The sequence below is a fragment of the Schistocerca americana genome, chromosome 1 (assembly GCF_021461395.2).
Source record: "Schistocerca americana isolate TAMUIC-IGC-003095 chromosome 1, iqSchAmer2.1, whole genome shotgun sequence".
NCBI classification, from domain to species: domain Eukaryota; kingdom Metazoa; phylum Arthropoda; class Insecta; order Orthoptera; family Acrididae; genus Schistocerca; species Schistocerca americana.
The window spans coordinates 1,049,082,801-1,049,154,889 of NC_060119.1; the positions used below are offsets into that span (position 1 = coordinate 1,049,082,801).

Genomic DNA, 72,089 nt, shown 5'->3' on the forward strand with positions numbered 1-72,089 from the left:
TGACAGCCAAAGGGCCCTGTTATGAAAAGAAATGGCACCCCAGATTATCGCTCCTGGTTGTCGGCCTGTATGGTGGATAACAGTCAGGTTGGTATACCACCGCAGTGTGGCATAGACATCCATACATGTCTTCAGTGGTCATCGGGTCTTAGTTCGATGCGAGAGTCATCACTGAAGACAAATCTACTCCACTGAATGAGACTCCAGGCCGACGACGTATCTGGGGACGCCCTGAACTGTTAAAAACACCGTGTTTGTCTTGAAGCAGGGTGACTGGCAGTGCGCAAATACCAGGACGATATTCATCCGGTAGGTGAGAGTGAAACCACTTAGCGACTTCCAATAAACCGCCTTCATAATTTCAAACCTTTTACACCGACACTCCCAACAAAATGATCAAAGGAAAAAAGTTTATCACTTACTACATTTTCGTCGTTCATGCAACAATTCAGCATCCGACACAACTTTTTAGTTTATTCCTTATTTACTACCTACTGTATTCGCAACAACGTTTGTAGACAATATCCACATATACCACTGAACATACCTGCAAACTTATATAATTGTGAGATCACCTGCAATAGTCTCAGGACAGGACAGATAGTTTAATTTGTGGAGATGGACCAAAATGAGTGGCTGTCAGTTGCGCTCGTACATAGTACTTTATTCATTTGACAAACATTACAAGAGTAAAGAAAGCATTAAAAACAGAGCAAGCCAAACATTAATTTTAGGACTAAATTACAGGTCAAATGCGCCATTCAGTCTCACGCATCATGGGCAAAACAACTTAAATTTAAAACTAGCCGAAACCCAATCACCTAAGACTCAAAAAGAAGAATTTGAATTTTAAAAGGCAGAAGGCCTCATCTTAAAACATTTCTCTAAATTAGGCTGAAGGCACAAACAATCTCACACGTTAAGGGCAAAACAACTTTTCATTTAACATCGGCTAGAAGACACACATAAACAAACAACAATGAGCAAATAAGAAAAGGCAGCACATCAAACGGCGCTCAGAAGGTTCCAAGGGTCGGCCTGGAATTCAAACACTAATGCTCGCTTAGGTGAGACAGGCAGTTGGCCCAACAAATTCTCAGTCCAACGGCAACCCAACTGACAGACAGTCAACGGATCAAGCGACAGGTTAACCTCCGTTCCATCCAACCAGCACACAACACGGAGTTCAATGGAACAACACAGAAGGTATAGGCGCCCACAACGAATTACACATTCAGCTGTCAAACTACACGCCATGCTGGACAGGCACAACATGACGAGGAAAGTACACTGCCTGAATTTAAGTCAACGACCAGGGCAGGTAACTGGAACCTTAACAGCCACAAGACAGAAGATTGAGCTGGTGCACTTCAATTCAAAATAATCAAGTTAAGTTAAACTCCACAGGAGGGCGGCTAGAATTTCGCCAACTTGAAAACACACGTTGTTGCTCGCGGGAATGTCCCACCAGCCCTCAAGGAAATTCAAATGACACAATGTGAACAGTTGGGGCTGGCTCGTAGATTAAGTAAAGACTCACCTTTCGTGTCCGGGGTCGGTGAGCCACGGACCTCGTAGCAGTGGGAACAGCAGCTCACTCTCTGACCGCTCATGGACGCCGCCACAGGGCCCAGCCAGGTGCGCGCCATGGAGACTTCCTCGCTGCTCCACGCCGAATAACCAACTGCCCGCACACCGCACAGCCGAAAACTATAAGCGCGAGGCCAAACTTAGTCAAGGGTGCGAATATCGATACACGCTGCTGCTGCCACTCGCAGAGAGAGAGGATAACAACATAATCGCGATAACTGCGGTAGACTAATCACAGAATAGCAACCAAGGTTTAATGCAAAGCATAACACGAGGCAGCCACGGCTCAAACTGTACAGCGCGTAGTTCAAGAGATGACACCATAGACATTTAGATGCGTAGAAAACTAGCTTCTGTTTAAATGTGGCGCAATAGAGCTTCAACATCAGAACTGATATTTTAGTTTAGTGCTTCTTTACTGCCCCCCCCCCCCCCCCCCCCCACATATGGCCCGACAACTAAGAATCGTAGTCTGGGGTGCCATTGCTTTTCATAACATGACCCCTTTGATTGTCACCCGCAGGAGCCCTGTAGCATAACAAAACGTCGACGATATTCTACGCCCCGTTCTGTAGCTCCTCATGGCAAGCCATTCTCGGCTTGCATTTCAGCAAGATAATGCCCGCCCGCACACGGTGAGAGTTTGTACTGTTTGTGTTCGTGTGCGGCAAGCCCTGCCATGGGTGGCAAGGTCGTCACATCTCTTCCAAAATGATAAAGTTTGGAGCATTATGGGCAGGCCCTCCAACCATCTCGGGATTTTGACGATCTAACGTGAAAATTGGTACGATATTATTCAGGAAGAAATCCATCAACTTTATTAATAAATACCAAGCCGAATGATTGTTTACATAAGGGGCAGAGGTGGACCAACCTGTTACTGAGGTGCTTGCTTTATGAAGCTCTTTACAAAATTGTAATAATTTGTTTGTCTGTACACGTGCATCGCATCTAACGATTTCCGTGCCATTCACATAATTCCATCGTGGTGTGTTGGTTTCTTTGTCTTAGAGTGCAAGTGGATATTGTCTGGAAAGTGTGTTCGAAATAGAGTTAGCGGTAACGAAGTAATAAATTTAAGCGTCATGCCTGATGTTAAACTTTTACTGCCCTTCATTTAAGCAAAAGCTAGTTTTCTGCTCATCTAAATGTCTATGATGTCATATCTCTTGAAATATGATCTGTACAATGATACAATTTTGCAGGTATATTCAGTGGTCTCTGCAGACACTGTCTGCAAACGGTGTTGCGAATACATTCGGTAGTAAAGAAGGAAAAAACTAAAAAGTCGTGTCCGATGCTGAATTTTTGCATGAACAGAGAAAATGTAATAAGTGAGAAACTTTCTTCCTTTCATCACTGTCAGCGAGAAGAAGTTTCGTAAAGCTTACGGCTTATCTCACATACCGAGTAAACAAAGTCCAGGCATTTGCGCACTGTCACTTACACTACTTCAACACAAACACAGTGTTTATAACTGTAATACTGTCTTTTTGTGTTAAACTTTAGCATCAAATTTTACCTCTTAATGAGTAGATTATGACAGCGTTTTAAAATTTTAAATTCGTTCAATAACTACGCGAAATATGGAAAGTAAAATTTTTGTTGTCTCCATAAGCCATTAGAAAGGCAAACTGCAACTAGAAAAGGTATTCTAGTTCCGGCTTATGGGTTCCATGTTCTGGGGTAGTGTCTTAGTAATATGGAATACCTAGTAAGAGAGGCTGTAGCAATACTTAGAAATAGTGTTAAATGATGAGTCTAACAGTTGTAGAGAATAAATTACTGGTGTACTTGAAAATTCGTTCCTACCTGATTGTTCTTTTTCGAATTGGCTTCTCTACAATAAAGTTGCTGTTGATTTCACAAACAAACAAAGAAAACCCTGGGAAGAGGTGTCGTTCACCTACATATGCGTCAAAAGTACCAGTTACGCGATCATCTTTATGGTGGTACACCTCACCTGCTCCTCCCCCCCCCCCCCCCCCCGCCCCTTCCCCCTGCACTTCCTCTTAGTGGCACTCATCCATTCTGTGTGGCCTTGAAAGTACCTGACATGCCTCTGCTTACAGGTGTAATCAAACAGGCAGTTTGAACACTGGTTAATCGAAGGCTTATCGTGAGGATGTAGCTGAGCATGAAGGGCTGAACAAAAGTCATAGGAATGGTTCAAATGGCTCTGAGCACTATGGGACTTAACATCTGACGTCATCAGTCACCTAGAACTTAGAACTGCTTAACCTAACTAAGGACATCACTCACATCCATACCCGAGGCAAGATTCGAACCTGCGACCGTAGTGGTCGCGAGTTTCCAGACTGGAGCGCGTAGAACAGCTCGGTCACATCGACTGGCTCTTAACAATGGACAGAGCCCAAATTTATCTCATTAATTGAAACGTATTCTTCATTTAAGTTTTAAAAGCAAACAGTAAAATGGAAATCGATAGGAAAGAGAGGACTAGTGTCCAGAGTTCATGTATGATTAAGGTAAAGTCAGTGGCGCAAACCCGTAACAGGACTGTCGGCCTCACTCCAGGTTGAGTGCAGCCCTTCTCCCCGTCGAACTAACTGGAGGGTGAACTGATGACGGATCGTGAGCCCTCGTGAAACATCTCCCGCGCTCATTTTGACAGCAGGCTGAATGGACCTGCCACCGTCGTGAAGGTTTAGAATAAAAAAAAAAAAAAAATCATTGTCCCCACCAGGGATTGCGTTGGGGACTTCCACTGCCGGAATCTATTTCTCTACCTGCTAAACCACCATACAGTCATCAAGCATTAAATAAAAATTAAGAATATCGGGTCATGGAAGGCACTATTCGGGTGATTGGAGAGAGAGAAATAAATACCTGTAATGAATTGAACCATTGCTTCAAGCCTATTCAGCTTAGTCAATAAAATTCTTTAGGGTATGTGACCACATTGTCAGTGTGTCAGATTATACGACGTTTCGGCGACTGTTGCAAATGTCCTTCAGGGTGTTTTGGCTAACACACATGAGCAGACAAGGGAAATTACAGCGTTGTGTTGGACGTGGCAGTTTATAACAGTGGAAGATGCTCAGAATGAACCCATTTATAAGAAAGTTGAGAGATCCGTCGGCCAAGATAATCAAATCGGTACAAGCACTGCTTAAACAAACTAGAATGAACTCGACACGGCCAGAAGACACATCCCACAAGTTCCACAGGCACCAGGGATATATGGTGTACCGAAGGTATTCTTTTTCGGTCCATTGGGAATAGCATTAATTCACCGACTACAGTCTAGCGAAAGATATGAATTCGAAGGTTCGGCATTTAATGAGCCACACAGATTCGTACGGTAAGGTCTCCATCTATTTTGCAACACTTTCAACAGAAAAATGCTTCTCGCTATAGGCCTAATGACCAGCTTCGACGTGAAGTCTTTATTCACGAATGTACCAATATTAGACACTGTGAACATCTTAGAGGAACGCATGACATCCGATGTCTGTGAGGTAGCGCGCCGTTGTTTAACGGCCACCTTTTTCAGGCGGAAAGATATATTCTGTGAACAGGCAGGCGGCGTAGCTACGGGTTCCACTCTCGCCTCTTACAGCAGACGTCTTCTTTGAAGCATCCGAAGAAACAGTACTCCATTCCACCCCATTACACCTAGAATGCTGGATCGGATACGTTGCTGACACCTTCCTTATCTGGCCACATGAAGCAGAACAGCTGCAGAACTTCCATCAATTACCTGAATCAGCAGCACAGCAAAATACAATCGACCGTGCAGATAGAAGAGAATGGGTTGTTGTCTTTTCTCGACGCGCCAGCCTGATGGTGAACTTGACAACAGATATGGAAAGCCCACCAGCACGGACAAGTACCTACGCTCCTCTACCCACCGTCACCCTATGCAGAAGAAATTCGCCCTGCAAACTTTAAACGAGAAGGCCACAAGATTAGTGATGAAAAACATCTATTGGCTTAACTACAAACCTTGGGGCCATTTTGGGCCCAACGGTTATGGGGTAAAGGTGACAGATAAAACTATGGCGACAAAGGCTTAAGGTAGTAGGTAAAAACAGAACGAAGCACAAAACATCGCCCTACTGTTATATGATCAGGTATCAAGCCGATTTATCGAAACAGCAACAGAATAGAATATGTTCTAGACCCAACGAAAGATGCAGTTAGCAAGCTACATGCTGCAGGAATGTACGAAGCCGGTTGCGAGTGTGGACTAGAGTATGCGGGCGAGACAGTGTGACCGGTCAGCACACGGATATCCAAACATGAAAGATACATCCGACTAAAGCAACACACCAAACCAGCTGTGGCAGACACCAGCATGAGTGCGAGAAGAGATAGAATTTCGAGAAGTCCTCGTACTAGCGAAACAGCCTCTCACCATCAGGAGATGACAGAAACAGCCGAGCGACCCGTCAACCCAAATAGAGAGGACGGGCTTCTTGGCTGCCAGCAGTAACAGCGCTACTGAACAGCAGCTCCTTCAAAGCAACACACACAGGCGCGGGGATGACTACAGTACTGACACACCTCGGCTGGCACTAGGCAGCAAGTGATCAGCCCTCTCTCTCACAACCAGAGGTGTAAAAAATTCTCCTTCCAGCCAGGTTGCCCCTATTTCCGCCTCAACCACTAAAGCAACTCAACCCGCGGCAACGGAGATACAAAGAGTACATGTGTGCTGAAGCACAGCGGTTAAATCAGGCAACCTTGCGTTTTCGCTAGCTTGGCAAGCTTTTATGTTACCCGCTTAGCCTGCTGTAACTGACAACAAGTTGCGCTATCAGTCCAATTTGACTAGCCAGGTAGGTATGTGTCTGCGCATGGAGTATCCTTGCAGCTCATGTTATCATAACGATTTCAGCAGCAAAATGAACAAACCAAAGTTGAAGGAGATTCGGGAGAAATTAAGAACTGAGAAATATATACCAGTCGTGAAACAGAGCTCAAGTCCAGCGGGGGAAAATTTGTTGTGTTTGTGAGTCAGCTTCAAATAAATCGATTGGTGTCTCACAATGCAAGTTGTGTAAAAAGTTACTAAACACTCATTCGTCAGTCGCGAGTATGTTACGACACGTCTGTAGATTTTACCAGCAGTTTCGTCACTCCATAAATATTTTGAAAGAGGACAAAGACTTAGTGGCTTATAAGTGTGTGAAAACATGTGCTATAAAGACTTGAGGCCATTTAGCAGTATATAGCTTATCTAAATTGAGTAAACATTAACTGAAACAGGAAAAAAATATGGCTCAATGGATATTATCTGGTGGCATGAAACGAAGTGCAAAGAAAGCTTAATATAAAAAAAACCTTCTTTCAAACATACTAAGAAAAACTAAATTTGTGTGTGCTAAAATGCATTTGGGTGGTTTTCAGTGAGCCATGTTGGCCGCATAGAATGAATTCAGCGAAACCGCAATACAAATCCTGAAAAAAATTTAAATTGGTGAAACTGGTGACATTTGGCTGTAACACACTAAAATTACAGAAAATAGATCCCAAAACTTTACTTCGGTTAGCATTGCAGTATAACAGACATCTCAGGTTCCTAGGTGCAAAGGATCTCGACTTTCAGAAATGGTACTACAGGAAACATGTATGAGAGGTGACCTGATGATGGTTCGAATTGAGAATAGCTAGTACAGGTCGAGAGAGGATGAAGTTGCAGAGAAAACTGCTCATTTAGAAACAATTATATAAGCCTGACATATGGCGAAAAGGAGAACAGGACAGATAAAATCCACCATTTTCTGGTCTGCAGTGACCCAGGATGAATACCTATTTCATTGCGTTTCGTCTTGTGATACTCGGGTGTTTTTATCAACTTCCAAACCGTACCGACAACGCTACAGTCAAAGTGTAGAGAATAGACTGCTACGTGGCGTGGCACAGCGGGAAGACTGGCAGGCAAGCGAGACTCCCGTAGCCTGCTTAGGTTGAGCATAGCTTGAGTTGGATGGGAGTGAAGCAGTCTGGCGTTCTGCTCTAACGAGCGGCAGCTTGTTGCCTGGCTAAAAGGCAAGCATGGGCAGGTTATACGCGGAATATGTACACCTCTGGTCACAACTGCCGCCTGTTTCTCTTTTGCCTATTTCCGTCAATGGCAAACAATTAAACAAACACCAACGAAGAACACCTGTTTCCACAAATGAAAAGGAATAACGCAAACACCAATAAAGGACGTCAAATTCCTACTCATCCTTAATACCCCATCAGAATACGACAACAGCCTCTTCTGCCTCTTCTTCCTGACTTCCAATCAAGAACAACTGCCACGATGAGAAACATAGAAGTAGATAATCTCGGAGTAACGAAGCAGCTTAAATCACTTAATAAAGGCAAGGCCTCCGGTCCAGACTGTACGCCGGTCAGGTTACTCTCAGAGTATGCTGATAAAATAGCTCCATATTTAGCAATTATATTCAACCACTCGCTCACAGAGAGGCAACGGCCTTGCCGCAGTGGATACACCGGTTCCCGTGAGATCACCAAAGTTAAGCGCTGTCGGGCGTGGCCGGCACTTGGATGGGTGACCGTCCAGCCGCCATGTGCTGTTGCCATTTTTCGGGGTGCACTCAGCCTCGTGATGCCAATTGAGGAGCTACACGACCGAATAGTAGCGGCTGCGGTCAAAGAAAACCATCATAACGACCGCGAGAGCGATGTGCTGATCACACGCCCCTCCTATCCGCATCCTTATCTGAGGATGACACGGCGGTCGGATGGTCCCGATGGGCCACTTGTGGCCTGAATACGGAGTGCTTTTTACTCGCTCACAGAAAGATTCATACCTAAAGACTAGAAAATTGCTTAAGTCACACCAATACCCAAAAAGGAAAGTAGGAGTAATCTGCTGAATTACAGGCCTATATAACTAACGTCGATTTGCAATAGGATTTTGGAACATATGCTGTATTCGAACATTATGAAGTACCTCGAAGAAAACGACTTATTGACACATAGTCAGCACGGTTTCAGAAGATATCGTTCTTGTGAAACACAACTAGCTCTTTATACTCATGAAGTAATAAGTGCTATCGACAGGGCATGTCAAATTGATTCCATATTTTTAGATTTCCAGAAGGCTTTCGACACCATTCCTCACAAGCGTCTTCTAACCAAACTGCGTGCCTACGGAGTATCGCTTCAGTTGTGCGATTGGATTCGTGATTTCCTGTCAGAAATGTCACAGTTCGTAGTAATAGACTGAAAATCATCGAGTAAAACAGAAGTAATATTGGGCGTTGCCCAAGGAAGTGTTATAGGCCTTCTATTGTTTCTGATCTATATTAACGACATAGGAGACAATCTGAGTAGCCGTCTTAGGTTGTTTGCAGATGATGCTGTCATTTACCGTATTGTAAAGTCATCAGATGATCAAAACGACTTGCTAAATGATTTAGATAAGATATCTGTGTGGTGCGAAAAGTGGTAATTGACCCTGAATAAGGAAAGGTGTGAATTATTCACATGAGTACTAAAAGAAATCAGCTACATTTCGATTACACGGTAAGTCACACAAATCTGAGGGCTGTAAACTCAACTAAATACTTAGGGATTACAATTACAAATAACCTAAATTGGAACGATCACATAGAAAATATTGTGGGTAGAGCAAACCAAAGAATGTGATTCATTGGCAGAACACTTAGAAGGAGTAACAGATCTACTAAGGACATTGCTTACACCACGCTTGTCCGCCCTATTCTGGAGTATTGCTGTGCGGTGTGGGATCCGCATCAGGTGGGACTGACGGATGATATCGAAAAAGTACAAAGAAGGGCAGCTCGTTTTGTATTATCGTGAAATACGGGAGACAGTGTCACAGACATGAATTGGAGTGGCAATCATTAAAACAAAGGCGTTTTTCGTTGCGACGGGATCTTCTCACGAAATTTCAATCACCAGTTTTCTCCTCCGATTGCGAGAACATTCTGTTGGCACCCACCTACATAAGGAGAAATGATCATCACGATAAAATAAGAGAAATCAGGGTTTGCACAGAAAAATTTAAGTGCTCGTTTTCCCCGCGTGCCGTTTGAGAGTGTAACGGTAGAGAGATAGCTTGAAGGTGGTTCATTGAACCCTCTGCCAGGCACTTTATTGTGAATAACAGAGTAATTACGTAGATGTAGATGTATATAAGAACCAAAACGTTTCTCAAACAATCTTCCCACCTACAACCAACCCATCCCACTGACTAATACAGTAACTCTCATCAGAGAACTAACACTGAACGCACATCTCCTTACCATCCAGCAAAAAGCCGTAAACTGACTTAAACATCCAGCAAGCCAAACTTTGTGCCTACATCCCTCTACCATTATCCTCACCTATAAATCCGTCATCTACCTCATCCTAACCAACGCCAACGTTGTCTGGATCTCTGCCCCGCCTAAACAGCGTAAGTCTTTTGAAATCTTGGAGGGACACGCACTCCGCCTCACCTTCCAGATCAAGCATCAGAAACTCTCGCCTTGTGCGGGCGGGCGTTATCTTGCTGAAATGTAAGCCCAGGAAGGCTTACTATAAAGGCCAATAGAACGGTGTGTGGAATACGCTTGAAGTACCTAAATATTGCAATGGTGCAGCAGATGACAACCAAAGGTGTCCTACTACGAAAAGAAATGGCACCCCAGACCATTAGTATAGTCGCCGGGCAGTATGGCGGATGACAGTCAGATTGGTATCTGGCCGCTGTATGGGTGGCTTCGCTGCTACCTGGGCGTCTCCAGATACGTCTCCGCTGGTTATCGGGACTCAGTTCGAAGCGGAACTCATCACTGAAGACAAATTCACTCCGGTCGATGAGATTACAGGCTCTCTCAATCAATATTAAGCTGAGTATCTGTTTCCTTAAGGGCCAGGGGCGGCCCAACACGTTATTTGCTTGCTCGATTTGCGAAGCTTCTTCTCTTGAGTGAACCATCCAGTTTTTCAGAAACTGCAATCATTTGTCTGTCTGTAAATATTCGATACGTGTATATATTTCTGACCTATTGGATAATTCCTTCGTGGCGTGTCCTTTTTCTTTTTTCTTTTTAGTCTGTAAGTATAAGGTGCAGTCAAACAACGAGACAGATGGAAAACTAGAAAGCCCTTAACGTCCTCCACATAACCGCGGTAACTTTTACTACATTTGCCTCACTGTGAGACAAGGCGGCAAGTGATTTCATGGAAAAATGTTCACTGTGGCCTACGGAACCATGGTTATATACAGGCGTGCACCTCTTCGAAGTAAATGGACGTCCAAGAATGTCTTCCTTCAGAGTTCCAAAAATATGACAAATCTCTTGGGGAGAGATAGGGATTATGTGGAGGATGGTAAGGACTTTAGAGCGAAACTTCTGCAGGCGTACTTGAAAAACCCTTGGAAACGTGTGGGTGGGTATTACTTGTAACAGAATTATGCCATAGTGAACATTCCTATGTGTTTGGACTTCTTGATGGTGCACTTCAAATTTTGCAAAGTGCCTGCATATGCCCTCATACCATTATGCTTTAATTGTGGTGCTGTGTTCAAGAAAGTCAATGAACAGCTCATCTTTTCAGTCGAAGAAAGAAGCCATCATGAGTTTTCCGGAGCTGGAATGCCCGTTGTTTCGAGTACTGGGTTGGATATCCCGTGCGCGTGCTGTAGTAAATCTAGCAACACGCGTCTCATTTGGCTTGTAATGTTTGTAAACACAGAGCAATAAGCGTTTGCGTAATGACCAAGGTCAACGCTCACACAGAGTATTTCCAATGTGGCTGATGCAATGGTTTTATTAATTATTTATGTTATTGTGATATATTTTTTTGGTAGGGATAAGGGTGGGGAGTGAAGTTTATTTAATTTCTATAATTATGAGTAAGGTCACCGACGAGTTTAATTTTTTAACAATTATCAGCACCATTAATTAATTATCAGCATCTGGTAAGAAGGCATCAATCTTCGTGCAGCCTCTCGAGCAACAGCATTGGAGCTCTCACACAGAAGATGGCACGATTTTATAGGAGAAGAAGGCGTACGCGCATACAGTTTATAAAGCAATAGACAATATTGCAGTTAATACGGAGAACAATTTAGGTGCACAAGTCGTCCAGCATTGTCCATCAGTGGTCTGTGGTGGAGTTCTGAACTTTACTATTAGCAACAATGATACCCTGCAGCAACGTAACGGATGGGTAACCGCAGCCCTCGTGCGTGGACCTTAAGTGGATAAAGTCCCAGGGGTGGAAAGTTTTAACAGCCGTGACATCATCGCATACCGAACAATTCACGTCGCAGAGATCTACAATAGAGATATGGGTAAATCATATTGTCTGTCGACCATGTCGTTCGTTCTCAGGAAGTTTATCTGGGAAGCCCTTAGACATCTCCCACGGAAGTGCTCGTTGGAGGTCTCATTACTTTCATTTCATTTCTGCCTTTCGCATGTGGCAGTTCATATTGACACGACTGAAGCGCTACGCTCTACTATGAGGTAGCAGCTGTCAATCTGCACAGGTCGTATTACGTGAGGCGGCAGCCGGGTTTGTGCAGCAGTCAGACCGACGCCTGTCCAGAGGCGTCCGCCTGCACGCGGCGGCTGCCGCTTATTACGGCGTCGCAGCTAATTCGCTGGAGGCGACGGCGGTGGCGGCGACGGCGGCGGTGGCGTCGAGCCGTCTGAATTAATTTGGTCCGGCCAGCCGGAGCCATCGCGGACACCTGTCGCCGCCACCGCCCCTGCAGCGGCCGCAGCCCGCAGACCACTGCCGCGCTGCGCTGCGCTGCCCATACGCCGGCGCTACACGGGCTGTCGCGTCCGCTGGCGAGCGGTCCGCCGTTTGCCGACGTTCGGCCGCCGCTCTGCGCACCTGCGCTCCGCTGACACGCCGCAGACCCGGGGCGCGCCCCAGCTCGTGCTTTCGTTACGAAATATCCACTGCCATCGTTTTTTCCCTACGGCCTGTTATGTTCACGCTTCGGCGACCGTTGTCACGTACAGCGCCCTACTTTCACAAGCGAATGTCCACCGTAGCTTTTTTTTCCCCTCCGGTCTGTTACGTTCACGCTTCTGTCTTTCCCACAGCTATCAGAAGAAATTTCAGTAAAAGGGCCAAATACACGGACAAAATTAAGTTTTGTACCACCTGCCAACATATCACGACTTTGATTCAGAGACACCAGGGCGTTAACCTTATCGAACAATGAAACATACAGCTTTACTGAAATTAATGGTCTAAAATTTACGCGCACCGAGTACGACAGATTTTTCTCATCATTGTATAACTTCCCGTAGAGAGCTGTTCATCAGTATCAGAGAATTGAACGCAAAATAGGGAAGAATGGGAGAAACATCAACTTCAATAATCAGCGTCTGCATATGTAGTTATTCCTAGGTATGCACGTGTTAATATTAAATATATATAAAACTAATATAGAATCGATGACTTATGTAGCTCAATGGGTGCATGAAGAAATAAAACAGACGTTCAAAACAAATTATTTGCTTTGCAAAGATATCTCTTACATTTGATGTTAGGAAAATTTACATTTGAAAACTCGGCAAATCTCATAAACCAGATTAACGATGTTCATATCCCAGCGAATGATAGATTCTTTTCCTTAGATATCACTAACATTTACATGAGTATCCATATAGTGACAACTATATCCGTAATCAAAATGAATTTATCCAAAATTAGTAAAAGATTAGTTAACTGAAATTGATTAATAATGTAAACTTTATATATATATATGTCTATATATATTATATATATATATAAAGTTTACATTATTAATCAATTTATATATATATATATATATATATATATATATATATATATATATATATATATATATATGACCATTTTCGCCAATTAATTTTGCCGTCTTCAGGTCTGAAAAAATATTACAAATCGTTATTCGCTATAAAGAAGAATTACTGATACATGTACATTCTAATGCCGTCTACACAAATTGTGCCACGCTATGTAGTGCATGGTCATTTAGTCGTGGACAAATTTGGAAACAACTGTAGTATAAGTAAAAACTGTTGTGGGAAACCCAACGTCAAAATATAAAATATTACGTGCCTTAGGTGAACGTACATCTCGCTCCAAAACAATTACAGTTCCAGACACGCACGCAAATTTCTGATCAAATAAATTTTTCTCATCGGATATTACCTGCTGTATCAGTGTTGACAGCTAAAGGCACACTGGCAGCAGCACTGTCAAATAGGAAATTTGGGGGTGATATGGCAATCAAGATCAAGCAAGGAAAACTGCTCATAAATCAAGAAGACCACGTGCAGAGATGGATACAACTTTTTGATAAGGTTCTGAACCGTGAAACTATAGATGACAATATTACTTAACTGAGTGTGGACGGAGAATGACTCCCACAAATATGTCAATTAACGAAGAACCTCCACCCAAAGAATAAATCGCTAAAGCACTCCCGCAAATAAAAAATGGAGAAACTCCGGGCCTGGACAACATCAGTCTAGAGTTACTTAAAGTAGATTCCTCTATAACAGCATAAATTTCACATCCACTCCCGACAGCCATGTGGAGAAATGAAAAAGTACTGAATATTGGAAAAGAGGCTTGCTCATTGAGCTGTCATGAAAGGAGACCTATCGGTTTGTGATAACTGGAAAGGCTTCACCCTGTCAGTCCCAAGCAAGATCCTCTCACGAATAATCCAAAATTGGATACAAGTATATGTAGATAAGATAGTACAAAGAAAACAAGGTCGCTCTTCATAAGCCACGAGAAGATAGATTACTGGACATCCTAGAAGAAATAGAGGTATACATTCACAGGGTGAAACACCATGACAACGTCCCTGAAGAACAGATAGATAAACAACTTGGTAATAATAGCTGAACATTCATATGAATACCAGTCACCGCTTTATATACTGTTTCTAGACTATGAAAAAGACCTTCGACAGTGTAATTCGAACAAAAATATGGAGCCCACTGCAAACTATTGCAATTCCCAAGAAAATAATTGCACTTGTCAAGTGCATGTATGAAAACTACACGTGCCGGGTTCACCATCAAGGCCAGCTTTCAGATCCAATAGCGGTGTTACGCAAGGCTGCATGCTCCCGTCAATACCATTTGACATAGTACTCAATCTTGAAATGACACAGGCAATAGATAAAGTAAGAGGAATAAAATCGAGCAATGGAACACATCTAGAAGGCCTAGATTTTGCAGATGATCTTCGCCTTCCATCCCACAGCCTCAACGACATGAAAGAGAAACTAGGAGACCTGAAATCTGGGCGAAGAACGTCAGTTTGAAAACTGATGCCCAAAAAACAAAAGACGAGCTATAAAATATAACGCCGCAGAGCTTAAATTTGGGAATCAGGTAATGGAAACGGTGGAGAAATTTTTCTACCTTGGAAGTATGATTACACCATATAGTGGTGCAACAGAGGACATTAACGGACGCATTAACAAAGCCAAAGGCGCTTTAGCAACTCTCTGTTCTATCTGGAGATCGAAGGATATAACATTGAGGATCAATTAGCGGATATTTGAAAGTAAAGTAAAATCTGTGCTTCTACATGGACGTGAGACGTGGACAGTGACAAAGGAGCTAACCCATAAACTGCAGACAATCAACAACAGATATCTGAGGAACATCTTGGGGATACGGTGGCCAGATGTCATATCTAACGAAACACTATGGGAAACAACCAGTCAGAAAGTCAGAAACATGATTGAGCTGCAAATAAGAAGCAGGTAGTGGAGATGGTTAGGACCTACACTTAGGAGGCCGAACGAACATTTGGCGAAGAAGGGACGACGTGGAGACGGTCAGTTGAAGGAGAAGGTTAACAGCAAGGACTATGACGGGAAGAAGTGAAAACACTAGCAGAAGACAGAACAGATCGCGATCCTTTGTTGCAGCCCTATACTCCAAATAAGGATTTAAGGGAATTAATAAAAAACAAAATAGTCGTCATCCATTTCTGTACGAGATTTATTTATTATTTTCCTAAATGATCATGTAAAGGACTGTTACCACCTGGTGATACCCCTAAACACTATATAGTACGTTTGACTACTGCCTGGTAGGATGCCATCAGTTGTCAACACGGATACAGTAGGTAATATTCTATGAGCCAAATGTATTTGGTCAGAAACTATTTTACACGTTTGGCACAGTCACGGTCTTATTGTACATAATGTATAAAGTTACACTGGAGCATCTTCTTCTGTGTACACCTCAGGTACGTTATACTTTATATTTTCGACGTTGGATTTTTCATAAATGTTTTTACTTACGTTACAGTTGTTTTCAAATATGTCTGTGTCTAAATCACCGAGCACTATGTAGAATGGCACAGTGGTCTGTGTATGTGGGTGGCATGTAATACGTAATTTCTTCTTTATAACGAATAACGATTATTTTGTGTGTGTATGTATGTGTGTGTGTGTGTGTGTGTATGTGTGTGTGTGTGTGTGTGTGTGTCGAGATCATTCTCCTTCTGACAATGTGGATTAGCCATAAATTGATGAATTAGGTGATCTCATCGAGTTAGTCCTATATGAGAACTACCTTACAGTCAGTGGCCACTTATGTGAAGACAAAGAACTAACAATCGGGAAACTTCCAAAACAGAGTTTAGAATCACTAGATCACGCTGGAAACAAAGTTTTTGGACTTTGCGATGACCTGACTAAAAAGAATATCCTGTTGCTGTTCTGTAGGTGACACACTTGTCCTCTTCGATGGCACTCATGAGAATCTAGTTATTGTTACCATCAGCATATATTATATAAGAATATTACTTTCAGCATAGAGTATGAGGATAAAGGATATAACAATTTTTTGGACCTGAAGGTCAAAAAAGAAAGTCATACTCATCTGTTCAATGTATTCCGAAAACCTTCTACATCTGCTTGCATTATTCACAATAGTTCTTACCATCCACAGTCCCATAAAAAAGTATATTTTGGCTTAACTAAGACAGATATATTCTTTAAGTGGGAATCATATCAGTACTGATTTACATGCACTGCAAAAGATAGCATCTAACAATGGCTTTGACCCAACACTATTTATGAGATTATACGCAAGAGTAAAGAAGGCACAAACTGAGACTGAAGATAAAGTTGCATAAAAAGTAGTGTACGAAAGAAAGAAACATGGGTCTAGTTTTATCTCGTTGCGTCACATTTCCGGTAAGATAAGATTTACGTTTTCTAAAATGAGGCTGCAAATTGGATGCATGTATAACACTAGGCTCACGCATTATGCACAGTGTAAATAAGAGTCAGGCTTATGACATGTCATGAGTATATGTAGTGACGTAAGTTTTATATTGCACAAATTGATAGGAAATTCAAAACGAGGATTAGAGAATGTATTAACGTCAACGAATCCAATCCCACAGTATTCAGTGCTAATTTAAAAGAGTACATCATTATAAACATCACCATTCCAAGGCACTAGAAAGTAGATTACTGCATATCCTAAAAGAAATAGAGGTATTCACAGGACGAAACACCATGACGACGTCCCTAAAGAACAGGCAGAGTAACGAAATGAAATGTGCGTACAGAACTTAAGTGTTTTAATCTAATAGGCTTTTTTGTCTTGTCTCCTGTATCTAAAAATTACTAAATCTGACAAGATAAGCTGGTTCAACACTAGATACAGGTCTGGTGCAAGCTGGAGAAATCTGGCCTGACGATTCATATTTCATTTAGTTAGTACGGGATCGCATTTTTAGATTGGTGTATCGAATTATTAGGCATTTTTTGGTTGATACTGGGTAGGCTCGTATTACTCATGTAGAGGCACGTGTTTTGAGCGTAATTTCACCCTGGCTCTGACCGCAGGGAGAAGGTCGGAATTAACAGTCCTCATGGTCGACTTGGAGTAAGAGCTGCAGGGAGGGCAGTTTTATGGCTCTGAAATGAGAACGCTGTGCGTTTACTGCCTAAAGCCGCCGCCCCGACGTGAGATCAGTGGAAAAGGGCGTCTCGCGACGAACTTGTGGTCGCTAAGATTGCGGAGGCGAGAAGATGCTCGAAGCATAAGACCGCAGGGACAGCATCTTACGAGCACCGCGACCAGCCTTTTTTATGAAAAGGGCTGCACGCGGAATGCTGCCGCAGGTGCAGCCTAACGGTCGCAGATGTTCTCACGCCAGACACAAGGGATTTTGCCGCCAAAAGACACAGAAATGTATCTGATTGGCTGTATTGCACACTTGTCACAATTTCTTCTAGACTTCCTACCAAACTGAGTATGAGCTGAAGGCCATGGATATTAGCTTCATGATGCATGGCGTGAGAGGTATGCCGTTTGTAAAGAGGGCGGTGATTGACTGTAAGGAGAGTTCAAGCAAAGGAAGCGAGTTTTACTCGAAAGCGGGATTTTCGCTGCGGGGGACGCTCTGGCGGCTGTCGGTACTCCACACTTCGTCGGACAGCGTTTCGAGACCTTGTTGGCAAGTCGTCAGTGAACAGTCTCATCATTATATTCGAAAGGGTTGGTTTCGCCTCTAGGAATGGCATCATTCGTTTCTGTGTGAGTAGAGATACGAATTTGTGCTTCTTATGGAGACTGAAGCTTCACGAAGAGCTTCTTTACGAGCACTAGAGTCAAGTCTCTGCTGATGGCTTATAGCAAGCACAATTCTTGATTCATGTCCATTAAAATCAGACGTGCACGTGTGTTCCCTCGTCTATTATTCCGTCTCCAGCTACGTCCCCTATCGTGCGCCAATGCCATTTGAAGAACGTCCACGTTAGTATCAGTGTGACTCTAGTGTGTGTGTTTCTGACACAGGCACGACGTGTTGCTGACGAAACTTCATAGATTTGAAGATTAGCCAGGAAGATCCAAATATGCCTTGTGTTAAAAATTGTGGGACTGGGACTGAAATATAAAGACACGTTAAAACTGTTTTAAATATCAATACTGTTGCTATTGTCTCGCGACGAATATGTCGACTATAACGAATATAAACATAAAGCTATAACAGCCAATGTCTTTTTTAATAAAATATATGGAGGGTTTGGGCACACATATAAACAAGATTTATTACATTTGCCTTGTATTGCTATTGGCGCTTATAAATAATTGCTAAGTCTTCGCTGGGTTTCTGTTTTCGTTTCCTGTGAGTTGTGATACGCACTGACTGTACTGAGCATGAATTTGCAAAGATGTCTTTTCGTAACTGTGCACAGAGCAGTTCAAGTAATGCAAAATGTATTGATGTGGAAGAATATGCTGCGTTAGGAACGCGAGACTATGAGTGTAATGCGGGACCGGAACAGTTAGAAAATATACGTGTGACATTGATGGAATCGGGGAACATGGTACAGATGCTTGTTCTGAAAGACAGGAATCTGTAGCTGTTTATTGAGATTCTGAGCTTCCCAGCGCTTGCGCTATTTTGTAGTTGGGATGTCCAAAAGTCGTTCCGCAAACATCTGATAGATTTTAGCATCGCGTGTACAGTCCCTCAACCACGAATGCAGTCACCACAGATATGCAGATAGGCGTGCAGGACATGCCAGTCAGTGAGTTTGACAGCCATTATTCCAGAATGGGGTGTCTCAGTAGCCTAGTTCCCAGTATAGGTGAGATAAAGAACCAGAATGAAAATTTAAGGGGAGAGACTGACAACGAGAATGAAAATTTGGGTGGAGATGTAAAGAAACAGAATGAAAATTAAGACAATTTAAGAGGAGAGATTAAGAAGCAGAACGAATATGTGAGCGAGAGAGCAACTGCATTCGCATCAAGAGGAAGCTTTTGTGAACGAATAGCTGGAAAGCTCATGTGTAAGATCGATGAAATATGGGACAGTTTTGATGAAAGGTTGCAACCTTGTTACTCTCTTTTAGAATCTGGACTCTAATAAAAATGGCAAGGTACTGTTAATCAGAACACAGGGATAAATTTTGATCTAAATGACAATAGATTTATACATTCTTAACATCGCAAGACAAAAAATGACTAATGAACCGTCACACAAACATTTTCATTTGACAAACGCTTTCACTAACATGGGGTCTATGTGGACAAAGTGATCAGCTGGGGATTGACACACGACACTAACCAGAACACTAATCGCTCTATCTCACTTCATACCCGTGAAATCGGGCTATGGCACAAAAACTACGCCACCACCAAGCATCTATACTCTAGTATTAAAAAAAGGGAAATATGGTTCGAAAGAACAGGGTGCTGAGAAACATATTGGAACCCTACGCCATAGCAGCGAATACTTTACCCTCCTGCTGGTCAAGGCGACACACCACGATGCGTTCGGCGACTGATGTCATGGACGGCTGCAATCTGTTATTAATAGCGCGCCCCTGAAAAATGCTAGTACGCGGTCTCGGGTTCGGTTGATTCGGAATGCAGGTACTTTCCCATGAGCCTCGAAACCCCGGTGGATTCCAGTGTGCAGGTGGACCCGTTTGCTGGGCAGCCAAACCAATTTGACTCCGTGCCACGACTATGCGTGACAGAATATGTCATATGTTTAGGCGGTCGACTCAAGACAAATAAGTACACCCACCTATCACAGAGCCTAAGGAAATCGTAAATTCTATGAGCGACAACAGTTTTTCACTATCTGAACAGTGACAGAGTGAAGGTTTTGATGGTGTTGTGGGGTAGTGTATTCATTGTGTTGGGGGTTCATTGGAGGCTGACTGGTTATAATTGTGTGACATATTGCAGGCACATGATGTTTTGAGTAAATGCATTGTGATCGAGAGCACAATAAATTCTTTATGAAATTTATCCCATTTCCTCAGAGTGTAAGGCCAAAGTAGGGAAGAAGACACATGAGAAGCTGGAACAAGATATAGTCGAATGACAAGCTGCGACATTGTCTCGAATAAAACAGTGACCCGTATATACAATAAGTTTTCTTTCATTTACGTCTATGATCACAAACGTTTTGTTAACAGATCACCGGTTTCGGTCTATAATGACCATCATCAGATCTGTTTCATAAAAACAAAGTCCTAATGTGCTGACGATGCCACTATGGCTGCAGTACATTAGGGCTTAGTTTTTATAAAACAGATCTGATGATGGTCATCATAGACTGAAACTGGTAATCTGTTAACAAAATGTTTGTGACCAGAGACGTAAATTAAAGGAAACTTATAATCGAATGAGCTGTGAGCTCTTAAAATAGTCCTCTCGTAGTGTTGCCGAAAAGATATAATGCAGATTGGATTAGTTTAGAACGACAGTTAAATCAGTACAATAATTGTACCAGAGACAGGTAGACCCGAAAGCGTGGGAGAGATGTTACAAAATTTTTATGCTATGCATATGCTATCACCTATTTGACTTGTGTAGCAGCTACTGGCAAATAATGCTAGACCCCACATGTCAACTGCATGTTTTGATATATGTTTCCAGTTTAAGTGACTTCCTTGAGCACTAAATGTAGCTTCTGTTAACTTTATATGGGGACTTAAAACGCTCCTTCCTGATGGACTCACAATGTGAGTGACACTCTACGTCGATGACATTTTAATAGCACAGAAATCATGGGCAGATCACAATGATTTCTTACCTTGATTATTGGACTTTTTGGATATTTGTAGATGTCACAGATTGGGAGACAGAAAATCACTTTCCTTGATTATATTATTTTCGTAGACGGAATTCAGCGCAGTCCCAATAAAATTAAAGCAATTAAGCACTACATTAACACCACCGCTGAGAAGCAACTTACAGAGTGCTAATGTTGTTCTCTCACTTCTTAGGATGGGTAAATTTATATAAAAGACCCATTAACTTTAAGGTTGTGTCAGTTCCACAATTGTGTGCCTTGACAAGATGAAAATGAGACATCGAACTCGGACCAAAAAGCAAAAGATGAATTTGATAATAATAAGAATGCCCTAGTGAAAGTACCAATCTTGGCATCCCCAGACCAAAGTAAGAATTTTTGTGTCATGATGTATAGTTTAAGGAAAGGTGTTGGGGTTGTTTAATTTCAAGAAACAAAAGAAAATCAAACTTCCTTGTAGAAAATGATATGCACTGCTAGCTGAATCCTCTCTAGACGTGAGCATCATTACTCAGTCACCAAATTGGAGGCATTTGATATTACCTGGGTGTTTGCAAAATGCAGGTACTTCTTATTTGGTCAAACAATAAAGGTGTTTATTGACTATCTTTCTTTGCAGTTTCTTATGGTCACAAAATTAACATATGGTCTAGTGGTTCATTGGGTGCTCTACCTACAAAAGTAAAAGTTTGTAATCCCAAATAAGTGGCTATAGTGGAAGAGTGCATTGCCACATATGTCGAGTGAGTAGCTACATTGTGTTGAAAGGAACTGATGAGATAATGTCTTGGTTTACTCTATCTAAGGAATATCACTTTTGAGAATTATTTTGCCCCTCCACTTGAACATATTCCATATTAGCAGGACAAGAATCCCACACTGAAGGGGATTAAATATGAGTGGAATAACGGGTATAATGCAGCACTGCACCAGAACCATTTTGTGAAAGACAAGCAATTATTTAATTGCAGAGATTCTGCTGGCTCTCGATTGTTGCTAATTATTACAGATGTCTAACTGCACAAATAAATATAGGTATATCAATTTCATTTACTTGCACTTTGGGACACATAAGTGCTTTAATCATTTACATGAAGCATGTTACATTAGCAACATGCTAATGAGGATATGTGAGGTTGAGGCAGTGTGTAAGTCATGTCAGGAGGCAAAGCCACCTGCTGTTTGTTACACTTCTCCAGGTTATCAAGCAATTCCTGCAAAGGTGCATGATTTAACTTCAGTCAATTTATTTGGGCTGATCACACACACACACATTCAGATTTCTCTTCTCTATTTGTAGTCACTGAACTGACATCAACATTTGTTTCTATTGCAACAATGCAGAAGGCCAGAGGGAAGACAGTTGCTATGGTGCTATGCTGCATTTCCTATGAGAGGTCAGGCCAGTAAAGAGAGTAATTTCAGACAATGGTCCACACTACAGATCGCCACTCTGATTGCAAATGATATTAAGACAAAGCATCAAGCTGATCTTCATTTCACTGTATCACCTCTCCTCTAATCCAGGGGCAAGGGTTCTTAAGGAATTGGGTGTATGTATGCTGGTACAGTAAGCACATCTCAGATCATTTCAGAATATTTTAAATGAATTGCAAAACGAATCAGCCCGATACCACCAGTCTCAATTTTACAGAAAAATGAGCTTCAGAACAGCACCAAAGAGACCATTCCTTGGCTGAAGGAGAGCTAATTACATCAGTCAGTGAGGAGCAGAACTCAGAAGAAATCTATTGGCAAACCACATTGCACTGCTAAATTTGAAATGAGGAGCACAACTAAGAAGAAATCCATATGCAAATGTGTTAGGAAATTGTCTTTCAAGTCAGACAAAAGGTCCTTGTGCATTCATACAGGTCATATTGCCCTATGAAAAAGTTTTTCAGAGTCTTTGATGGCCAACAACATCGAAGTGGAAATGATACACAAGTGTAAATCGCGAGGAATACATTACATAGTGAATGTGACGCTCTTGCTTGATTGTTGTGGTGAAATATTCTAAGTATGAGTGATCCTATTGTTGACTTTTTTTTCTTCCATGTTGGTGACCAAATTAAGGGACATTGTCATGATCTGGAAAGTACCACTAGTGCACTGGTTTTAAGGAGAGTTCTGTTTCTTTTTATGAGGTAACTATTGTTTTATCTCATTTGCATGTTGAGGAACTGTATGAAGGGTGTAATCTTCACAGTATCTTTTTTGTATTGTTAGAAATAACGATTTCGTAACTAATAGTGTATTTTCACTCTTTTTTGACTATCAATAATGTTTTGTGGAATCATCTGCAGATTTGGAATCAAAAGGATACGTGGGAGAATCCTGAGAGGACATGAAGATTATGTACGAGTATTTCGATTAGAGAGGTTTTTTGGTTGTGTTACAATGTGCAGTGTTACATTGAAATGATGTGTATCAGAATACTTCTTTGTACACTGAATGCCGAACTGTTAGCGCATAATTTATATTGCGGTTTGAAGCAACCAGATTGGATAATTCTCAGTATACAGTGCATAAAAAAAATGGACGGTATTAATAGAATAAGGATTCAGTAGAATCAGGAAGTAATGTCGGTATGACAATAATGATGTGTTATTCATATTATGTAAAGATTTTCAGAAGATATGAAGAGGTAAGCTTTTAGCTTTTATAGATATGTTTGAAATGAGTGGCAGATGAAGAATTCTGTGTTGTATTATAATATTTGTGATTTATCTGTTCATGATCCTGTTCACGTATTTTTTCTGTTTTCTCAAAGATACGTTTTGTGTTATTTTGTTAACTGGCGGCCAGATTTGGCAAAGGTGAAACAGGTGCAAATGATGCATTATTGTAATCCATAATCGTAATATTGTTGTGGAATCTGAAGCAGTTACTCAGTGTTTCTTGACTAATTGATTTATATCAAATATTGACATACCATTCTGTAAAGAATGTTCTAAGAGTAAGTATGCAGTTTACAAGTGATAATCAATAAGAACTTTTTTTGTTTAAAAGGTCTAACATGTATTTCTGTACAGTTTGTACATCGTGAAGTTCTGTTACAAGTCGTTTATCAGGACGTATGAGTGACAACTGAGAGATGTTTCGCATGATGGATGGTGTGTAGACCCACCAGGTTTTGAAAGTGGGTACGATCAGTTGCCAGTTGCTGTGAAGTAGTCAGTCATTGTATAATTGAGGTATTTCATAGTAAACTTAATACCTGGGATATTATATTGTAACAAATAAGCCCTCGGTCACAAATATTAAGTCAAAATTGACCTGGTTTCGACGCTACTATGAGCGTCGTTTTCAGAATTACACTAACTGTACTAAAATATTCGGTATATAGTACATTAATAAAATTGAAGTTTGTACTGACTCGAAAAGATGCAGTACTTACAAGTCACATATTACAAAAGATCTAAGCCGGAAAGGCGACGTCATGAACACTTGTGAGATGGCGAGCCGCTAAGGGTTGCTCGTACTGTGAACAAGGGTTGCAACAAGACTGAGGTGCCCACTTTAGAAAGTGTGGGCAAGTGAACATGGTGTTGCTACGAGCGCCATCTAGTAGCCGCAGAAACAACTAGGCTACTGTACATTCAAAATTAGATACATGAAATTGTGATGCAGCTGATTCAGGCATAACGTAAGCATTAATAATAACAGGATGAAGTTACATATTTATCTGCTTTAAACACAGATACATTTTGTAACGTAAAAACGGTAGTTATGACATACAAGAAAAGAGCAAAGATGTGACAGGAAAACAACATTTCGGTAAACTGCATGAGGAAATCTGAATCAAGGATCAAGCAATGACTTTATACAGTCAAAAAAGTTTTTATTCCGCAAATGCAGCTGTTCGTTGAGAATGAGGCCATCATGACGAATGAGATGTTTGAAAATCTCCAATTCCTCTAAGACATCTAACCTACGCCCCTTCTTTTCGGTGTGCAGAATATTGTTATCGCCTATGGCTTTAGGCACGTGTCCAGTAATTAAGAGATGAACGCCAAAGGATGAATTTAGGGGACTGGTGCCGTTCTTTCTCAAAAGATGTTCTTTATATCTGATGGTGAAAGCAAGTCCGGTTTGCCCTATATAATAGGAGGAGCAGGTATCGCAGATGATCTTATAAACGCCAGATCTTTCTGTAGGGGAGCGAATGGATTTCAAATTATGAATGAAGTTTCTCTTTAGATTATTATTAGTGGAGAAGGCAATATTTCAGTTGTATTTGTTGCGAAGCATGCGCTGAATCTGATAGGAAATGGGTCCAACGGAAGGAATAGAAAAACGTTTTTTTGGGTTAATTTCAGTGCATGAATTGTTTGACTTAATTGTTACAATATAATTCTGACATAGCCACTGAACCTTAGCAGCTATGTTCAAAGTTTTACGTGGGATATGTTTGGTGATGGATATGGTGCACCATGACCGATTTCCATATGGCATTGTAAGACGTGTCTGGAATGCCTATAAAGATGCTATTTTAAGTCCTTAGAGTAATCTCAAGCGTTGTAATGATATAAGTCTTGTCGGAACTAAGGGTTCTCTGATGGTAGAGCGCACGTTTCTGTAACTTCATTCAGCTGATGCACTGAGACACATAAGTTTCCAAAGCACACAAAAAAGATCTGAGAAACATAGATGTTTGTGAAAATCAAAATTATAGACAGTCCACCAGTCACACAGGTCTGAATTGCTTTTAACTAAGTCTCAACAACCTATAAAAACAATGTACCCACTTTATATTACAAAATATTAATTAATGTTTAAGATTATATATATTACTAATGTTGATTTACAAATTCCCTTATATTAGCTAGAGACAACAGTGTATTCTGACAGTTGCAAAATTTGTATTGATGTAAAACAAGAATCACAACATTAAGAATAGATACTAAGTTCACCAGACACACTCTTATGACCTATTCCAAGACCTTCTAATCATCATTCACATATGTGAGCTTGAGGTTCAAATAAAACTGAAGATATGCCTCCGCTTACAAAGTGTTACTACCATGTGCATGATATGGGCATTACATTATATTGTCAACCATATATAACATCTGAGCAATGTGTAGCAATAAAATTATACTTTGTGCTGAAAGTGTTAATGTTCTGAACACTGTCTCTCGGCAAAATTAAAAAAAGGGAGCAAAAAAATTACCTTTTTTCAAAGTTCAGTTGCACGAGTAAGATGAAAATGATAATGTTTTCATTAAAGTTAACACTAATTACGTATATATATTCTGTAAACTGACTCGTGTAAACAAATGATTGCGATTTCTATGGGGGATGAAAAACTTTTAGTAACATTACTCCACCATACCTGTAAATGTTCAAGTCAATTTATGGCTAATGTTCGTGGTTCATGTGGTATTGATTTAGTTTTATCATTTTACCAATTTAGAGCACCTTTGTGCCAGTGCCTTTGTTTTAGTAACTTATCACATGGCCTGAGGTTCGTAGATGAATTGACAATTTTATGTATAACATTTTGTCTGTATTACTGGGGCATTAAGGCACTTACAAGTAGAGACTGTTAGGATGGTTATGTATTTCGCCTGTCCCACCTGTAATTTATATTACGTTACGTTATTAAATGCAAGAATAAAAATTACGAAACCAACCTTTCCATGGCACCATGCAACCGCCACATCCTTATCTAAGTTGCCTGAGTTCAATATTTACGCTACCTTTGCACGCCAGAAATGTTTCACTTAGCAATCGCAGCTAGCATCAATTTCTAAGTTATCCGTATAATAACTGAGTATAAGAATCGTATCACCAAAATAAAGTATGAGAAAAGAGTTGGCAGCTTATTGTTGATGAAATGATATCTTACAATCGATGCCCGTACCTAAAAGTCTCGCAACCTTACATTCTCGCATGGAAATTATGTGTCAGACCCCGACAACCTATTTGTCGATAATATCTCACTACAAAATTTTCGCCCCTTTGTTTGGTTCTTTCCTAAATCAGTGAAACCTCGGGAAGAGCTTGTAGCTATTTTTTCTCGCTCCCTCATTCTCTCTTTTATGTGACTGAAAAATAGAGTTTTCTGCTATTGTCTGAACCACAGTTTTTAGTTAATTTTTTAGTTCCTCGTTTGATACATCTAACGAAAGTGTAATGGTACTGTATATAATCATACATGCCTGATTTTAAACGACTTTCGTTGCCATTGTGGTGGCGAAGACTGCAGTACCAAGCAGTATAATAAGGAAATAGTAGAACGACAGCCGGCAGTCAATTGAGGTGGCCGCTCCTACGGAACAAACGTGTGAAGTTGCCCAGTGCTCAGGCGAGAATGAGTTTCTGCGCCTGTGCCATGTTATTGTGAACCCACAGCAGTTTCCTTCTGATGGAACGGTTTTATGTACTGCAAGTAAGCTCACATAAGGATGAATGTTTATTCAGTTTATGCCAAACGTATTGAAATAATGGAGCATCAGTTTGGAGGTGTATGGTCAAGGTGTTCTTTGTATAACACATTCCATTTTTGCTAGTGTAATATTCTTTTGCAGCAGTTAAACTGGGAACTACAAGTAAATGTATAAGGTCTGGCGCAAAGGAGAAAAAAACTTTCATTGCAGCTCACATACTTTCTCTATAAGTATGCCACTACACACTGCCTAGTTATGGTGGTTATCGCTGAAACAACCGGTTTTCGGTTATATCGCTTTTTTCACGCCAGTTTAGCGGGACTGTTAAAACACTCAAAATAACCGGTTTCTGAAATAACCAATTTTCGATTTTTTACTCCTATTACTTTCTATAACAAACATAGAAATCAAACAAAGATTGAAAAACTTTGACTCTGTTTCAAGATACACAGAACGAAAATATTAAATACAATAGACAAATAAAGGAAAACTTAGTCTGTCCACGATTCGCTGCTTTTCTGGAGAAGTGATAAGTGGATGACTACTAAAAAAGGAAAAAATCCAGTATTTTCTAAATTATTTAAAGTGATGTTGTAATCGAGGGTAATACTACTATTAGGACATTACCAATATTCAGTGCTAATGAGTGAAAACTGAGGTTGAAGAACTCTATTTTTTATGTTAAGTTGTTCGTTTTCAAGGGCTAAAAGCGGATGAAGGCATTTCGGTTACACACAGACAGTAGATCAGCAGATTTCTGTTTTGTTGTAGACTATGAATGAACTGTGAAGTTTTAAGTTTTCTCCTTATATTATGTAGCAAGTTTGTCGTGATTCCTTTCGTTTTTAATCTTTTAAAGCAAATGGAGCATTGTACTTCACTGCTACGTCACTTTGTAAAAATATTTCCAGTCTAAAGAGATGAAGCCCTTTTGGGGTGCCCATTGGGTGTCCGGCGACGACAACGAGAAACTATGTTATAGATCAGATGGGGAGCATTAGATTTGGTCTTCTTCTTGCACACTACACGTACACGACACACGGCAACAGGTACATTATTGTCTCAGCAATGCTGGACCAAATCTTATGCTCCGTTTATGTTGCTTGTTACCGTCGACATTGCTATTAAAACAGCACTGATACCGTTCCCCATTTGCTATCATGACACAATATTTCAACGAATGGAAATTTTAGAAATAAGAACTACTCATTCTTTAAAAAAGTTTGTTTAAAAACGAAAAAATTTAGCACTGTTGCTATGACTAACTGATATTTCGTTTTTTAACCTACTGTTAGTAAAAAATAAAAACACCTGCTATAATCAAGAGCAAACAAGTATCGAAAAGTGCCAGGTATTCGGAACGAAAATACCGGTATCGGTTTTAACCGGTCGGTTTTTCCCATCCGTACCGGCACTGCCCAGAACTGCGGAACGAACAGCACGTGTCGCCGACTATCGATCTATCGGTCGACTTATGCGGGTGCACGCCGCCTCTCGTTACGCAGGAAGTAATGCGGGGCACGCTCCCAGCGCTAATTGAAGCAGCACTGACGCTCCCGGCCGCTGCCGCCCCCTCGCAGCGAGGCTCCCGAACCCGAGGATCGAACACGGTCCCGCGGAACGAGGCGTGCAGTGCGTAGGCGGGGCGGGCAGTGAAAGTGCAGGAAGCGGCCCTCCCTCGAGGAGGGGCGGCGGGCTCCGCCAATGGCGCACCTGCCGGCCGTGCATGCGCGCCCTGCGCCCTCGCTGCACGGGACAGTCGCAGGGCTGCCGCGCCCGCGGGAACACCTGCCCCTGCCGGCGGCTCCGCTGCAACCCGGCACACGCCAGGGCACGCCGCTTTTACCTGTCGCGGCTGTACGGTGACTGACAAACAGTCACACTGACTAAGCTGCTCCTACATGGGGTGATGATCTGTGCTGATGATAGACTTTATCACAAATTATGGCAAAATTACCTTTCCTTACATACGTCGGTGACCTTACACTTACCATTCAACAAGTGAAATTGGTACTTATTGCAGTGTTATATTAAATCCCATTAGAGAGAAAGCAACACAAGACTTAGTAAAGGATATTTTCCAAAGAATTAATAAGTGGCTCTCTGAAAATGAACTTCCCTAAATTTTGGAAAAAACAGATTACTTTGAGTTCTGTACAGCAAATAGCCATACCAACAACTGATGTAGCATATGAGCAGGAGTCAGTAAGTGGAGTAGAATGCTCCAAATTTTTTGGATGTACAACTGATGAAAACTCTAACTGGAAGAAGCATATTACTGAGCTTCTTTTGCTCTTAGTACAACTGCTGATCTTCGAAACAAACATATCAACCTTCTGATATATTTTGCAATTTCCACTCAGTAATGACGAAAGGAATAATTGTCTGAGACAACCCATGATCATCATTTAGAAAGAAAATATTGATTGCAAAAAAGTGATCAGGAAGAATACTACATGGTGTCGATCAACGGATGTCATGTAGGCACCTCTTCAAGCAGCTAAGTGTTTTAACTTTGGGATCATAGTACATATTTTCGATAACGAAATTCGTCACAAATAATCCATCACACAGTTTGAGAAGATCGCTGATGCACATACCTACAACACCAGAGTGATAAATCATCCATTATTAAAGCTGTCAGTAACTTAGAGATGTTGCAGTATGCAGCAATACAAATTTTGAATCATTTGCTCAATAACGTAAAATGTCTGATAGGCTGCGAATCAAGGTTTAAGTCTAATATAAAATCATTTCTCCTGGACACCTCACTCTACTCCACTGACGAGTTTCTACTTAAAAGCTGGTGGCCAGAACAAAAACATTGTTGTTGCATCAGTAGGTATAAAATGATAAATTGTTCATTAATGTTGACACTAACCACGTATGTATCTCCTATAAACTGGCTCGTTCCACATCATTTCTAAAGTACAACCATTCAAATTATGTTTGAGGCATGTAACTAACTAACGAATCCTGGGACAGTAATCACTACGTTGAAGATACATTTGCCATTATGGCATGAAGCAATTGCAAATGGATAGAATAAATTGTCTTACTCAGTCTCACTTGACATGAAAATGTATTAGCGTCCGGTTTCGGATGGCAAGGATTGATTATCATGTTTCTTGTTATTGACATTAACATACGTGCTCTACGGGAAATCTACTTAGATGTGTTCGTTTTCTCAACGCTCGAAGGTGGGGCTGACTTGGAAGGTGTACAAAACACCACTCTGTAGCCACGAGCATTTGTACTAATACAAACAATCATACTTGTATTAATGAATTATACCGTCACTCACTGGTGGAACAATAGCATTTTTAGATAAATAAAGGAACTTTAACCCTTTGAGTCCCTACAATATGAAAACAAATACGATATTAAAATTGTTACCAAAATACCCTGATTATCGCAAAAAGCAATGAATAGAACAAGAAGTTGTCAAAAAATAAACAATCAGTTGTTTGAAGGAAGTGGTTCGACTTACGAATCACTAGGACATACAGATTTTAACCACTCATTATTTCATGTGACATTTTGAAAGAAAATTCGCACTTTTTCTAGACACAATCCAACTTCTGGAAACTTCCATCAGTTCATAATGCCTAAAACAAATTATAGTCCTACGTAACAAGCATAAGAGGGCATACAATGTAATAAACTTTGTATCGAAGCTACATAAAGACCCAATTGTTTCGCTTTTAAACTATTCTAAAATCAAATTTACCTTAAAATAAACTTTAGATTACTTGCTTTCACTAACAATGATCTCCTCCACATGATCACTAAGAAAAGAAAGAAAAATACAGCACGTCGCCGTCTCCTACATTCACGCAGCACCCTCTCCTTGAAAGCTATCAGTGATTGCTAGAATTCACCACATTCGTAGAAGTACCTCAGTGTACTACTAGATATATCTGTCTTCCAACAGCGTCAGTGGTTTCATGTTAAAGGCACTGGTAATTTTAAAAAAGATTAATAAAATGCTCGGTGTTATTTGACATTGTCAAATAGTGAGGTATACGATCTGTTACGTTAAAATACGTAGATCAAAAATCCTAGGTCAGAATCGTAAGTATCATAGAATGGAAGTTTAAATATAAAATGTATTACGCTACTGTTTATTTCTGTTCTGCAATTTTCTGTAGTTTAGATCTGAAGATGAATCTTCAGTTACCTAGAAATAGTTATCAAATGAAGGAAATCTTCACCTAGGATTTTTTATCCACTTATTTTAATAAAGTGGTGGTCGTAGGCAGAAGTCTTTGTTACTCAAAGGGTTAAAAGTGCAGAAATGTATAAAAGATTTAGAAGGTCTTTGCAAATATGTTACTGATGATTCAACGTTGATGGTCTTTTATAAAGTTTAGTCAGAGAACTGATGATTCACTTGCTCTAAAAGAGGAAGGACCTGCGCTGTGGAGTTGAGTGATGTTAGTGGTGTCAGGTGTCATTTGCCGATGCAGCATGAAGACTGATATTTACGAATGAGAGCAATAAGAGATGGGGGGGGGGGGGTGGAGGAGAAGGGTGAGAGATAGGCATTCACTGAGGTGGGAAAAATCATAGGGTACCTCATCATAACATTGTGTCGAAGCTGCTTTCAAGCCATATAATGCAGCAGCTCGACGTGGCATGGACTCAACAAGTCTTCGGAAGTCCCCGGCAGAAATATTGAGCCATGCTGCCTCTATAGCCGTCCAAAATAATTGCGAAAGTGTTGCCAGTGCAGGATTTTGCGCATGTACTAACCTCTCGATTACGTGCCATAAATGTTCGATGGTATTTACGTCGAGTGGTCTGAGTGGCTAAATCATTCGCTTAAACTGACCTGGATATTCTTTAAACCAATGGCGAACAATTGTTAGGCGGTGTCATGGCCTATTGCCGCCCACAAAAATTTCCTCATTGTCCGGGAATATGAAGTTGTTTGCAAATGGTCTCCAAGTAGCCGCACATAACAATTTCCAGTTGATCGGTTCAGTCGGGCCAGGCGATCCAGTTCTCTCCATGTAAACACAGCTCACACCATTATGAAGCCACCACCAGCTTGCACAGTGCCTTTTGACAATTTGAGCACCGGCCGGTGTGGCAGTGCGGTTCTAGGCGCTTCAGTCTGGAACCGCGTGACCGCTAGAGTCGCAAGTTCAAATCCTACCTCGGGCATGGATGTGTGTGATGTCTTTAGGTTAGTCAGGTTTAAGTAGTTCTAAGTTATAGGGGACTGATGAACACAGATGTTAGGTCCCATAGAGCTCAGAGCCATTTGAACCATTTGACAACTTGAGACCATGTCTTCGTGGGGTCTGCGCCACACACTGAAATTTCGACTCATCTGACCAGGCTACGGATTTTCAGTTGTTTAGGTTCCAATCGATATAGTCTCGAGCCCAGGAGTTAGCAAAGACACTCGTGTCGATTCTCAGCCGCCACAGCTCACTAACGCCAAATTTCGCCGCACTGTACTGAAGGATAAGTTAGTCGTACGTCCCCCATTTATTTCTGCGTTAATTTCACGCAGTGTTGCATGTCTGTGAGCACTGACAGCTCCATGCAAACACCACTGCTCTCGATCGTTAAGTGAAGGACGTCGGCCACTGGATTGCCGGTTGTGAGGTTCAATGCCTGAAATTTTGTATTCACAGCACACTCCTGACACTGTGAAACACAGAACAATGAATTTCCCAACTATTTCCAAAACAGAATGTCCGATGCGTCTAGCTCCAACTACCATTCTGGGCTCATTGTCTGTTAATTCCCGTCGTGTGGCCATAATCATGTCGGAAACCTTTATCACATGAATCACCTGAGTACAAATGAGAACTCCGCCAATGCTCTGCACTGAGCCGTGCCTTCTTTCGTGAGGGGGTACGCGTGATCCTATTGGCACCACTTAAGCATGCGTTCCATCGACTGTGACGCTTGTCGTATCATCTTTGCTGGTTTAAGAGCTTCCTCCGCGGCTGTGCGGTCATTCTGGTGATCGCAGCGAGTAACACCGTTGACCGTTAGGCTATGGAGGCCACGTTTTCTTGTAGCGTTGACCGTCGCTACCGGCGAGTTTAGGGGGCAAGGGGCGGCTCTCTTCGCGTGCAACCTGGTTACGATGTGCATCAGTCAGTTGTGGTGTCCCAAATACGCCGAGATATATTGAGCAATTTGTTAGCAGCCAGGAGCTGCAGGTATTATCATGTGCATACCTGGAGTACTGAAGCTATTGGCCTCCTTGACATTTGTTTGAAATTATCTATGAAGACTATTTAGTACGTTCTCTGTTTAAAGACTGTTAATTCTGCCCGGTGTGAGCTCGCCAAGAATCCAGTTTTTTATGTCTTTCGGTGACTGCTTTGGGGCTGTGCGACTCAATCCGAAGGTTCCCACATGCGCCAGGCAAGTATTTTACAATGTTAATTTTGAAATCATTGTTTGCTATTACTGAATATTTGATACTGCTGACTGTAATTTCTGTTTGTTGTAGATCTCACTGAGCGGTCCTTCCAGGGGCGACTTCTTGGATTTGGCCTGTAACTAAAGTTGTGTGTGCTCAGCCTTCGGGTTATAGGTGTACAGTTTAACCGGCCATCTGCCATTTGTTGCGCGTCCCAATTACAGTGTTTATTAGCTCCTAAGACACCCCAGTAAAGGTACAGCTTGATCTTTCAAATCTTGTTTGAATTATTATGTAATTATTCTCTTAAATGACCTTGTACACTGCTTCTTGTTATTGCTTGGTCGTCCTGCTTAGCTGGGTGGTAACGTGCTCGCCTCCCATCCACGTGGGTCCGGGTTCGATTCCCGGCCGGGTTGGAGCCTTTTCTCCGCTCGGGGACTGGGTGTTGTGTTGTCCTCGTCATCATTTCATCCTTATCACCGGCGTACAAGTCGCCCAATGTGGCGTCGAATGAAATAAGACGTGCACTTGGCGACCGAACTTCCCCGAATAGGGGCCTCCCGCCCTACGATGCCATTCGCTCATTTCCATTTTCTTTGTTATTGCTGGGAAAGTTAACTTACAATTTTATAAGCTTGCCGTATCCATACTGAAGTTCTAACAGTTGAATCTTTAATTGCTCGTTTAACCATTACCGTGTGTGTTAATTTTTATCAAACATGTTTGCTGTTTGTTGTTTAGTATATTTTGACAGCCTTCATTGGCAGCGGTTGACGCATTCCTGATCTGCTGGTCCGGGGCACGGACGCATTTACCTGCTGTTTCGGCAGCTTTCCCGTCATTGCGCCAGGCCTACGTGTTGACATGTCACACACGATTCTACGGATCTCCCGTTCCAGCTTCAAGTTGGGTAGTTTGTTGTTATTGTTTTGATACCGTGCCACGGTGTCGGTGTCACCGGGTTAGGAAGTACTTGACTCAGTATTTCTGTTATGTAAGGCCGTTGTAGGCTGGTGATGAAAATCTTTGGAAAACTGAGCACCGAGTGCCTTGATTTCTTTAAAAAATTAGCGGTTTGATGTCGATATCACTTCCATTGTGTTTTAGGGGCCCGGCAGTTTTTTCAAGTACTTAACGTGATTTATGTGGAACAGGTTTGCATCCAAGCAGTGGAGTACTATTATTGCTTCGGTCTTACATGTGAGTAGCTTTTGCGCAGCTTGGTCATATTTTGTCTATATGAGAGCAGAGTGACCAGTGAAAAGGTATGCCTTTTAATGTCTTTTCTTTAATGTTTATTGAACTTATACTCAAGTCCTGCTGCCAGCCGCTGTGGCCGAGCACTTCTAGGCGCTTCAGTCTAGAATCGCGCGACTGCTACGGTCGCAGGTTCGAATCCTGCCTCAGGCATGGATGTGTGTGATGTCCTTTGGTTAGTTAGGTTTAAGTAGTTCTGAGTTCTAGGAGACTGATGACGTCAGAAATTAAGTCCCATAGAGCTCAGAGCCATTTGAACCAGTTTTTGAACTCACGAATGATTCCTTCCGCTGATATCATGCGATTTTTTACAACCATCCTTCGCAAATCTCGACGGTCCTTGTTCGTCGGTGCATGAGGTCTGCCTGGTGTTATTTTAACTGCGGTTATTCCTTCACGTTTCAACCTCACAGTCACATCACCAAAGTCGACGTGCGCAGTTTTATCGGGGTTGAAATGTCTCTACTGGATTTGTTATGCACGTGACATCCAATGACTAGCGCACTTTTAAAGTCAATGAGTTCTCCTCACCAACCTGTTCTGCCGCTATTGCTACTGTGCTGGAAACACAACAATCTTCACGTCCTTTTGTAGTGGCAAGTCCAGCCCTCATACCATCTAGCGGTAAATTCTGCATTACGTATGTACGTCTCAATACTGTTAATCAGTTAGTGAACTTAATCCCCTGTGCGAGGAACTGGCGAACATGACCACTGAGGAGCCAGGGAAATCGTCATAGACCGGTAGTCACGTATCTTGACTGGTCGTAACTGACTGAACCACTGAACCACAGAAATGATCAAATATCCGTTGATTGAATAGCCGTATATTGGAGATGTATCGTAAATAGGGAATCATGATTAGGCCTGACTTTTTACAGTTTTTACTAATTGTGCAGTTTTGGGTTACATCGCACTAGGAAGTGCAGCAGAATTAGTGATTCCACAAGTTTAATTTACTCACACTGTGGAAATACATTCCAAAAATTCTAAAGGGGATACAGTATTTTTTACTCAGTTGAGGTGTTCATACAAAGCTACACGTGAGTTCTTCACTGTTTCCAGACGCAGTACTGTGATGCCGTCAAGAAGAATTAGGGGAAATTCGAAATTGATTTATTTCTGATGGGATACTGAAATACCTTGGGAGTTTTTCGTGCTTAGTTTGGGTCCCAGGTTTCGCATCTGGTTAATGTGCCAGGTTCTGCGAGCATTTCGCCATAGGAGATAGCACGCAGATACATGATCTGATCGCTTGTTCGCTTGTTCATTCCTCGTATTTCTGGCTGGACAGAGTGAGCAATATTTCTTGACTGTTCATTGACAATGCCGTTTTCAGCAGGAAGAACAGTAGCTGAGTAGTTACTCTAAATTCAGTACACAGTCCCCATTCTATTTTCTAAATGCATAAATTTGTTTTCCTACTTACATCTTAGCAATACGTGTGTGGAGTCACATTTGGGAAGCATGTGATTCAGTAAATTTCTTCGCCTTATATGCCTGCTGCTGTAACATCCCAAGGATAACACTAACGTAGTTTCATATAGTTTAATGTTTAAGCATGCTAGAAACTTAAGTAACGCAAAAATTTCAGGTACTTCAAATGATCTCTAAAAATTTCGTGAATAACCGCATTGTAAAACGAGGTTCTTTGTCTCATATTATCTGATCTGAACTAGGAATAGGAAGAAAATGCTATAACTGTTTATATTAGTAAGGAAAGCTATAGGCTGTACCAACCATGTTTCTTCCTAATAGGTTACGATATCTGCCAGTTCAGCACGTTCTCTTTCTGGTATATCCGTCCATAAGTGCATTGTTTTTCAGATCGCTGGCGTTCGGACAATACGTTCAACACCTTCCTGATTTCTCCTGCATTATGCAAAATTTCTGCTAGAGAATAGCAGGTTCTTCGTGTCTAATTATGTGTTTATTTTACGTTGAAGAATACATTGAACAAATGTACATAGAGGAGAATTTATTTTTTGATGCGTTGGAGCACAGAGAAAAAGTCTTCGTTGAAAACGTGGCTAAATAAGAGCAAAAAAATAAAGCCTTGGGTTCCGACCCAAATTTGAGTCTACGATTTATTTTTCTTTAACTTAGCGCCATTTCTCCACCAGGAATAATGTGGAATATGTCAAACTACACCCTTAGCGTCCACAATAAACTACACTTCTCGTCTAACAGGCTCACTATGTCATATAAGGGGTCGGAGGGAGACAAGGGTACAAAATGTTTCAAATGGCTCTAAGCTCTATGGGACTTAACATCTGAGATCATCAGTCCCCCAGACTTCGAACTTCGTAAACCTAACTAACCTAAGGACATCATACACATCCATGTCCGAGGCAGGATTCGAACCTGCGACCGCAGCAGCAGCGTGGTTCCGGACTGAAGCACCTAGAACCTCTCGGTCACAGCGGCCGGCACTTGGGTACATAATCGTCAATAGAATCGTGCCTAAAAAAGCACTGCGGTATTCAAAGCAGCCTTAGTGTAGAGGTTAGCAATAATTTTTAACTCTCTCTTCTTGTTGAAACAGCTTTTTCAGAAACTACTTTTTCTCCGTAAACATGCTGATTGTGAATGACACATACTCTTTCGTTTGCATAATGTCACCCAACAAGTGACAGCGCTTTCCAGTCTAACAACGTTTCTGAATCAAGGTGACCATTGAAGTGCAAAATCTTTGTCACATAAAGAGCTGACATACAACTGTCTGACTCTGGCGTCAATAGTGGTTGTTCAAGCCGATGTCTTTACGGAGGACTAGTTTCCGAATGACCCACATACTACAATGCACTGTAAATACCTTGTTTCCAACAGATAATGGTTGAATCATTTAAGGTAATGGACTGCTTTAGGAATCTATGCACTCTATCGCAGAAATAATTTCCCTTTCAAACTAGTCGTTTGCTGTTCAAGGACCGTCAATATAAAAATTGTGTGATGAACAAGTGCCATGAAATCGTCCGAAATTTATCAAATTTATCCACTGCATTAGAAATTGAGAGGTAATTATAAAAAGTTGAAGATTGCTAATTACAGAACACTTTGTTACTTCAGAGGTGGATGTGTGAATAACAGAAGGGATCGATACGGTTGGCAACATTGAGAAGAAAGAAATGCCTCGGCTGAAAACCTCAGTGCGCCCTCCCTCGCAGTACCTGAGATCCGGATTTACGGAGCTCTTTTCTTTGTGTTCCGCAGTCTTCTGTGTGAGAACGCGATGTCCTCTCCTGTATGAACGTCCGTCTGGAATCTCTGATAAGACCCATAAACCTCGCACATTACAAAAGAAATGTCCCAGACCTTTTATATTTGCTCATGCTGCTCATCCGCACAGACATTGTGTACGTACTAACTCGGTGTTTGCATTATTCGCTTTCTACATCCTCCCATTCTTCTACCTGATGAAATAACTGCCTGCAGCTTTGAATAGTTATACGCCAGCTTTAACGATCGCCGATAACGATAGACACAATGTTTCGGTGAATTGCTGGTCTCCTTCATAGGCGTATCCACCGTCTCCCACGCAACCTTCCGTTTCCACCGACTGAAGATAAAAAACCTTCTTAAAATCGTTTCACAAGATTCACTGCTAACAAAGTGTGTGATCTTTCTATAAACCATAGTTACATTGTCATGATGCAAGAAGCTTAATGTAATAGACGTCGTGAATTAATACAAAAATTCCTGTCCCATTGTTGTCCGGGTAACCTCGAAGCAAAACTAATCGGAAAGGGTTTCCTTCCTCTGTACAAAGTGGCGCCTTTCCAAATGGTCTGTTAAGTCTGCCTGTTGAGTGTAGGTGACTACAATGGGTGTGTGTGCGACGTGGCGCCACGTTTGTGTTACATTATGATGAAGTAAGGTACAAGGTGAAGTCAGCTGCCGTTACATAGCTTAATCTTTTCGAATAGCACCAGTGGGATCGCCGAACTCATTGAATTCATTCAAAGTACTTAGCCACTGTTGTTCTTCAGAAATGGTTTTACTTGTGTGAAGTAAACCTAATTTGTCGTGATATAAATATACAGGGTTAGTACAAATGATTGAAGCGATTTCACAGCTCTACAATAACTTTATTATTTCAGATATTTTCACAATGCTTTGCACACACATACAAAAACACAAAAAGTTTTTTTAGGCATTCACAAATGTTCGATATGTGCCCCTTTAGTGATTCGGCAGACATCAAGCCTATAATCAAGTTCCTCCCACACTCGGCGCAGCATGTCCCCATCAATGAGTTCGAAAGCATCGTTGATGCGAGCTCGCAGTTCTGGCACGTTTCTTGGTAGAGGAGGTTTAAACACTGAATCTTTCACATAACCCCACAGAAAGAAATCGCATGGGGTTAAGTCGGGAGAGCGTGGAGGCCATGACATGAATTGCTGATCATGATCTCCACCACGACCGATCCATCGGTTTTCCAATCTCCTGTTTAAGAAATGCCGAACATCATGATGGAAGTGCGGTGGAGCACCATCCTGTTGAAAGATGAAGTCGGCGCTGTCGGTCTCCAGTTGTGGCATGAGCCAATTTTCCAGCATGTCCAGATACACGTGTCCTGTAATGTTTTTTTCGCAAAAGAAAAAGGGGCCGTAAACTTTAAACCGTGAGATTGCACAAAACACGTTAACTTTTGGTGAATTGCGAATTTGCTGCACGAATGCGTGAGGATTTTCTACCGCCCAGATTCGCTCATTGTGTCTGTTCACTTCACCATTAAGAAAAAATGTTGCTTCATCACTGAAAACAAGTTTCGCTCTGAACGCATCCTCTTCCATGAGCTGTTCCAACCGCGACGAAAATTCAAAGCGTTTGACTTTGTCATCGGATGTCAGGACTTGTAGCAATTGTAAACGGTAAGGCTTCTGCTTTAGCCTTTTCCGTAAGATTTTCCAAACCGTCGGCTGTGGTACGTTTAGCTCCTTCCTTGCTTTATTCGCCGACTTCCGCGGGCTACGCGTGAACTACGCGTGAAACTTGCCCGCACGCGTTCAACCGTTTCTTCGCTCACTGCAGGCCGACCCGTTGATTTCCCCTTACAGAAGCATCCAGAAGCTTTAAACTGCGCATACCATCGCCGAATGGAGTTAGCAGTTGGTGGATCTTTGTTGAACTTCGTCCTGAAGCGTCGTTGCACTGTTATGACTGACTGCACGACATACGTTTTCTCGGCTCCTGTCGCCATTTTGTCTCACTGCGCTCTCGAGCGCTCTGGCGGCAGAATCCCGAATTGCGGCTTCAGCTGAACAAAACTGTATGAGTTTTTCTACGTATCTGTAGTGTGTCGTGACCATATGTCAATGAATGGAGCTACAGTGAATTTATGAAATCGCCCTGTACTATGTCTTATGACGGTCCCAGTAAAGAACCACGTAATCCATACCTATTATAAAAATGGATGTGTGTGTGTTTGCGTGTGTGTGATGTTCAACATCTCCTCCTAAACCAATGGACCGGTTTCGAGCAAACTTGACACACATATACCTGACTCTCAGGTGACAACCCTTGTGGGGGTAAGAACCACCTATCCATCAAAGGGCTGGGGTTGGAGGTGAAAAAGAAAAGCGTATCCCACGACGCGTGAATTTCCAGATTTTATGCATCCAGTATTTGAGAATGTGAGCAAATGGTGACTTGTGGCAAACTTAGCCATAAATTCAAACCCTTACGAAGTTGTTTTTTGTCAGCGAGAAAAACAAAATGGTGAAAGGAAAAATGTTTATTACTTACCACTTGCTCGATATCCCTGCAGAAAAATTACCGCGTGAGGCATGACGTTATAATTTATTACCTCTTTATTACAAACTGTACTCGCGATACATTTTACAGACATTATGTACATACACCACTAAATATGACTGAAAAATCATATCATTGTACGACTAACATTTCAGGAGATCCGACGTCATTAACATAAAGTAGAAGGCCACACTGCATGGTATGGGTGTGGACGCACAGCTACAAATAAATATCTGGGCAACACCAGGTTTCTCCGCTAGTTCACTAATAATAGCCATTTGAGTGGATCGAAGCATTGAAAGTTAAGTGGCAAAACAGACTTACAAATAATCGCACAACGTACAAGGAGTAGACTAGTGTCATTGATTCAATAAATTAAAAACAGAAAAAATTTATAAGATCTTATAAATGTTTAACGTCCATGATTCATCAGGATGTGCTAGAAAAAAGTGCGAAGAATCATTTGTGCGTAAACGGCTGTAAAATACTGGATAGATGTACTTTTGCAGAAACACGAACAGCGTCTCTAGGAGCAGAAGTTGCGTCAAATCTTACCTCTTCGGCTGCAATATTCATGCAAAGAACGGGAATAAGTAATATCTAGCATAGGGGTTACTATCTATGATGCGAAGTGTTACACGAAAATTAGCAGATGCATCAGTTATTGGAGATACACCTGTTTCTTGCAACATGGCGTTAGAATCAAAGTTCTGCTTATAGAGTAGATACCAAATCAATGGAAAAAGAAGTTTCAGTGAATGAAAGTATGTAATTTCTACGTCGTATAGTTAAATAAATGGCAAGTGAGAAGGATAGTACATAGACTCCTAATGACACGTAGACATATGCTCCGTAAACACAGCAAATGCATCACAGTTCATAGGCAACGAAAAACCTTTAATAAACTAAGTGGAATAGGTTAGTGATGAAGATGACTGTAGTACTGAATGGAGAATTCGGATTCTGTACCTCCGGTCACAACTACAGATCTTGAAAGACAATAAAACAGTAACCGCATGCCGAACATGTTTCACTCACGGAAATGCAGCACGTTCACTATTTAAATCCGTGAAAACCTGACGTACACTTTAAATATCTTGCCTACCTAATAACATCACTTCGCACCCATGGTCGAGGGGCAGCGTTTATGGTTAGAAATCAAAACGCCCTAGGTCCTGGGTTCGAAATTCACCACTGTTTAAATTTTGATTAATAATCAGCAGTGGCGGCCGAAGATTTCAGTGAAAGTCCTTCTTAAACTTTTCAAAGGAACAGAAAGAGGTTCAGGGCACTGTCTTGTCCTTGGGGTGTGAAACTGCCCCTAAAGGTGGAAGAATCAGCAATGATTAACGGCATGAGGATCCAGAAGGCAATGGAAACCACTGCACTAAAGACACATAACGCGCATCCACAGGACATGTGGCCTGTATTTGAAAAAGTGTCACGATGATCTCTCCAGTGGCAAAATATTCCGAAATTGGATGTGTTAGATGACGATCAGATTGGCTTTAGGAAAGGCAAAGACACGAGAGAGGCAATTCTGACGTTGCTGCTGATAATAGAAGGAAGTCTAAAGATAAATCAAGACACATTCATAGGATTTGTCGACCTGGAAAAAGCGTTCGACAGTGTAAAATTTGGCAAGCTGTTCAAAATTTTGAGAAAAATCGGGGTAAGCTATAGGGAGAGACAAGTAGTATACAATATGTACAAGAGCCAAGAGAAAATAATAAGAGTGGACGTCCAAGAACGAAGCGCTCGGATTAAAAAGGGTGTAAGACAGGCATGTAGTCTTTCGCCCCCACTGTCCAGTCTGTACATCGAAGAAACAATGATGAAAATAAATGAAAGATTGAGGAGTGAAATAAAAATTTAAGATAAAAGAATATCAATGATACGGTTCGCTGATGACAATGCTATCCTGAGTGGAAATTGGAAATTTGTGGTAAGGTCTTATGGGACTAAACTGCCGAGGCCATCGGTCCCTAAGCTTAGGCACTACCGTGACAAGGCGCTTATAGAACGCGCGGCTACCCCGCGCGGCTATCCTCAGTGAAAGTCAAGAATAGTTATATGAAATGCTGAGTGAAATGAACAGCCTGATAAGTACAGAATATGGATTGAGAGTAAATCGAATAAAGACAAAATTAATGAGAATAGCGAGAAATTTAACATCAGGATTGATAGCAACGAAATTCTCCAACCAGGCCAGCAAAATAATCAGTGACGGACAGAGCAAGGAGACATCAGAAGCAGACTAGCACTGCCAAAAATGGAATTTCTGCCCAGGATAAGTCTACTACTATCAAACATAAGCCTTAATTTGTGAAAGATGGTTCAAATGGCTCTAAGCACTATGGGACTTAACATCTGAGGTCATCAGTCCCCTACTTAAACCTAACTAACCTAAGGACATCACACACATCCATGCCCGAGGCAGGATTCGAACCTGCGACCGTAGCGGTGGTGCGGTTCCAGACTGTAGCGCCTAGAACCGCTCGGCCACTCCGGCCGGCTTTTGTGAAAGAAATTTCTCAAAATGTACCTTTGGAGCACAGCAATGTATGGTAGTGAAACATGTACTGTGATAGAACCGGAGCAGAAGATAATCGAAGCATTTGAGATGTGATGCAACAGACGAATATTGAAAATTAGGTGAACTGATAAGGTAAGAATGAGGAGATTCTGCGCAAAATCGGAAAGGAAAGGAATATGTGGAAAACACTGATAAGGAGATGGGACAGGATGATAGAGCATGAGGGAATGACTTCCATGGTACTAGAGGGAGCTGTAGAGGGCAAAAACTGTAGAGGAAGACAGAGATTGGAGTACATCCAGCAAATAATTGAGGGAAATACAGAAGCGTCCGATCTTACCCGTCGGCTTTGACCCATGACGTCACAAATACCGCGGAAACGACTATAAACAATTCCAATATGGCGGATATAAAAACATCGCATACGTATTGTAAACACTGAAATACACAAGTTTCACAAAAAGCCTAATGACTGTAACGGGACAAGCGTGGGAAATTAGGGGTTTTTGGGTGCGGAGAAACTAAATATACAGAAATGTAGCCACCGACCGCCATTCAAAACCACGCAAAACAACGAAATAAATCAACATCACAAAACTGACCAAATACCAAAAAACACATTCCTATCCATAATCGGACACTTCCCTTAACCTATATAGCTCAACAGAACCTACCGATCACATCCCCCAATAGAAAACTAAGAAACGAAAGCTTCCCTTACACCTACATACATCGGCACTTATGCAGTTTAGCAGGTACGGAAAGAATTTTTCATTTTTTTTCAAAATTTGATCATCATGTGTCGTTATGCGGTGGGGGGAGTCTGCAGTGCCCCCCCATCCCCCCACAGGCTTCATTAGTGTCAAATCAATATTTTCGAATCATAGGCGGCCGCTGCCGCGGCCGCATTCCAAAAAAAAACTCCCAACCTAACCTCAAGTGGGCTACGCTACAGATCAATATGTTCATCAAATTGCTTCATATTACGTATACATGTTCATTAGTGTCAAATCAATATTTTCGAATCATAGGCGGCCGCTGCCGCGGCCGCATTCCAAAAAAAAACTCCCAACCTAACCTCGTATTCAGGGCTTCGCTACAGATCAATGTGTAGGTCCCTTACGTCACGGGTCAAAGCCGACGCGTGAGATCGGATGTTTCCAACCTATACCCAATACACAAAACATACATAAATAACCAAAAAAAAAACTGACTCCACCACACGAAACAAACGAAACAAACGAAAACCATGAACACACCACCAGAGAGCACGACAAACAAAAACAAGACATCTACAAACACGCCACAATCGCAAATCAAACTCCGCGCCGTAATGACGTCACACACCACAACACGCTTACGTCACGGGTCAAAGCCGACGGGTAAGATCGGACGCTTCTGTTGACCCTAATTGAGAAGTGGTTGGCACAGGAGAGGAATTCGTGGTTAGCCGCATCAAACCAGTCAGAAAACGATTGAGCCCCCCCCCCCCCCCCCCAAAAAAAAATAAATCAGTACCTATATATAACCGCATTAATCTTATCCGCCTAACCAAAACCGCTGCACCAAGTGAGATGGCGCAGTGGTTAGCACATTGGACTCGCATTCAAGAGGGAAACGGTTCAAACCTGCATCCGGTCATCCTGACTTAGGTTTTCCGTAATTTCCCTAAACCGCTTCAGGCAAATGCCGGGCTGATTCCTTTGAAAGGGAACGTCCGACATCCTTCCCGATCATTCCATAATCCGATGAGACCGACGACGTCTCTGTTTGATCCCATCCCCCCCCACCCCCCCCCCCCCCCCCGCAAAGTCAACAACGACGATGACAACAAAACCGATACTCCCCCAACGACGTCGCGTTGCGTTCATACGCCGCCGAGAACAAGGAAGACATACATGCCGCGCAGAACTAGGAAGGAGAGTAGTTTGATAAATGCTTCAAAATCGCGTCTTCGATTCGCGCCTACCAGGCTCATTGTCCATAGCAGCATCCAAAAAAACTCAGAGGGACGATACTTCAGAAATATTGACTGTTTGCACTCGATGTTGGTAGTACAGAGTCGTCTTTGCATACGTTCTGGAATGACTGCTTCTCGAATTAAAGTGATAACGTAAACAGAAACTGAAAGCGGCTGTTTAACAGGGAAAATTTTAAACTAGCGAATCGCCGTCATCAGTGCTACATAGTTCACTTCATCGTGCGTTGTGGAAACTGATCCAGGACTGACGCTAGGTCTGATGATTAATCACTGAACTATTCCTTGGCGGCCAAATGTAGATGGTAGGAACTGGGTTCATATCACCTAATATTGAACCGAGCACTACCGCACAGGCGTGCGTTAGCGACCACGGCATGGATTTGGCACAGAAGACCCGACGTTTGTGAGGCCTCTTCTGCTGACGACGGGATAGCGGTTTGCGTTACTGTTATCTTTTTACGATTTAATCGAACTCTTGTTAAGATGGCTATCGAATATTCATAATATGGTGCAGTATATCAGAAGACATTTAGTCTGGACAGGAAGAGACATGGAGGCTCCAGCTTGGCGTTTTGCTAACCTGACACGATGTCACCAATTGTGAAAAATGTTCTCCCTTGCTATTGGCTAAGCATGGTTCCACTACATACGGTATCACATAACTCTCTTTGCTGCGATTGGCTAAAAAGCTTGACCCATAAGGCTCTCTTGTGTGTCAGGAACTCTATCTCCTTTGCTTATAGCGCCAGTCGGGTACGACAACGGACGGAACTATCGGTGGTGCTTTTCGTCAGTTGTTATAAAATAGCATTACTTGTTTATTAAAGAGAATATCAGGTTGACGGACAAAGTAGATGGTCACGTTGGTGATGGCAACAACCAGTTATCATGAAATATCAAATTATTAGATGTATCGTAATCGTATGCGAAAGTAAGGACCAAACTCGCCGCCGAGCAGAATAAGTTTTAACTAAAGAATCGCCAAGGACAATGTTGTTATACTAAATTGTGGTTAGGCAGTACATGATTAACGTACCAGCAAGTGATACGTATGACTGTAATCAAAGAGTGCAGAAGTAACTTTGTCTGGACACAGTATTGTGGCAAGACTTACAAACGTAATAAAACTCGTCAACTTGGCTTCCCTTAAAATATTCATTTATTATTTAGCCTGGCTATATTGGGCCTTAAGACGCCTTTTAAATCTGACTGATTTCATAACAATCACAATAACACTAATTGGCATTGGTAATAAAATTGGGAATAATAATAATAGTATCACTGATAATGATGGAAAAATAATGGAGGAATTAAGACTGATATTAATTAGTTATTACATAAAACTCAGTAATAAAAATTTGATTTATTTACAACCATACTAATTTACTATAATATAATAGTAACAATAATCATGATAGCAAAATAATGGAGACATGAAGTATATTGAATAGTTCAGCACTTTTGAAGGGCGATTTGCTATTAGAAGAAGTGGAAGAGACGATAAAAGAGGAGAGGACTGAAATGAAAATAACAATGGTTGCTAGGAAAGAAGAGAATATCTTTAGAGATTTCTATAGACAATGGGGAGGGCAATGTGATGTGAAGGAGAGGGCTGATGACAGTGAGCTGCAAAAAGAGATAGCTATTGTGATAGGTGGGCCATTACCTGTCTTTTGGAGTTTGAAAGGATTTCATTTTCTCCAGTATTTTGAAGAGGACTATTCTAAAGTCAGGTTCCTGATAAAGAAATTATTTAGAAAAGATCACAGTGTTGTGTAATGGAAAGAGAGAATTTTACTTTGTTTGGAACGAGTATTTCTGCTGTGTTGTTCAGACAGTAGTGTAAGGGTTGACAATAAATAGAAAGGAGTCCAATGACTGAGAAGACTACAAAGCAATCACGGGATATGGTAAGCTCTACGCTTATCGACACGTAGTCAAGATAATTGTTCATAAGAGATATGGTCGAAATAGCCTACATCACGTATGTATCGCCCACAACCATTCATCGCTAGTTCCAGTCGAGGTGAGTTGGAGAGGAAATATTTTTTTTTTTATACTTCTTTAAAGAGGAAAGTGAAGCAGACACTTTTTTACAGACTGCAATTGTGTGTTCAGTAGAGTGTAGCTGATGGTCCATAATTATCCCAAAATTACTTTCTGAAGAAGAAAAGATGATTTCTGTGCTGTTCAGGTTTAAGGGTGGAAGAGATCCTCTGAACAAAGGAGTAATGAGTCTTTTGTATGCGATCAAGATTGCTTGCATTTTGATGGGTTAAGTTTAAAACCTATGTTCTGCGCCAATTCTGCTAAGGCATGTATGTCATCATATACGTTCTGGATGGCTGTTCGCAGGTTTTTTGGGCTTGTATTTGTGTGTAACTGACGGTCATCGGCGTATAAGTGATATATGCAATTGGAGATAAGTCACCACCTTAATAACATATAATGAGAAAAGTAGTCAGCCCAATACTGACCTATGTGAGACCTCTGCTAATACAGTATTCCATTGTCACCTCTCTCTTCCGATCATTACATACTGTTGGCGCAATGTAAGATATGACTAGAACCACTGTACAGCACTTTAAGAAAAGGTTTTACTTTTGAGTTTAGCGAGTATAATAGCAAAGTCGGCAGTGTCGAAAGCTTTACTTAAATCCAAGAAGTAAAAAATAGTCTTCTCATGTTTGCCCACAGCTTGATTCAGTTCACCAGTCACTTTTATAAGAGCAGTTGTCGTGATGCGGTTTTTCCGGAAGCCAAATTAGTGTTCATCCAGAAGGTTATTTGAGGTTAAGTAACTGGTAAGCTGGTCGTGAACCATGTATTCTGAAGCGTTAGATAAAGTTGGTAGAATGCAAATGGGCCTATAGTCAGAAGATTCCCTTTTGGGTAGAGATTTAATGAGTGCCTTTCTCCAGGCCATTTGGAAGATGTTGGAGGTCAGAGGATGGTTAGAAATATAACTTTTTATCGGTAGAATTGGATCGACGAGGAAAATGACCATTTGTATTGTAATATGGTCGAGTTCTGCAGGTGCACAACGAATTCGCGCAATTGACTTTTGACCTTTCTAAGGATTACCGGCTGCAGAAAAAATTCTAGTTTTTGGCGACCGCACATACTTCAAGGTATTCGATGGTTTGCGTCCTTGTGCGTTAGTCAAGTAGAGATGTAGGCGATGTGAAATACTCATTTAGAACCGCAATACGAACGAGAGGTTCAGCTGCAGATTGAGGTTGTCCTATTCCTAGCCCTCGTAGACGTTTTCAGAAGACGGAGGGCCTGTGAAAGCTCTCAGTTAAGGAGCGGGCGTACCTATATTTTGCATTTCTCAGTGACTGGCAAACCCGGTTGCTTAGTCGCTTGTAGGCGAGATGATTCTCGGAGATCGGATGCCGTTTTCATTTCCTGTGAGCTGCGTCTCTGATACTCGTAACGTGTCTGATACTCATAACGTGTCTGAGTTGATCGGCAAGCCATGGAACTCGTGTTCTCCTGACTCTTGCAGTTTGTATCGGAACGTGTTTATCGCATGTATAGCTGAGTCTCTCAATGAAATTAGATACTTCATAACTTACATCAAAGTTATTTCCCGTCATCCACTGCCACGAGATAGCACAGGCGTCAGCTGTTGAGACATATTCAAGTCTTACAATCTCAAAAAGAGACGACTTGTGATTTATTTTTTGCTAATTTCAACGAATAATTCATGATTATTACATCATGAGCCGATAAACGAGATGTAGAAATTACATCAGTGCAAATTACTCTGTTTGGAGACTTAGTTAAGAAAATATCAATGAAGGTATAAGTGTCTATAGTATGATGATTTGGCACAAGTAGAATCAGTGTAAAGTTTTAGCATGATAGTGTAAAGTTGAATTTTGAGTTGAACAGATTTGGGTGGATTGTATATTACACAGATAAGACACTTTTTATTGATAAATTTAATTTCAGTGTGCTGTTTACTGCAGGCAAGTTCCCCACTTTCCTACAATTCTAACCTAACGAGCTACAACGTCTCAACGACGTGACCATGACCTGGTGCTATTATCTCCTGCCAAAGAGATATCTTTAGAGGATACCAGGTAGGAGTCCCCCAGAAAACGTTTGCGAGACGTGACAGATTTGCGGCTTCTCTATTACACCCATACGGTCGGGTACGTACTTGCTAACACAAAGTGAATGTTTTAAAGTCCTCTTCTAAGATCTCTCTTCCGCCGCAGAGAAAAGGATTTCCTAAAATATTTCCCTAATTCGGCAGCTATACACGTTACAATTACTCGGAACTTTGCTGAAATAGTACCTCGCTAAATTTACGCGTTCTATATACGGTTGGGATGGCCTGTTTTAGCAGCCCTGTAACGCCAGCTGCTGGTTGCAGTCAATATAACTAACACAGTGTAAGGCAATGAGCTAGCAAGGTATGCGTGAGTCATACATGGCCAGCCAGCTGTGGCGCCGGTCAGGGAGTTACAGCTTCCGACTGGCGCCACGGCGCATTTCAGAGGAGACTTTCTAGAAACAGCCGTTGCGAGACAGGCAGGTAGTTCTCCCACCCACTAACGTTCGTAAGTAGTAGTATTTTTTAAAGGGCAATGTAACCGTGGGGCTATGCCACGGAGCGAAATAGCAAGTTCTTATAGCAATAATTACTACAGTGACCGATCTGCTTTACTAAATAAAAATAAAAACAGTGAGTTAAAAAGGATTCCTAATGAAGGAAGGCGTACGGCTCGAGAAAAAAAAAATGACAAACTATTACTATTTTGCAACGAAGATGTGTGATCTGGCGATCGCCTATTTGTCAGTTTTAAATTGAACAGTTGGCGGCCTGAGACAGAACGTCATTCTCAGCTGCATCTTGCGAGACGTCGCACGTGTCCCAGGACTAATACACTGCGAGCTGACTAGTACCACGGCAGTGCTGTTCCATCATGGACGACTAATAAGTATTAGATGCAACTATACATTGTGAATTACCTAATATTGACACCGAAATATTGGGCAAACGGGATGGGCTATTGATGAGCGGTTTTTGGGAGTTCGTATTTTTAGCCAATAAACGGATTGTAGCAACATTTAGAAAGTGTAGTTTTCTTGCAAACATATACTTTTTTACATGGAACGATGCCTACTGACAGTGACACACTAAAAGTACGGCAAATTACTATAGAATATTAGTGGTGTTTGCTGCGGGATTCGAGTGAGAGTCTTTTACGAGATATCCTATTTTGAAAAGTTCAAACACCGGTACTTGTGCAATACCTGTGTTAGCACACATTAAGGAGCAACACAAGTGCATACACTCGTTATGTGGTTTCTGGCCAGCAACGAGACAACTGAGCGTCACAGGTTGAGTTCAAAGCGACCACCGGTTGCGGCAATACGTGCTGTCTGTCTGGTATGGAACGACTGTTGCGCAGTTGCTAGCATTTCAGCGGAGACGTTCGAACAGGCTGCAATAATACATCGATGTATATCATCGGGTGTAGTTGCTATGTTCTTGTAGATAACGTTTTTCAGTTTTCCCTGTAGAAAAGTCTCCAGGCGTCAAATAGGGAAACGGGCCAGCCAAGGTACAGGTCCTCTGCGTCCAGTGCAACGCTTTGGAAACATTTCGTGAATGCTTGCTGTAGTACTTCGTGCACTATGGCCTGGACAGTCATCATGTTGGTACCACAGGTTCCTCTTAGTCTGCAAAGGAACGTCGTCTAGCATCTGTGCAAGCCTAGCTGTAAGCGGGCCTATGAGCTGATGGTCCAATATCCCCAACCCGGATATTGTCAACAGACCAATAGTGCGTGTTTGAGCGGTTTATACGGACGTGATTGGTAAATGTGGCTTCAGCACTAAACAAGATACATGATACACCTGGAGTATCCCGTCTTAATGCCCATGTATAGAAATTAACAGACACGATTCTGGTAACCGTTTCCATGCAGGTCTTGACAAAGAGTGTGATAAGGATGGAACCTATGTTGATGGATAGTGCGGAGGTCACTTACCTGACTCATGCCTCTTACTCGCTCGATTGCGCGGAAGTTAACTTGCGGATCAATTGTAACAGCAGCACGAACATTAATTTCCCCCTCCTCTGTCATCACTTGGTTCCTTCTGTTACGTTGTCTAAGTGTTACACTACTACTTTCACGTAACTAGTTGAAGAGGTTGATAAATAATTGCCTAGACGGTCGCCGTCTGTTGAGATGTCTTCCGCATACGACGTACACGAGCAAATTGTGTCCTTCCCACTCTCTCCGTACACCATGAGCATGTTGGCTTTTCCTGCGTTGGTAAATCAAATGGTTCAAACGGCTCTGAGCACTATGGGACTTAACTTCTAGGTCATCAGTCCCCTAGAACTTAGAACTACTTAAACCTAACTGACCTACGGACATCACACACATCCGAGACCAGGCAGGATTCGAACCTGCGACCGTAGCGGTCGTGCGGTTCGAGACTGTAGCGCCTAGAACCGCTCGGCCACACCGGCCGGCCGTTGCTAAATCCCATCGTCCACTCACAACCTACTGCTTACACTGTAGGAACGTATAAGCACACTGCAAGCAAACATACTGTAACAACTACTTACCCAACAATTACGCAGGTTGAATGGCAAAAACAAGTATCAGTGTGGAAACTTTTCAACATACGATACCTCATAAACAGCTCCCACTAGAATATTGCTACAATCACCACTGAGATTCTTATTTACACTACTTTCAGTTTGTTAATATCAGTAGGCATTGTTCCATTTAAAAATTTTATGTTTGCACAAAAATACACTTTGTACGTATAATTACAGTTTGTGTACTGGCTAATAATACGACTCTATGACTACCAGTCCATTCCATGAAAACCGCACATCAGTAGCGCTTTCCATTTCCGCCATATTTGCGATGCAAGTTTCAGGTGATTCACTCTACATACAGTAATATGGAAACACCAAAAACACAAAACTTTACGATACCTCATACAGTGCACAAAAACCGTCGACGTTCAAAATAACTTCCAGCCATCTCGGACTGAATAAATACAGCTCCTGCGTGGTTTCCAACGCAGTCTTATACCATTCTTCCTGCAAAATAGTGGCAGGTTCAAATCACAATGAAGGAGATGGATAGCTAACATGCATCACTCCAAAGCAGTCCACAAAGGCTTAATAATACTGAGATTTGATGACTTTGGTTGACAGTGCAGATGAGACAATTCATCCTCGTCCTTAGAGAACCAGTCCAGGATGGTGTGAACTGTGGAATCAGGAATCCTGATGTCTTGAAACACAGTGTCGCCACTGGGGTAACAAACAATGTACCATGGGATCGACCTGATCAAAAAAAATGGGCACGCAACCCTTGGCAGTAATGCGACCTTGCAGAATAACCATGCGGGCCATGGAATACCATCACAGGGCTGCCCAGATCATCATCGAATCCCAGAAATACTTCCCTCTTGAGACGTAAAGTCTGCCAGAAGTTGTAAACAGGACTCATTCGACCAAATACCATTCTTCCATTGCTACATATTAACAGATTTAGCACCACGTTGACAATTTTCACCCTAACAAAGTACGTTGATAATAGAAATCTATACAATTCTGCAAGCTCCTGGCCGAAACAGTAACTGCAAGTTGGTAACTATCAGAGGTTGCAGGGCACTCTCACTTCTCATTCGGTGTTATGCCACTTCATGTTCATAGGGACTGTGATCTTTACTGGGATTTGACTTCATACATTATGATTAAATGGTGGGGAGTAGTTAATGGTCTTGTTTGTGTGCTCTAGGAAAGCAAATATGGTAAGCTTTACCTGCGTTCAAAGGAATAGGGTGCCGACTTAAACGACTGCAGTAAAAGCACGGCGTTGGGGTGGCTGACAATGCGCTTTTTTCTGGGGAACGGTGAGGAGACATTTCCAGATGGCCACGTGCCGCGGTCGCATTGTGCAAAACACCTTAGCACCGGACAGGAGGCAAACGTCCAGGTATACAGCCTAGCGCTGAGAACTCGCTGACAGCGCATTGTAGGCCAGGAATAAAGCAGAGGATGGGCTCTTGTTAGGGCGCAAGCCACCAAAAGAAATATAAACGATCTGCGAATTTCCGTGGGAGAAGGAAACTGCTTACAGACGTCCAGACTCTGTTTCAAAACATGTTGTGAAAGCACGAGGCTTTTGGCGAGTTTATGGCCGTTCTTTGGAAACTTTGAAATGGATGCAACAGGGGAGATAACAAGCTGTTTATGGAGGGCTGTGCTTTCACCTGTATTGTTTAGCAAAAGACACGGCAAACGTGTGGGAAAGAGGCTGTGAAGCTGAATATTTTTTCCGTTTTCTCCCAAATTAACTTTAAGTCTCCGATTGGTCAAATCGGTTTGCAATGCAAAGACCATTCTCCGAGCTTTGAATGCCATGCTCCACCTCGTGATTGGTTTGTGCGAAAGTGGGGGAAGTCAAAAAAGAGAAATGTGCCTTTGAAACCGAGCTGAGGAGGAAGCGGAGAGAAAGTAAGAAGGATCGCTCTTGTACAAGTCTTTTGTACTGGCGCTTCGCTACTAAAGAACTGCAGGTCTCTACCTAAACGGTGAGACTTGTGTCCTTTGCTAGTGTGTCACTTAGAGCCTGTGCCAGTCACGTTCTGAGCCGTCAGAGGTACTGCTTATATCATCACGGTCACAAAGAGTGATGCGTGGGTGTATTTATTTGTCTTGAGTCGGCCGTCTAAACATTTGACATATTCTGACATGCACAGTCGTGGCACGGAGTCAAATTGGTTTGGCAGACACATCCACTTATACACTGGAATCCATCGGGCTATCAGAGGCTCACTGGGAAGTATCTGCGTTCTGAATTAACCGAACGGAAGACTGCATACTTGCATTTTTCGGGAACATGCATTTAATAACAAATTGCCGCCGTCCATGACTTCAGTCGCCAAAGGGATCGTGGTGTGCTGCTTTGACCAGCAGGAGGGTAAAGTATGTAGGGCTGCGATGCAGGGCTATAAAATATATTTCTCAGCATCCTGTTCTTTTGAACCATATTTTTCTTGTTTTGTGTGGTAGACTATAGATGCTTGGTGATGGCATAGTTTGGTGCCATAACCTGGATTCACTTGTATGAAGTCAGATAGAGCGAACAGTGTTCTGGTCAGCGTCGTGTGTCAATCCCCAGCAGATCACTTTGGCCACCATAAATCCCATGTTAGTATGGCGTTTGTTAAATGAAAATGTTTATGTGATGTTTGTTTAATAATTTTGTTGTCTTCTCATGTTTAAGATGAATAAATAGAATGCCAATTAGACTACAACTTCTCCCTGAGTTCTAATTAACAGTTCCTTCCCATTTTATTAATGCAGTCTAGATCTGAAACATAAGTAGCTTTTCACTTGGTGTCCACTGTGTGGACCTTTTACTTCATTAACATTAATTTATTTTCAACTATAGCGAGCGAGCTGTGTGACTCGAATCAATTTCTCTTCCGGGTGATGTCCTCTGCTTCATTTCTCCTCTGGTCGTCCGGTGGCGAGTCACCTTTGGACACCGCTGGAGGGAAGTAGGGGCTCCGTGCTGAAGCAATCGGATCGACGGTTGGCTGATTGTGCAAGAAGTGACCAAAGGCTCCATTCTGCGAGAGGCTCGTGGCAATTGGTTCTCCATCTAAAGTGCAGTGCCGCTGTCACCAATTGTATTGGCGACAGTCTAAATGGCTCTTGGTAACAAGATGTCAGTTGGTGATTTGCTTGCAACCTTCGCCTGTGATTTCATCGGGAACGACCGTTGGTTGGTCGTTTGATTAGGTCTTTTGGCCGCTTCTGGGTTGTGTGTGCCCCTGATTACTTGCAACTCGTCCTTGTTGCTGCACAAAGACTGGTTTTATTGTTGTTTCAATTGCTTGTGGTATTGTTTTTTGATGGATCTGTGGAGGGGCCGAACTGATAGGTGCTCTACTGTGATATACAGGGAATTTATTGCGGGAAGTAGTTAAACTCCTTTTTTTTAATGGGTGTAGAGATAAATTGGGCATCCAATGGGCTGTGTCCGTTAGCCTTACCTGCACAGGGAGACAGCTGTCATGTAGCGGGCACTGTGTATTGTTGATGATTGCTCTATGTTGGTAAGGTTTAGTATTTGTATCTAGTGAAGTTTTTGAATGAGCAGTTAGTGATAACCGTCTCCGAGTACTGGACTTACGAAGGCGACTTGTTGTAAGTACCTTGAATTAATTTTGTGTTTAAATATTACCCTCTAGTTTAAACGTTTGTCATACACACTCAAGAGCCAAAGAAATTAGGTACACTTGCGTAATATTGTATAGTGCCCCGCAAGCACGCAGAAGTGCCGCAAAACGACATGGCATGGCCTCGACTAATGTCTGAAGTAGTGCTGGAGAGAACGGATACCATGAATCCTGCAGGGCTGTCCATAAATCCATAAGAGTACGAGGGGGTTAAGATCTCTCCTGAACAGCACGTTGCAACACATCCTAGATATGCTGAGTAATGTTCATGTCTGGGGATTTTGGTGGCCAGCGGCGTGTTTAAACTCTGAAGAGTGTTTCTGGAGCCACTGTGTAGCAATTCTGGAGGTGTATGGTCTCGCATTGTCCTGGTGTAACCACGAAAATAGTCGGAATGCACAATGGATATGAATGGATGCAGGTGATCAGGCAGGATGCTTATGTGTGCATCACTTGTCAGAATCTTATCTAGACATAATCATGGGTCCCCTATCACTCCACCTGCACACTCCCCACACCATTACAGAGCCTCCACCAGCTTGAGCAATCCCCTGCTGACATGCAGGGTCCATGAATTCACGAGGTTGTCTCCATAGTTGTACACGTCTGTCCGCTTGATACAGTCTGAAACGAGACTCGTCCTACCGGGCAACACGTTTCCAGTCATCAACAGTCCAGTGTCAGTGCTGACGGGCACAGGCAAGCAGTAAGCTTAGTGTCGTGCAGTCATCAAGGGTACACGAGTGGACCATCGGCTCCAAAAGCGCATATTGCTGATGTTCTGTTGAATGATTCGCACGTTGGCACTTGTTGATGGCCCAGCATTGAAATCTGCAGCAAATTGCAGAAGCGTTGCACTTCTGTCATGTTGAACGATTCTCTTCAGTCGTCGATGATCCCGTTCTTGCAGATCCTGTCCCGGTTGCAGTGATATCGGAGATTTGATGTTTTACTGGATTCCTAATATTCACACTACACTCGTGAAATGGTCGTACGTGAAAATCCGCACTTCATCGCTACCTCGGAGCTGCTGTGTCCCATCGCTTTTTCGTCGACTATAACACCTCGTTCAAACTCACTTAAATCTTGATAACCTGCCATTGTAACAGAAGTAAGCGATCTATCAACTGCGCCAGACACCTGTTGTCTTATATTGGAGTTTGCGACAGCACCACCATACTCTGTCTGTTTATATATCTCTGTATTTGAATACGCATGTCTATATCAGTCTCTTTGGCGCTTAAGTGTATATTCAGAGTTCTGGGGACAAATATAGTTTTATTTCAGTTATCTTTGATTATTTCTTCGGTTTAAGTGCTATAATCTTATTTAGTCTTTATCACTTTTTGTAAAAAAGGGGAACAAATGTGCAAAATGTTCAAGTGGTGAATTATTCTTGTTTGTTACGTGGTTACTGTTTAAGATGATCTAAACTGATATCAAGTTGTCAGTGTTGCAGGCTGGGCTAGTTAGTTGTATTATATACTGGCCCTGCTCCCGGTTGTCCGACTGTCCAACAAATTGTTCTGATGTACCTCACCAGCCGACTGACTTGATGGAAGAGGAAGCGGGCGGGGTTCTAGGCGGTGGCTGGTAGCAGTTTATGTTTATTGCGATGCTCTGTCCTGGAGTCTTCTTAATTTTCCGTTCTCTGTTAAATTTGCCCTTGCCTGCTTTGTCCCCCCGGAATCAAGCCTCAAGTTGCATACAGGAAGCTTTCGAGCCATCAGACAGTTACTAAATTTCACCAATCTAACCTCCATTGCAAGTTTATCTCACTATATATATATATATATATATATATATATATATATATTCGGAATTGTTGCCAATTTGCCATACGTTTAAGCCCTACAGACGTGCTTGCTGTCACCTGCCAGGTTAGTCGAAAGCACTAATGGGCTGCTTCCTGGTCTCAGATAGGAGCGCCGGCCCTGGTCGAATCAACCCGGTGGATTACCGACGAGGGCCGGTGCCAGCCAGCCTGGATACGGTTTTTAGACGGTTTTCCACATCCCACTAGGTGACTACATCTACATCTACATCTACATCTACATTGATACTCCGCAAGCCACCCAACGGTGTGTGGCGGAGGGCACTTTACGTGCCACTGTCATTACCTTCCTTTCCTGTTCCAGTCGCGTATGGTTCGCGGGAAGAACGACTGTCTGAAAGCCTCCGTGTGCGCTCTAATCTCTCTAATTTTACATTCGTGATCTCCTCGGGAGGTATAAGTAGGGGGGAAGCAATATTTTCGATACCTCATCCAGAAACGCACCCTCTCGAAACCTGGCGAGCAAGCTACACCGCGATGCAGAGCGCCTCTCTTGCAGAGTCTGCCACTTGAGTTTATTAAACATCTCCGTAACGCTATCACGGTTACCAAATAACCCTGTGACGAAACGCGCCGCTCTTCTTTGGATCTTCTCTATCTCCTCCGTCAGACCGATCTGGTACGGATCCCACACTGATGAGCAATACTCAAGTATAGGTCGAACGAGTGTTTTGTAAGCCACCTCCTTTGTTGATGGACTACATTTTCTAAGCACTCTCCCAATGAATCTCAACCTGGTACCCGCCTTACCAACAATTAATTTTATATGATCATTCCACTTCAAATCGTTCCGCACGCATACTCTCAGATATTTTACAGAAGTAACTGCTACAAGTGTTTGTTCCGCTATCATATAATCATACAATAAAGGATCCTTCTTTCTATGTATTCGCAATACATTACGTTTGTCTATGTTAAGGGCCAGTTGCCACTCCCTTCCTGCATTTCGCTACAATTTTCTAATGCTGCAACATCTCTGTATACTACAGTATCATCCGCGAAAAGCCGCATGGAACTTCCGACACTATCTACTAGGTCATTTATATATATTGTGAAAATCAATGGTCCCATAACACTCCCCTGTGGCACGCCAGAGGTTACTTTAACGTCTGTAGACGTCTCTCCATTGATAACAACATGCTGTGTTCTGTTTGCTAAAAACTCTTCAATCCAGCCACACAGCTGGTCTGATATTCCGTAGGCTCTTACTTTGTTTATCAGGCGACAGTGCGGAACTGTATCGAACGCCTTCCGGAAGTCAAGAAAAATAGCATCGACCTGGGAGCCTGTATCTAATATTTTCTGGTTCTCATGAACAAATAAAGCGAGTTGGGTCTCACACGATCGCTGTTTCCGGAATCCATGTTGATTCCTACATAGTAGATTCTGGGTTTCCAGAAATGACATGATACGCGAGCAAAAAACATGTTCTAAAATTCTACAAGAGATCGACGTCAGAGATATAGGTCTATAGTTTTGCGCATCTGCTCGACGACCCTTCTTGAAGACTGGGACTACCTGTGCTCTTTTCCAATCATTTGGAACCCTCCGTTCCTCTAGAGACTTGTGGTACACGGCTGTTAGAAGGGGGGCAAGTTCTTTCGCGTACTCTGTGTAGAATCAAATTGGTATCCCATCAGGTCCAGTGGACATTCCTCTATTGAGTGATTCCAGTTGCTTTTCTATTCCTTGGACACTTATTTCGATGTCAGCCATTTTTTCGTTTGTGCGAGGATTTAGAGAAGGAACTGCAGTGCGGTCTTCCTCTGTGAAACAGCTTTGGAAAAAAGTGTTTCGTATTTCAGCTTTACGCGTGTCATCCTCTGTTTCAATGCCATCATCATCCCGTAGTGTCTGGATATGCTGTTTCGAGCCACTTGCTGATTTAACGTAAGACCAGAACTTCCTAGGATTTTCTGTCAAGTCGGTACATAGAATTTTACTTTCGAATTCAATGAACGCTTCACGCATAGCCCTCCTTACGCTAACTTTGATATCGTTTAGCTTCTGTTTGTCTGAGAGGTTTTGGCTGCGTTTAAACTTGGAGTGGAGCTCTCTTTGCTTTCGCAGTATTTTCCTAACTTTGTTGTTGTACCACGGTGGGTTTTTCCCGTCCCTCACAGTTTTACTCGGCACGTACCTGTCTAAAACGCATTTTACGATTGCCTTGAACTTTTTCCATAAACACTCAACATTGTCAGTGTCGGAACAGAAATTTTCGTTTTGATCTGTTAGGTAGTCTGAAATCTGCCTTCTATTACTCTTGCTAAACAGATAAACCTTCCTCCCTTTTTTTATATTCCTATTAACTTCCATATTCAGGGATGCTGCAACGGCCTTATGATCACTGATTCCCTGTTCTGAACATACAGAGTCGAAAAGTTCGGGTCTGTTTGTTATCAGTAGGTCCAAGATGTTATCTCCACGAGTTGGTTCTCTGTTTAATTGCTCGAGGTAATTTTCGGATAGTGCACTCAGTATAATGTCACTCGATGCTCTGTCCCTACCACCCGTCCTAAACATCTGAGTGTCCCAGTCTATAACTGGTAAATTGAAATCTCCACCTAAGACTATAACATGCTGAGAAAATTTATGTGAAATGTATTCCAAATTTTCTCTCAGTTGTTCTGCCACTAATGCTGCTGAGTCGGGAGGTCGGTAAAATGAGCCAATTATTAACCTAGTTCGGTTGTTTAGTGTAACCTCCACCCATAACAATTCACAGGAGCTATCCACTTCTACTTCACTACAGGATAAACTACTACTAACAGCGACGAACACTCCACCACCGGCTGCATGCACTCCACCCTTTCTAAACACCGTCTGTACCTTTGTAAAAATTTCGGCAGAATTTATCTCTGGCTTAAGCCAGCTTTCTGTACCTTTAACGATTTCAGCTTCGGTGCTTTCTATCAGCGCTTGGAGTTCCGGTACTTTACCAACGCAGCTTCGACAGTTGACAATTACAATACCGATTGCTGCTTGGTCCCCGCATGTCCTGACTTTGCCCCGCACCCGTTGAGGCTGTTGCCCTTTCTGTACTTGCCCAAGGCCATCTAACCTAAAAAACCGCCCAGCCCACGCCACACAACCCCTGCTACCCGTGTAGCCGCTTGTTGCGTGTAGTGGACTCCTGACCCATCCAGCGGAACCCGAAACCCCACCACCCTATGGCGCAAGTCGAGGAATCTGCAGCCCACACGGTCGCAGAACCGTCTCAGCCTCTGATTCAGACCCTCCACTCGGCTCTGTACCAAAGGTCCGCAGTCAGTCCTGTCGACGATGCTGCAGATGGTGAGCTCTGCTTTCATCCCGCTAGCGAGACTGGCTGTCTTCACCAAATCAGATAGCCGCCGGAAGCCAGAGAGGATTTCCTCCGATCCATAGCGACACACATCATTGGTGCCGACATGAGCGACCACCTGCAGATGGGTGCACCCTGTACCCTTCATGGCATCCGGAAGGACCCTTTCCACATCTAGAATGACTCCCCCCGGTATGCACACGGAGTGCACATTGGTTTTCTTCCCCTCTCTTGCTGCCATTACGCGCCTGACGTTGGAGCTCCCAACTACCAGTAAGCCCACCCTCTGCAACTGCCCGGATCTTGCAGACTGAGGGGCAACCTCTGGAACAGGACAAGCAGCCATGTCAGGCCGAAGATCCGTATCAGCCTGAGACAGAGCCTGAAACCGGTTCGTCAGACAAACTGGAGAGGCTTTCCGTTCAGCCCTCCGGAATGTCTTTCGCCCCCTGCCACACCTTGAAACGACCTCCCACTCTACCACAGGTGAGGGATCAGCCTCAATGCGGGCAGTATCCCAGGCAACCACAGTCGTAGTCCGATTAGGGGATGCGTGGGACGAGCTGGCCGTCCCCGACAAACCCCCATCCGGACCCCCACAGTGATGCCCAATGGCAACAGCCTCAAGCTGTGTGACCGAAGCCAACACTGCCTGGGAGCGAAGGGATGCCAACCCAGCCTGCATCCGAACACAGCAGTTGCAGTCCCTATTCATGCTAAAAACTGTTTTGCAAAAAACGTCTGAACTAATCTACAGAGAGCGCAAACAAATCGACAAAATTTAAACGGTTATTAAAATACAAGATTGCCTAGTAAATGCAGTAATGCTGCTACTTGCGCACTGCTGACACTGTTCGGCGGCGGAAGGAGACTAAGCGAAATTACACTATTCAGGTACTAAAACGCGATGCTACACTCTCAAATACTATAAAACGCCCGAAATTTATGAATTAAACAATGCAAGTACCAAAAAAACGCGAAGAAATTAAGAATTAAACTATGTAACAAACAAGTGAGCTAGGAGTATACGACTTGCTGCTCAGCTGCTTATCCAACGGCGGCAGGGAGCACACTGACTGTGACCAACCGACACTGGCCGTTCAAAAACAAAAACAGTAGACAAACGACTACGCGAATTTACACTATTCAGGTACTAAAACGCGATGCTACAACTCTCAAATACTATAATACGCCCGAAATTTATGAATTAAACAATGCAAGTACCAAAAACACGCAAAGAAATTAAGAATTAAAGTATGTAACAAACGAGTGAGCTAGGAGTATACGACTTGCTGCTCAGCTGCTTATCCAACGGCGGCAGGGAGCACACTGACTGTGACCAACCGACACTGGCCGTTCAAAAACAAAAACAGTAGACAAACGACTACGCGAATTTACACTATTCAGGTACTAAAACGCGATGCTACAACTCTCAAATACTATAATACGCCCGAAATTTATGAATTAAACAATGCAAGTACCAAAAACACGCAAAGAAATTAGGAATTAAACTATGTAACAAACGAGTGAGCTAGGAGTATACGACTTGCTGCTCAGCTGCTTATCCAACGGCGGCAGGGAGCACACTGACTGTGACCAACCGACACTGGCCGTTCAAAAACAAAAACAGTAGACAAACGACTACGCGAATTTACACTATTCAGGTACTAAAACGCGATGCTACAACTCTCAAATACTATAATACGCCCGAAATTTATGAATTAAACAATGCAAGTACCAAAAACACGCAAAGAAATTAAGAATTAAATTATGTAACAAACGAGTGAGCTAGGAGTATACGACTTGCTGCTCAGCTGCTTATCCAACGGCGGCAGGAAGCACACTGACTGTGACCAACCGACACTGGCCGTTCAAAAACAAAAACAGTAGACAAACGACTACGCGAATTTACACTATTCAGGTACTAAAACGCGATGCTACAACTCTCAAATACTATAATACGCCCGAAATTTATGAATTAAACAATGCAAGTACCAAAAACACGCAAAGAAATTAGGAATTAAACTATGTAACAAACGAGTGAGCTAGGAGTATACACTTGCTGCTCAGCTGCTTATCCAACGGCGGCAGAGAGCACACTACCCGGCTGGTCCCCATGGCCTGCCTCAGTTACACGACTCGCAGACATTTGAACATGTTCGCACTATTCCATGGCTTACACTAGACCCAAACATTTGGGGTACACCTGTTCCGCAGGGGGGGGGGGGGGGGGGGTGGAGAGGGGGGTGAAGGGTGAAGGGTGGCGACAGGAGGGGCATCCGGCCCCCCTTAACATTAACCATGCCGAATCTGACCTTAACCACGCCAACCATGCGCAACGTGTGGGAAAAGGTACCGACCCTGCGCAAAATGTGGGAAAAGGCACTAGCAAAAGAAGAAGAAGACCTGTTTGCTATCACTGTTTTCTATTTGTTATATTTCTTGTAGCTATTACCGTGGCCTAGTTGTTTTAAAGTGGGTCATTTACCCTCTTAAGTTGTTTTAGAGGAATTGTAAAATATCTTGAACTATTTCTGTTACAGTATTTTATTTCAGTTTTTTTAAAGGGGCTATTTCTAAGCCTTCTGTGGCTCTGTATTGATCTTGTCCTGTTGCAGTACTTACAAATTTCAACGCCCTTTCTCAGCTTTCTGGCGCTTTGTGATTATTGATGTTGATCTTGTTGCAATTTTTTTAAAGGGATAAATTTCAAAGCAAATTTTTAAGCCCATCTGGCGCTCTGTGTTGTTAGCTGGCTTTTCACTTCATTCCATTGTAAAGGAAAATTTTAAATGTTTTCACAATATCAATGTAGATGTTCTCAACTGCATGTGATATTGAACCATGAATTACTGCCGACAATAATGAAAGAATTTTTCAGCCATAAGTTCATACACTCAGTAGATGTGTAATGAAGCCTCTCAGGCCATCGTTCTAGATTCCTTAAGTGTGAATCGGAATTGAGATACTCTGCCGGTGATGCGAATTATGCTAACCATAAATCCGAATGCGATGTGCCGAGCCGTTACGCTGCCGATGTGCTGGCCCCTTCGTGAAGACGATGTCGTCATTTTGTTGTAACTCGAAGAATACCACACCTACTCGAACGGTCCTCCAATGCTACCATACCAGGATTCGATGTGACACCTACTGCCCTAAGCTGAAGTCGATACGCGTACTTCTACGTCCTAAACCCAAGAGCCTCTCTTGTAGCGCTTTCTTAAGCGCTGACAATTCCTCCCCGGCAAACAGTGCCAGTACTCAGGCAGTAGAGCATTTGCCCGCGAAAGGCAAAGGTCCCGAATTCGAGTCTCGGTCCGGCACACAGTTTTAATCTGCCAGGAAGTTTCATATCAGCGCACACTCCGCTGCAGAGTGAAAATTTCATTCTAGTGCCAGTTCTCAGTTACAAAACTAAGAAGCACTGCGGCCCTATTACAAGGTTTCCCTTCAACTAGAGAATCCTGACAAAATATCGCTTCTCCTTTAGACACCATTCACAACATAAAAGTTCTTCTACTTCAGAGCTGTGCCCTTGACGTCACGCACCATTACGCCAGCCGCACGTTTTCTCGCTTATGTCGTTAGCCTTTCAATTGATTGCTAGAGAAATAAATAAACAACTGCTACGAGGCCAGATGTTGTTTCCTGTAGCCCACGCTTCCTGCAGAAGTGGTCTGGAAAACATGGAAAGGCGCCCCTGAATCCTGCAGTTGTCGCCAGACTTACATCCAGCCGGACGTTAGGCTGTGCACCTATAAGGTGGACGGAAGCTTGCCATCCCTTGGGGCAGCCGGGTAACCTCAGTTTTAAGAATCCACCACATGGGTCGCCCGCCTTTGCTACAGATCGATCCCATTTGGTCTTATCTTTCTGTACTCGCTGATACCGAGCGAGGTAGCTCAGTGGTTAACATACTGGACTCGGATTCGGGAGGACGGCGGCTCAGACCCGCATCTCGCTAACCTGATTTTGATTTCCGTAATTTTCCTAAATCGCTCAAGGAAAGCGCCGAGATGGTTCCTTTGAAATAGCACGGCTGATTTCCTTCTTCATCCTTCCCTAATAGAGCTTGTGCTTCCTCTTGAAGGACCTCGTTGTCGACGGGACGTTAAACATAAATCTCCTCCTCCTCCGCTCGCCCATCTGAAATCCAACGCTTCAGTCTGGAACCGCGCGGCCGCTACGGTCGCAGGTTCGAATCCTGCCTCGGGCATGGATGTGTGTGATGTCCCTAGGTTACTTAGGTTTAAGTAGTTCTAGGGGACTGATGAGTTCAGATGTTAAGTCCCATAGTGCTCAGAGCCATTTGAACCATTTGAAATCCAACACTGTGTATTCTCACGCACACCAGAAACACAAGCAAACCAGTTAACCCATCAACATGTTAATAAAGGAAAGACATGTAAACTACGTAGAACACCTTATTGTCAGTCATTGTGATTCCATATCAACGACACACGTTCTCATTCCAATTTGCCGTGTTGTCAGTTTATGAATCACAGACTCACACTTTAATTTTGATGACAGAGGCATGCAAAATTGCCTGACATGTGTCATAACAACCCGCCTTATCTCCTGGTCTATATAAATTTTGCACAGGTGGAAACTCCCACTAGCTAGATGGTGGGGCAGCCACAAGGAAAATTTTGTTGCCAATAGATCGACTTATTTATTCAACCTCTGGTCTTCCTGTAGGACAGCCCGTATTATGAAGCTTCAATAGATACCGCAATCCTTAATACAGGGTGATTCAAAAAGAATACCACAACTTTAGGAATTTAAAACTCTGCAACGACAAAAGGCAGAGCTAAGCACTATCTGTCGGCGAATTAAGGGAGCTATAAAGTTTCATTTAGTTGTACATTTGTTTGCTTGAGGCGCTGTTGACTAGGCGTCAGCGTCAGTTGATGCTAAGATGGCGACCGCTCAACAGAAAGCTTTTTGTGTTATTGAGTACGGCAGAAGTGAATCGACGACAGTTGTTCAGCGTGCATTTCGAACGAAGTATGGTGTTAAACCTCCTGATAGGTGGTGTATCAAACGTTGGTATAAACAGTTTACAGAGAATGGGTGTTTGTGCAAAGGTAAAAGTTCTGGACGGCCGAGAACGAGTGATGAAAATGTAGCACGCATCCAGCAAGCATTTGTTCGCAGCCCAGGAAAATCGACTCGCAGAGCTAGCAGAGAGCTGCAAATTCCACAATCAACTGTATGGAGAGTCCTACGAAAAAGGTTAGTTATGAAACCTGAACGTCAACTACCCGAGGCGATGGATCGGCCGCCAGGCAGCCCGTGACAGAGCACTTCATCACTGGCCTCCAAGAAGCCCTGATCTTACCCCCTGCGATTTTTTCTTATGGGGGTATGTTAAGGATATGGTGTTTCGGCCACCTCTCCCAGCCACCATTGATGATTTGAAACGAGAAATAACAGCAGCTATCCAAACTGTTACGCCTGATATGCTACAGAGAGTGTGGAACGAGTTGGAGTATCGGGTTGATATTGCTCGAGTGTCTGGAGGGGGCCATATTGAACATCTCTGAACTTGTTTTTGAGTGAAAAAAAACCTTTTTAAATACTCTTTGTAATGATGTATAACAGAAGGTTATATTATGTTTCTTTCATTAAATACACATTTTTAAAGTTGTGGTATTCTTTTTGAATCACCCTGTATTTTATCTGATCCCTACACCACATTCAATCACATTCAAATTCAAGGAGATCACCATAATCTTACATTTGCTATTGGACTGTGTGCAAAAGCACGTCCTTTAACGTAATGCCATTTAACAAAGAAGGACTGATGATCCAGCAAAGAAATTAAAGCAAATCTCGATTCAGATTTCAGAGTTAATATTATGTTAAACAGCATATCATGAAACTTACTCTGCCTGACATTTACATTGACCCCTTGACCTTTCATATTACAAGTTCATCTGACTGAATGTTATTCGTATTTGTGTCTAAGAAATGTGCAGTGCGTAAAGTGTAATTTCTAAATTGACACTGAGAACATCTATAATGAAAATTTGTACATTCGTACCTTAGCTATGATTGAATTTATCGTGACATCGACGAAAAATAAAACAAAGAAATCCAAAGCTGAACAACATGGCTATAGCCTTGTTAATAGTAAACATAATATTAGTAAATCATGAGATAAATTTTTGATGACTACCCAAATTTCCGGATTACTTCAATAATTCTGTTAATATTGTATGCAGTGCATCCTGTCTGGTATGCGTACTTAATAAGTACATGGTCTGTAGAAAAATGGTGAGTGTTTGTGGCAGATGCAGCAACAACACAGTAGCAAGTCGTATACTCCTAGCTCACTTATTTGTTACATAGTTTAATTCTTAATTTCTTTGCGTGTTTTTGGGTACTTGCATTGTTTACTTTATAAATTTCGGGCGTATTACAGTATTTGAGAGTTGTAGCATCGCGTTTTAGTACCTGAATAGTATAATTCGCGTAGTCGTTTGTCTTCTGTTTTTGTTTTGAACGGCCAGTGTCGGTTGGTCACAGCCAGTGTGCTCCCTGCCGCCGTTCGATAGCAGCTACCAGCAGCAAGTCGTATACTCCTAGCTCACTTATTTGTTACATAGTTTCGTATAGGAGGTGTAATTTCGAGTTTTAGTTACTGTAATCGTAAATTCAGGCAGATTGTAGCACAGTCGTTAGGCATTTGTACAGGTCAGTTCATACATTCTTTGCGTGTGTCCCTTGCGTTATCTAGGCACGGACTCGTGTTTCAGTAACTGTTGTTCAACATCGATTAGAATGGACAGGAACTGTGATTGCTGTGTTCGGATGAGGGCTGAGTTGGCATCCATTCGCTCACAGTTTCAGATGGCGCCGACTTCGGTCGCGCAGCTTGAGGCTGTTGCCAATGGGCACCACTGTGGGGAGCCGGACTTAGGTATCACGGGGATGTCAACCTCGTCCCGTCTGTCCCCAGATCGGTCTACCGCTGTGGTTGCCCAGGTTACTGTCCGCAGTGGGGCTGAGCCCTCGCCTGTCGTTGATTGGGAGGTCGTTCCAAGGAGTGGCAGGCAGCGAAAGACGTCCCCGGAGGCTGATCAGAAAGCCTTCCCGGTGCGTCTGACAAACAGGTTTCAGGTACTGTCTCTGGCTGAGCCAGATGCAGCTGCCTGCCCTGTTTCAGAGGATGATTCTCAGCCTTCAAGGTCCGGGCAATCGCAGAGGGTGGGCTTATTGGTAGTTGGGAGCTCCAATGTTAGGCGCGTAATGGGGCCCCTTAGGGATATGGTGGCTAAGGAGGGGAAGAAATCCAGTGTGCACTCCGTGTGCATTGCGGGTGGAGTCATTCCTGATGTGGAAAGGATCCTCCCGTGTGTCGCTTTGGATCTGAGGAAATTCTCTCTCGATTCCAGCGGCTGTCTGATTTGGTGAAGGCTGCCGGTCTTGCTTACGAGATGAAGACAGAGCTCACCATCTGCAGCATCGTTGACAGAACCGACTGCGGACCTTTGGTGCAGAGCCGGGTGGAGGGTCTGAATCAGAGGCTCAGACGGTTTTGCGACCGTGTTGGCTGCAGATTCCTTGACTTGCGCCATAGGGTGGTGGGGTTTCGGGTTCCGCTGAATAGGTCAGGAGTTCACTACACTCAGCTGGCGGCTACACGGGTAGCGGAGGCTGTGTGGCGTGGACTGGGAGGTTTTTTAGGTTAGAAGGCCTCGGGAAAGTACGGGGTGGGCTGCAATCTCAAAGGGTGCATGGTAAATACAGGACGTGCTTGGATCAAGGAACAGTCGGAATTGTAGTTGTAAATTGTTGTATTTGTGTTGGGAAAGTCCCTGAGCTTCAAGCCTAATAGAAAGCACAGAAGCTGAAATCGTTATAGGTACAGAAAGCTTGCTCAAGCTTGAAATAAGTTCTGCAGAAATTTTTACGAAGTCTCAGACGGTGTTCAAGAAAGATAGATTAGGCAGAATTGGTGGTGGAGTGTTTGTGTCTGTCAGTAGTGGTTTATCTTGTAGTGAAGTCGAAGTAGATACTCCGTGCGAATTGGTATGGGTGGAGGTTATACTTAACAGCCGAACTAAGTTAATAATTGGCTCCTTCTACCGCCCTCCAGACTCCGATTATATAGTTGCTGAACAGTTCAGAGAAAATTGGAGTCTCGTAGTAAATAAATACCCCACTCATACGGTTATAGTTGTTGGGGACTTCAACCTTCCCTCGATATGTTGACAAAAATACTTGTTCAAAACTGGTGGTAGGCAGAAAACATCTTCCGAGATTGTCCTAAATGCTTTCTCCGAAAATTATTTCAAGCAGTTAGTCCACGAACCCACGCGAATTGTAAATGGTTGCGAAAACGCACTTGACCTCTTAGCCACAAACAATCCAGAGTTAATAGAGAGCATCATGACTGATACAGGGATTAGTGATCACAAGGTCGTTGTAGCTAGGCTCAATACCGTTTCTTCCAAATCCACCAGAAACAAACGCAAAATAATTTTATTTAAAAAAGCGGATAAAGTGTCACTAGAAGCTTTCCTAAGAGAGAATCTCCATTCCTTCCGAACTGACTATGCAAATGTAGACGAGATGTGGCTCAAATTCAAAGATATAGTAGCAACAGAAATTGAGAGATTCATATCTCATAAACTGGTAAGAGATGGAACTGATCCCCCATGGTACACAAAAAAGGTCCGAACGTTTTTGTAGAGGCAACGGAAAAAGCATGCGAAGTTCAGAAGAACGCGAAATCCCGAAGATTGGCTAAAATTTACAGACGCGCAAAATTGGCACGGACTTCAATGCGAGATGCCTTTAATAGGTTCCACAACGAAACATTGTCTCGAAACTTGGTAGAAAATCCGAAGAAATTCTGGTCATATGTAAAGTACACAAGCGGCAAGACGCAGTCAATACCTTCGCTGCGCAGTGCCGATGGTACTGTTACCCACGATTGTTCCGCTAAAGCGGAGTTATTGAACGCAGTTTTCCGAAATTCCTTCACCAGGGAAGACGAATGGAATATTCCAGAATTTGAAACACGAACAGCTGCTAGCATGAGTTTCTTAGAAGTAGATACCTTAGGGGTTGCGAAGCAACTTAAATTGCTTGATACGGGCAAGTCTTCAGGTCCAGATTGTATACCGATTAGGTTTCTTTCAGATTACGTTGATACAATAGCTCCCTACTTAGCAATCATATGCAACCGCTCACTCACCGATAGATCTGTACCTACTGATTGCAAAATTGCGCAGGTCGCACCAGTGTTTAAGAAGGGTAGTAGGAGTAATCCATCGAACTACAGACCTATATCATTGACGTCGGTTTGCAATAGGGTTTTGGAGCATATGCTGTATTCAAACATAATGAATCACCTCGAGGGGAACGATCTATTGATACGTAATCAGCATGATTTCAGGAAACATCGTTCTTGTGCAACGCAGCTAGCTCTTTATTCGCACGAAGTAATGGCCGCTATCGACAGGGGATCTCAAGTTGATTCCGTATTTCTAGATTTCCGGAAAGGTTTTGACTCCGTTCCTCACAAGCGACTTCTAATCAAGCTGCGGACCTATGGGGTATCGTCTCAGTTGTGCGACTGGATTCGTGATTTACTGTCAGGAAGGTCGCAGTTCGTAGTAATAGACGGCAAATCATCGGGTAAAACTGAAGTGATATCCGGTGTTCCCCAGGGAAGCGTCCTGGGACCTCTGCTGTTCCTGATCTATATAAACTGATCTATATAAATGACCTGGGTGACAATCTGAGCAGTTCTCTCATGATGTTCGCAGATGATGCTGTAATTTACCGTCTAGTAAGGTCATCCGAAGACCAGTATCGGTTGCAAAGCGATTTAGAAAAGAGTGCTGTATGGTGTGGCAGGTAGCAGTTGACGCTAAATAACGAAAAGTGTAGGGTGATCCACATGAGTTCCAAAAGAAATCCGTTGGAATTCGATTACTCGATAAATAGTACAATTTTCAAGGCTGTAAATTCAACTAAGTACCTGGGTGTAAAAATTACGAACAACTTCAGTTGGAAAGACCATATAGATAGGAATAATCATCAAGATAAAATAAGAGAAATCAGAGCTCGAACAGAAAGGTTTAGGTGTTCGTCTTTCCCGCGCGCTGTTCGGGAGTGGAATGGTATGGAGATAGTATGATTGTGGTTCAATGAACCCTCTGCCAAGCACTTAAATGTGAATTGCAGAGTAATCATGTAGATGTAGATGTAGATGTAATCAAGAGTGTGCTTTAGTGGTATTCTTATGATCTAACTTGTGTAATTTGGCATGCTTGATACAATTCAGTGACAAAATATATATGAGAGGTCGAATTCACAATATAACAAGCCCAATAAGCATAATAAACAATTTACATACATTCAAATAAAAATGAGCCTGATCTGCATTTTAGAAAACTACAATCAAACTTTATAGCGACCACCGGCTGCGGCAATACGTGCTGTCTGTCTGGTATGGAACGACTGTTGCAGAGGTGCTAGCATTTCAGCAGAGACGTCCGAACAGGCAGTTGTGGAGAAGGCGGATAGTCGTCTTCGGTTCATTGGTAGAATTTTGGGAATATGTGGTTCACCTGTAAAGGAGACCGCTTATAAAACACTAATACGACCTATTCTTGAGTACTGCTCCAGCGTTTGGGATCCCTATCAGGTCGGATTGAGGGAGGACATAGAAGCAATTTCGAGGCGGGCTGCTATATTTGTTACTGGTAGGTTTGATCATCACGCGAGTGTTACGGAAATGCTTCAGGAAGTCGGGTGGGAGTCTCTAGAGGAAAGGAGGTGTTCTTTTCGTGAATCGCTACTGAGGAAATTTAGAAATCGAGCATTTGAGGCTGACTTCAGTACAATTTTACTGCCGCCAACTTATATTTCGCGGAAAGACCACAAAGATAAGAGAGATTAGGGCTCGTACAGAGGCATATAGGCAGTCATTTTTCCCGCGTTCTGTTTGGGAGTGGAACAGGGAGAGATGATGCTAGTTGTGGTATGAGGTACCCTCCACCACGCACCGTATGGTGGATTGCGGAGTATGTATGTAGATGTAGATGCAGATGTAGATATTCGTTTCACCACATCCAGAACGTGTTAATATTCTCCTTACTCTTCCCTGTCAGTGCCAATTGACATTCCTTTGAGAGCTTATTTTCGCATAGCCAAAGGATTTCGGTATCGGAGAAGGGTTCGTCCACTTGTATATTTTTTTTCTGAAGTTCGTGAAGTATTCGACC

At 42.6% G+C, this 72,089-nt stretch overlaps 1 protein-coding gene and 1 pseudogene across 1 annotated transcript; one reads left to right on the forward strand and one right to left on the reverse strand.

The window, feature by feature from the left end:
- The first annotated feature begins 8,033 nt into the window (after positions 1-8,033).
- On the forward strand, positions 8,034-8,150 carry LOC124555879 (annotated as a pseudogene).
- Positions 8,151-12,246: 4,096 nt separating this feature from the next.
- On the reverse strand, positions 12,247-34,775 carry LOC124596206 (transcriptional regulatory protein AlgP-like). Its single transcript, XM_047135260.1, has 3 exons — positions 34,749-34,775; positions 29,092-29,385; positions 12,247-12,480 (listed from the first exon to the last, which is right to left on the reverse strand). Exons 1-3 carry the CDS (start codon positions 34,773-34,775, stop codon positions 12,247-12,249), a joined length of 555 nt encoding a protein of 184 aa, XP_046991216.1.
- Positions 34,776-72,089: the final 37,314 nt, after the last annotated feature.

What these genes read in the sequence shown, in the direction of transcription:
- LOC124596206 (XM_047135260.1), bottom strand. Translation starts at nt 34,775, where the DNA reads ATGACGGGAAAGCTGCCGAAACAGCAG. An exon ending in GAAAGCTGCCGAAACAGCAG is followed by an intron (nt 29,386 to 34,748) that starts GTAAATGCGTCC and finishes CAGCCGCGACAG; the next exon opens with GTAAAAGCGGCGTGCCCTGG. An exon ending in GGGCGGCAGCGGCCGGGAGC is followed by an intron (nt 12,481 to 29,091) that starts GTCAGTGCTGCT and finishes TCGTAACGAAAG; the next exon opens with CACGAGCTGGGGCGCGCCCC.